Source organism: Saccopteryx bilineata, chromosome 2 (assembly GCF_036850765.1).
Source record: "Saccopteryx bilineata isolate mSacBil1 chromosome 2, mSacBil1_pri_phased_curated, whole genome shotgun sequence".
NCBI classification, from domain to species: Eukaryota; Metazoa; Chordata; class Mammalia; order Chiroptera; family Emballonuridae; genus Saccopteryx; species Saccopteryx bilineata.
In genome coordinates this window covers 13,288,943-13,342,164 of record NC_089491.1, presented here as the reverse complement: position 1 = coordinate 13,342,164, position 53,222 = coordinate 13,288,943, and the positions used below count along the sequence as shown (strand labels likewise).

General features: G+C 52.1%; 1 protein-coding gene across 2 annotated transcripts; it reads left to right on the top strand.

Annotated features, from left to right (window-relative positions):
- Positions 1–9,898: 9,898 nt before the first annotated feature.
- On the top strand, positions 9,899–32,591 carry PTGS1 (prostaglandin-endoperoxide synthase 1). 2 transcript variants are annotated; one of them, XM_066256300.1, is made up of 11 exons: positions 9,899–10,040; positions 10,132–10,221; positions 20,129–20,245; positions 20,647–20,787; positions 20,976–21,119; positions 21,499–21,680; positions 21,795–21,878; positions 23,581–23,827; positions 26,199–26,485; positions 29,767–29,914; positions 31,441–32,591. In XM_066256300.1, exons 1-11 carry the CDS (start codon positions 10,034–10,036, stop codon positions 31,794–31,796), a joined length of 1,803 nt encoding a protein of 600 aa, XP_066112397.1. In that variant the 5' UTR covers positions 9,899–10,033; the 3' UTR covers positions 31,797–32,591. The 2 variants fall into 2 exon arrangements, with proteins under 2 accessions (XP_066112397.1, XP_066112398.1); XM_066256301.1 differs by having other exon boundaries at positions 9,988–10,040; positions 20,158–20,245.
- Positions 32,592–53,222: the final 20,631 nt, after the last annotated feature.

The window sequence follows — 53,222 nt, the reverse complement described above, 5'->3', positions numbered from 1 at the left end:
GTTGGGTTGAGTGGGGTGGAGTTTGATTTAATTGAGTTAGGTTGGATTTGGGTGGGTTGAGTGGAAATAAGTTGAGCTGGGTTGGCTTGACTTGAATTAAGGAGAACTGAAGTGGGTCGAGTTGGGTTGAATTAGGTTGGGTTGGTCTGTATAAGAAAGTTGAAAAGATTCCAAGTAGACAGGAGTGAGGAGGAGTCCCGACCCAGCATAATTTAAGTCAGGGGTCCCCAAACTACGGCCCGCGGGCCACATGCAGCCCCTTGAGGCCATTTATCCGGCCCCCACCGCACTTCCGAAAGGGGCACCTCTTTCATTGGTGGTCAGTGAGAGGAGCTCATTGACCATCTCATTAGCCAAAAGCAGGCCCATAGTTCCCATTGAAATACTGGTCAGTTTGTTGATTTAAATTTACTTATTCTTTATTTTACATATTGTATTTGTTCCCATTTTGTTTTTTTACTTTAAAATAAGATCTATGCAGTGTGCATAGGGATTTGTTCATAGTTTTTTTTATAGTCCGGCCCTCCAACGGTCTGAGGGACAGTGAACTGGCCCCCTGTATAAAAAGTTTGGGGACCCCTGATTTAAGTTATGCTGCCAGGGAGAAAAGGTGAAGTGAGAGTCCAATAGGGAGAGAGCGGGGGAGACATAAGCAAGGTTGGCACTCCGGCAGAGCTGTGAGTGCGAGCGTGACGGTCTAGCTCAGTGTTTCTCCGCCTCTTTGCCCCTCCACACTTCCACTGGTGTGGAAGCTCGCTATTGCTGTGACTTGCATCTGTGCATGGGAAGAAGGAATATCAGAGTTCTATGACGTGTGTGCGCGCTCATGCGTGAGTGTGTTCGCAGCTCTCCTTCCTTCCCTACCCTTTGTTTCTGTTCCTCTGAGGTTCACCCCTCGTCTGAGAGCAGAAGTCTCTGGTGTCCCGTCTGGAGGGTGGCCAAGGTGCCATCTCATGCCTCTTTGTAGAATGGGTGAAGTGGAATCGAAAGGAATTACAGAGTTGGGAGGTCGCTTCCGTGTGCTGGGGACTAGGTGTCTCAAGGAGCCATCCAGCTCGCATCCTGAAGGTGGCTTGGGGAGGGGTCCAGGTTGGGGGGCTCTAGGGTGCCCACGGAAACAGCGTTCCTCTTCTCGGAGAGTGGGAGGCTGTGGGCAGACAGCTGAGCGGTCCTCACTCACCACCCAGTTCTTTCTTGTGGTCCTGTGGTCCTATGGTCCTGGCCACACGGCTGGGCCTCCTCCTTCCACAAGCCACCACACACACACACATGCACGTGCAAGTGCACACACAGACACACACACACAGAGACACACAGACACACGCCACAGCGCTGAGCAGCCCCATGAGCGCCCTGGGTTGCACGGAGGGGAGACTGGACAGCCCCTCCCTATCCCGCACTCTGAGCGGCCGGGACGCCTGCAGCTCCTTCACTCGCTTGTCCATTCCTGGCTTCTGACTGTATCTGTAGGGGATGCAGAAGGCAGAGAAGCCAGAGTCCGGAGCTCTGGAGCTGCAGCTGAGCAAGCGGAGAACCTCAACTGAGTGACCTCACCGCTTGAGTGAGTTCAAGTGTAAAGTGTGCAGAATGCTCTCTTACAGGCTAACAGGGACAGTCAAGTGAGATGACAAATCAAATATGAAAGTCTTTGTAACAGAAAACTGATTGCATGTGTGTATACCCAGGCCATTCATTCATTGGCTCATATATTTAACAAACACCGTACAATGCTCTTGAAACATCAGGCAATGTCCTAAACGTTTGAGAAGAATTAACTTATCTAATCCTCATAACACTCCCACAAAGGTGTTACTAATACTGTCCCCATTTTACAGACAAGGAAACTGAGGCATAGAAGGGTTAAGCAGTTTGTTGAATACCATATTGTTAGTAAGTGGTAGGGCTGGTGTTCGTACCCAGACTTGTTTGACATCAGTGCCTTTTTTTCCCTTCCTTCCTTTCTTCCTTTTATTCATTGGTCAAATATTTAAATATTTCAGTGGCCCTGGGTCCACTAAAAGGAACCAGACTTGGGCAGTGTGCTAGTGTGGTTCCTATCCAGAAGCAGAGGTTGTCTCCTGTAGGGGGTGGGGTTTGGAAACACATGGGTAATTTTTGGCTGTTGACCTGACCGCATTTACTGGTAGCCAGCTAAACTTCCTGCCTTGCATGGGGCAGTCCTACACAAAATGTCAATAGTGCCCCATTGAGAAATCAGTCAAGAAAACAGCAGAGGCAATGGAATCATTCCAGACCTGGACTGAGTCCCAACCCTGCCATTCTGAGACAGCGTGACTTGGACGAGCTGCTTTGCCTCTCTGAGTCTCAGCTTCCATCTCTGAAAAACCCAGTAGGAGAGATGGTGTCTGCGAAGTGCCCAGCAGTATCTGGCATGCTTTGGTTGTTCAACAAACGTAAGCATCTTTTTCTGTTCAAGGAAATACCAGGAGTTCAGAGGAGAAGCAGCTTGGAGTCCAGCACTCCTTCCAAACCCTCTCCCCCTCTTAGGGAGGCTCTGGTGCCTGCTCAGCTCCGCATAGGCAGGAGTGCTCCCACTCACGTAGTCTTCCTCTCCATCCAGGCTCACGGCCAAAGGCAAGAGAGCCTCCCTTCCTACCAGCCCAGAGGTTTCAGGCGAGAGCCATGTCACCTTGCTGAGCCTTGGTGACATGTCCGTCCGTCACATGGAGAAATGGTGCACTCATGGACGTCAGGTGTTCCTGGCTGCCGTGCACGACTTCCCTCTCCTCTGGATAATAGCACCCAGTTCTTTGTGGGGGGTACACCCCTCTCCCATTCTCAGTTCACGTGGGCACAGGATCTAGGACTGGCCAGCCAGAGTTGAGACGTTCCATGTTCCTGGCCGCAGCATTGGGTGCAGGGATGGCCCAGGAGCTAAGCCAGAGCCTTCAGAAGTGTCCGGGGAGGAGACATTCTCCTTTCCTTTGGGTTTGGGCCACCAGGGCAGAGTCCTTGGGGAGCATCTGCCTGAGAGGGCAGCCAACAAGAGGAGACAAGAAAAGAGGTGAGAGAGACAGAGAGAGTCAGACAGCCGGATGTAGCCGTACTTATCCTAGATTTTCAGCTTGGGAGCCAACGTTTCCCCTTCTTTCATCAAAATCAGTTGGAATGGGGTGTCTGTCACTTGTAACGGAAATAATCCTGATTGATTCAGGGGCTAAATACATCTACGTCAAAAGATGGCCGTGTGCATCAAAAGAGATAATAATGCAGGTGGAAATGTTTTTGTAGGAAGAAAAGCTCTTGTATACGGCATGGCAGCACTGACTGAGGGCGAGTTATTAATGAGGCGTTAAGGCAGGAACACACATTCCAGGCCGGTGATGAGTCAGCCCGGCTCTATTTGGGAGGCTCAAGAAAGTGGACTTTTAAGGCTCTCGCCCGAGAACCGAAGACATGTTTGGAAGTATGAATTCTCGCCCACTAAACGTTCAGTTCACAGGGTGTAAGTTGTCAAAGGATGGGATGTCCTCGCACTGGGGCACAACTGTTTCTAATGTGACTTGTTCCATGGCTGGTCACCTAACCAGACGCTGCAGGACACGGAGGAAAGAGACCTGGCCTGTCTGGGCAAGTCCCTGCGTTGCTCCGGTCTCTGAGTCCGTCACCGGAGGGGTGGGCCGGGCCTGCCACCCGGAGCCCCTGGCTCTGACCCGCTGCGGCCCTGCAGTGCTCAGACCCTGTCCTGGGATGGAGGAGGTCTGCTCACCACCGGGTCAGCGCCCGCCTGCTCCTGGTTCTCTGGAGAAGCTGTGCATCAGAAACCCCAGCCCGCACCAGAGACTCGAGTCCGGCTCAGTCTCCATTCCCAACTCCCCGTGCTCTGCTGCCTCACCTAGAAGCTCAATTTCCCAAGAGCCTTTGCAGCCAAGGGAGGTCACGTGACTCAGTTCTGGTGAAGGAGATGTCAGTGGGACTCTGCTGGAGTCACCTCTGAGGGGGACGGAGCAGAGATGTGGAGACAGCCTGGGTCCTGATGACATTACAGAGCAGCTGCAGAGGCTGGGCGGCTCTCCTTGGACTTGTCATTGGAGAAGAATCCCCCCCCCACCACCACTCCTTTTCTCTTTTGTTTAAGTTTCTATGTTTGGGACTTTTATTATACGTAGTCAAATACATTTCTGGTACTGTAGGCTACCACTTGCCTGTAACCATTTTCTCTTCAATTTTTTTTTAGGTATCTAGCACAAGTTATTTCCCCCCTATATCTAGGACCACAATGACAGGGTTAGATTAATTATATAATTAGTAATAATAATAACTCCACCAATAACGATCACTTAGTGCGTACCTCCCATGTGCCAGGAATTGAGCTAAGTGATTTTATCCTCACAGTGGTCGAAGGAAATACGTACTATTATTGTTCCGGTTTTCAGACGAGGAGACTGAGGCTCAGAGGCCATCCAGTGAGAATACTGAAGCTGGGCTCCAAATCCAGTTCCGCCTGGCTCTGAAACTTCTGCTCCTTATCTTTAGCACAGCTGATGGAACAGCCTTATTTAAGTAAAGAAACTGAAGTTCAAGATTTCCAGTGACTTGTCCAAGGCCATAGGGCAGGGGTCCCCAAACTTTTTACACAGGGGGCCAGTTCACTGTTCCTCAGACCGTTGGAGGGCCGGACTATAAAAAAAAAAAACTATGAACAAATCCCTATGCACACTGTACATATCTTATTTTAAAGTAAAAAACAAAACGGGAATAAATACAATATTTAAAATAAAGAACAAGTAAATTTAAATCAACAAACTGACCAGTATTTCAATGGGAACTGTGCTCCTCTCACTGACCACCAATGAAAGAGGTGCCCCTTCCGGAAGTGCTGCGAGGGCCGGATAAATGGCCTCAGGGGGCCGCATGTGGCCCGCAGGGCCGTAGTTTGGGGACCCCTGCCATAGGGTGAGTTCAGGGGATCAGCTTACAGAAAGCAGATCACCTGGGTCTCCGTGCCAGGCCTCCGGCTGTGCCATCCTGCTGTTCAGGGAACGAGGAGACTTGAAGGCCAGGCTACAGGCTGGGGCAGTGGGAGCTCCTGAAGGTTCCGAGCCGAGCTGGGAGGAGAACAGCTCTTCTTTCTCCAATGGTGGGGAAGGAGGAGAGGGACGCGGGAATGACAGGTGACAGCCCCAGTAACCTCCAGAGCAACAACTGTCCCTTCACAAGACAACAGCTCTTTCCCAGGCTTCTCTGGTACTTCTGTCACGGGCGACTGAGCCCCCAGATCTGCGGAGCTGATGGCTGATGCGCTGCAGATTACGGGCCCGCTGTCTGCCGTGGGGGCAGGCGGGGGAGGATGCCAATGGCGTGACCATGCGGCCATCCTGTGTTGATCAGATAGCGCCAGCTGCCTAGTGCTGAGGTCTGTAGGACAGGGGACCCTGCGATGGAAACTCCCCAGATGAGCTTGGAGACTCTCCACTCACCAACCTCCTGCTTGTTTATGTGCCTTCTTGGCCAGCCTCCAACAGGATTTGGGTGTCTGTTTTGTACATTCAGGGTTTGGGATCCCAGAGAGCCAGGGATGGAGGTGACAAGGGGTTAAGCTAAGAGATGTTAACATCAAACAGACCAGGGCTCAGATCCCAGCTCTTCTACCTACTAGCCTGTGGCCTTTAGCAAGTCGGCTTTCCTGTTTACAGTAACTGGGACAAGAAGACCCATCTGGTGGAGCTGTTGTGAGTGATGGGGGACGTGATACAGCAAAGCCCTCAGCAGAATGCCTGCCACACAGCCAGTGTTCCAGTGGGTCTGACTCCTTCCTTCCTCCTTGCCGCTCCATCTAGGGAAACCTTTGAGCCCCGGTTCCCTCTTTTGCATAATGGGGATAATGATATCTTCCCCTTGGACCTACTGTGAGGGTTTCAGTGTGAAAGGGCCGTAAAAAGAGTCTGTGACTCTCAGCTCTTCGCTTCTCAGCTGAACTATGTTGCTTACACTGGATCCCACTGCCCATGCCCGGCTGACCACCACCTTTAATGGTGCAGTTCTGTCTCCTTGGGGGCTTAAGTATGTGGTTCCTAGTATTCCAGAACCAAGGGATTAGTTGTGTCATCTTGGGCCAGTCACTTCAGCTCTCTGCCCCTCGGTTTCTTCCTCTGTAAAATGGAGGTAAAAATGCTCTATAGGGCTGTTGAGTAATTACATGTGACATTGTATGTAGGATACATAGCATTCTGCCTGGCACGTGGTAGATACTCGAGAAATACTAGCAATTTCTATTCTTACCACAAATGCCCAACCCTAGCCTGGCACTGAGTAGCTAACAAGAAGGGGGGAAGAGAACTTCGCATGAACCCCCACTCAGGCGGGACACAGCGGGACGGCAGGTAAAGAACTAACACTGAGCTCCTCCTGGAGGCCGGGTGCGCCACAGGGGCCAGCTGGGTTCAGCCTCACAGTGGTTCCTGCAAGAATGGAACAAACTCCAGCTTATAGCTAGGGAAACTGAGGGGACGTTGGCCGCCTGTGGCCGGGGCTGGGGGGCTGGGATCCGAGGAGCTGCTGGGTTGCTTCCAGAGCTCTGCCGCCAGGCTCCAGAGGTGGGGCTGGGTGGGGCCGGGTCCCTGCGTGATTCAGGTAAGAGTCAGCTCCGGATTTCCAAATAGTGGGTGGGACCCAGGAGGGGCAAGACCTCTTCAGAGCCATATTCCAGGCCCTCCCTAGAGTCTCCGGTAGGGTTGCCAGGAGGGCCTGTGATGGAGTGGAGCTGGGGGTGGAGGTTTGCAGAGAGAGAGAAAAACGCACTTCATGTCACCATTGGGGTACAGGGAAGATGGAAGGAGGGGGTTTGCTGGGGGAGGGTCTCAGGGTCTAGGGTAGAACTGTGAGTGTTGGGGGTGCTGGCCAATGGACCCAGGTGGGGAAGTCAGGGAAATGGAGGCAGGGTACTGACACTTCTGGTGGTGGTCACAGCAGACAGATGGGCTGGCAGTCATCTGGATGCGACTGGCCCTGGAGCCTCACTCACTCATAGAAACGGCTATATTTTTTCCTGTATTCAATTACTCATACAGACACCCACCAATATTTCTATTCAGTCAACCAACGCTGGCTGGATGTCTTCTCTATGGGGATATAAGCAGGACCAAGATGCTTGCAGCTTAATGAGAGAAAGAGAGAGAGAGGAACAGTGTAACCCAGTATGCTCCCTGCTGGGACAAGGGACAGCACAGGAGTTTCCTGAGCACGGACAGAGGGGGAGCCGTGTCAGAGGAGGTGTCCCAGGGGATGCTGGCACCAAGTCAAGATCCATCATCCTGAAGATTAGGAACACTCCCCGGATGTCAGAAAGCTATAGGCTTTGGAGCGGAGGGGCAAGGGAAGGTGACCTCGTGTTGTGCCCTTTCCCCGACCTCTGCCCGGATCCAGCTGCAGGCTGGACCTTGCTGCTGAGATAGACCAAACACGGGTCCACATGCGAACCCCACAAACCCCGGTCTTCCCTCCTCCCTGGGTGTTCTTACCAGTTCCAGGCCCCAAACCCAGGTGCCCTCCTCAAGAACCCTCTTTCCTTGAAGCCCCGGGGTCAACCGGTCACCCAATGTAGGTACTACTCTGCCACCATTTTTATTGTCGTCCCCCCCTCGTCTCGGCTCTGTCCTGTCCCCAGAGGGCCGGCTGGCATCCTGCCTGCCATCACTCCCTGGCCTCTGTCATGGCCCCATCTCTAGATTTCCAGCGCTGGTCACAGAGCCTGGCCACAGGGAGGGCTTGGTCACTCCATGCCAAACCTGTTCTCAGAGGCCATCTGATTTGGCCTTTCTATTGTTCAAGTAGGGAACCCGAGGCCCCTGCAGAGGTGCTGACACTTGTCTAGGGTGGGAGAATGGAGACTTGAGTTCAGTTTTCCTGACCCCCCGCCCCCAGGCTCTTTCTCCCAGTGCCGGGCCACACACGTGTGTGTGTGTGTGTGTGTGTGTGTGTGTGTGTGTGTGTGAGAGAGAGAGAGAGAGAGAGAGAGAGAGAGACTCGGGATTAAGGAGTCGGCAGGAAATGTAGACCCAGCACCCAAAGGGAGGGAAGACCTGGGAGCGAAAGATTGGGGCCTCATGGAAGCTCTTCTCTCCTTTCTTCACCACCAGAGTGTCCCCTTTTCCATTCATACTGGGCCCCCGATTCTTCACCCTGACAATCCGTGCCTTATGTCCCCATCCCCTCTCTGGGTCATCGTCAGGGACTCTGGATCTGGGGAAGGAGGGAGGCCGCAGCCTGCCCCAGCAGCCCAGGGCCCCTGATTCTTCACCCTGACAATCCGTGCCCTATGTCCCCATCCCCTCTCTGGGTCATCATCAGGGACTCTGGGTCTGGGGAAGGAGGGAAGGCCGCAGCCTGGGTCATTATCAGGGACTCTGGATCTGGGGAAGGAGGGAAGGCTGCAGCCTGTCCCAGCAGCCCAGGGCCCCCGATTCTTCACCCTGACAATCCGTGCCTGTCCCCATGCCCTCTCTAGGTCATCATCAGGGACTCTGGATCTGGGGAAGAAGGGAAGGCCGCAGCCTGTCCCAGCAGCCCAGAGCCCTCCGCCTGCCCCACTCCCTCCCTGGGCTGCCCTGGCTTGCTCTGACCCCCCAGGGCAGCCGGCTCTGGTCCCAGTGGAGCATGGGAACAGCTTGGGTGGGGTTGGAAGCAGGGCTTTGCAGCAGGTCTTGCTTCTCCACCTGGTATGGTTCCCACACCCTGGGCTGCCTGGGGGCAGGCACAGGACCTCTGAACACCCCTGCCAGGCCTTCCTCACTGCGGCCGTGCTGGGGAAACCCAGGGAGAAAACCTGACCGGGAGACTCTGAGTGACCTAGGACGGTCCCTTCCCCGGGCTTGAGCAGTTTCCCCAGCTCTAAAATAGAGGAGCTGGATGCTGGGATTCTGTAGAGTCGGCAGGGAGGTGTGAGACCTGTGAGGGCATCGACCCCGGCCAGCCCTAGATTCCGAGTCAGAGCTTTGGAAAACAGGCCTGAAAACAGCACCTGCTCTGTGCTTGGCTCTGTGTCGGGGCACTGTCTCGTCGACTCTTCGTGTGTGTGTGTGCGTGTGTGTGTGTGACAGAGACAGAGAGAAACAGAGAGAGGGGCAGACAGACAAGAAGGGAGAGAGATAAGAAGCATCAATTCTTTGTTGCGGCACCTTGGTTATTCACTGACTGCTTTCTCATATGTGCCTTGATCAAGGGGCTACGGCAGACCGAGTAACCCCTTGCTCAAGCCAGTGACCTTGGGCTTAAGCTGGTGAGCTTTGCTCAAACCAGATGAGCCCATGTTCAAGCCAGAGACCTCGGGGTTTCGAACCTGGGTCCTCCACGTCCCATTCTTACGCTCTATCCACTGCGCCACCGCCTGGTCAGGTGTCTCATCGATTCTTACAACAGCCCTCGGGAGTGGTTCTTATTGTCTCCACTTTATAGAGGAGAATGCTGAGGACCAGAGAGAGGGCAACACAGCCAGGAAGCCAGAGAGTCCAGAGCCGGACTTCTGGCGGCACAGGTGCAGGCAGAGAGGGACCTGTGGCTTCAGAGGGCAGAGCCCAGCGTCCCGGGAAAGTTGGTCTTCCTTGCTGGGTTGGTCTGCGGTCAGTGGGCTTGCACCCAGGAACTCTGTAAGGCTGGGCTGGACTGCTGCTTTTCCAGCGCCTTTTCTCTTCTGGGCAGCACTGTGTGTGGTTCAGACCAGCAGCTTCTAGCCTCAGATACTCAGTTCTGCCCAAACCCCCCGAGTAACCTCCACTTTGCACATCATCGCTGGGCCTCTGTTTCCTGTGTACCAAGTGGACACAGTTCTGGCACCACAGGGCGAAAACACGCCTTAGTGGTAATCATCGACTAGTTAATAAAATGTCTTGGCCGGGCCCTGGAGTAGAGGAAGTAAGTGGGTGGCGGCCGAGGTGACAGCTGGCTGGAGAGGTGGAGCCAGGGCCTGGGTGGGGAGGGGGCGGGCCAGGCTGGCTGGAGCTCCCGCGCAGTCCGAGCCGCAGGCAGGGTTCCGGGACAGTGTGGATCGCGCACCGGTCAGCCGCCCCGCTGCACCATGAGCCGTGAGTCCCGCCCCGGTGCCCCGGAGTCCTCTTTGCCTCCTGCTGGAGCCTCGAGTGACAGGCTCAGCCCTTCATCTCTCTCCCCCTGCAGGGCGGAGACTTTCGCTCCGGTTCCCGCTGCTCCTGCTGCTGCTGTTGACGCCCCCGGTCCTGCCCGCCGCCCCCCGGGAGCCTGCACCTGGTAGGCAGCCCTCTCCCTGCTCCGCGGGGGACCCAGTCCTGCTCCCCTGGAATGGCCCCTCTTCCTCTTCTCCCTTCCCGCCGGCCCAGCTTCCCCTTTCTGCTCCGGTGCTGTGGGGGGTGGGAGAAGGGGCTTAGTCTGTTGCTGGGATGGGGGCTCTCTGAGGACCCAGGGGAATGTGGCCGGGGCTGGAAGACAGCAGGGTTCTTTTGAAGGGAAAGGGCAGACTGGAATCTCATGCTAGTTTTGGGAGAAGGGGCAGCCGCTCTCCAGACCTCTCACCTGTTCTGGGCCCCGCTCCCCAACAAGGCCGCTGTTTCCTGTGGGGCCTCTTTTGGAGGAAGCAGCGGTAATTGGGTAACTGCGAGAGGAAAGGAGGATGGCCAGTTCCCTTTCTCCAGCCTCTGACTTTCGGGGGAACCAGCGGGATTTCTGGCCCTGGGTGAAGAAGTTCTCCCCTGGTGAGGACCCAGGCACACTACCCATTCTGGGAAGACGGAGTTAGAAACACTTTTACAGAGCCGATTTCTTCCCTGGAGATTTAAATCCTCTCCCGCGAGGTCTCCACTGGGCAGATGCGAAACTGAGGCTCAGACAGGTGCCGTAAGTAACTCCCTGAGCTCACATAGAACCCGGTGAGTTCGGGGTTTGAACTTGGGTCAGTCTGACTCTAGGCGCTTTACAAGGTCTTTCCACAGCACCCCCCCCCCCAGCATCCTCAACCAAACCAGTGGACCCTGGTTTCATCAATGCAAAGATGGTGGGGAAAGTCAGATCCTATACAATTCCAACACTCGTGGCCACCATCACGCGTGTACGAAGTTCCAGGGGAAGGAATTCAGCTCCTCCCTCAGCCAACCTTCCTTGCCCAGCTTACTGCTCCTGTGCATGCGTGTGCACATGGGTGCACGCACTTGTGTGTATGCGTACGTGTGTTTGTGTATACACATATGCAAGGCCTGACGTAGTTTCCTCCACCCCCTTGCTGGGAGATCTGTCCCTCTCTGCGTCTCCACTTCCCATCTGTAAAATGGGGGCAGAGAGGATGGGAGTGGGAAGTGGGGTGTGAGGTCTGAGCTTCCTGCCGCGATGCTCCAGGGCCTTGGCACTCAGAGGAGAGAGGAGAGCTCTGTGGACTGTGAATCAGACCAGGTTTCCCGGAGGAGAGGGTTTGGTGGGTAGCATTTGGGGGAAGACAAGGAAAGGATGGAGGGGGCTCCAGGCAAGAGTTTGAGTATGAGCAAAGGAAGGCCTTTTGTGTGGAAAGAAGAGAAGGAAAATGCGTGTGGCCAGCTCTTTACAGTTTATAAAGCCCGGCTGTAGGTGCTCACGTTATAATATAGCCCTGGAAGATGGGATAGCGCAGTTCTACAGAAGGGCTCTGAGGTGGTAACGCAGGAGTTCGAGGCCAGGTCCATCTACCTGTCTCACAGATATTCTGGAAAAGACCACAAGGAGGATCAGAGGGAGCAGACATAGCCTTTATTACGACATGCAGGGAGGCCTGATGGTGGCCGGTGGGGCTGTGGGTCCGCAACCAGCCAGCCACGGGTGGTCTGGCTTATAAAGCAGTTAGACAACAGCAGTGCAAAGCCAAGGGCAGGACGGGCACGTGCTGGGAGTCCAGGAATGGAAGCCTTCTTCAAGCTTTATTAGTTGCTTGGCAGAACATGATGCACATTCAAGAGCTGATGGCCCTGTGCCCTGGGCCATCTGCCAGGAGGTATGGAAGGGCCATGTCCAGCATTAACCCTACCTTTTACCCTGATACTGCTCTTCTACTTCATTATCTCTGTGAAATTCTTCTGATGCGAAGCCTGTGTGGGCTGAGCAGTGATACTCTGTATTCAACAGACAGTATAAGTTACAAGAAAAGACAGATACCTATAACACTTAATAGCATGTACTCTAAGCTTGTGGTAGTCACCCCATGGGGTGGGTTACATTATCAGCCCCATTAGTTCTTTGAATGCAATGAGGGGCCGGGACACAGCACTCAACATGTATGGTGGCCAGCCAGATTAGTCGAGTTCAAACCGTGTGGCTAAGAGGCTTTCGAGGCCATGCTCGAGTCTGGTTTGCTACCCAGGACGATGTGGGCACCTGTTCTCTGGTGGTGTGTAAAGTAGGGTCAGTGTGCTGCCACCTCTGCAGCTAGGTCCATTCTGTGTGATCAGCCGGATGGATTTGCCTGGGTAAGCTGCCCTCCCCGGGGGTGTGAAATTCTGAGCACAGTTAACCTGTACTGTAACTCTGAACATTCAACTAAGTGTCCTGCCTAATGCAGAAAGGGTTACTCACACTTAACCTAGGGGTGATAAGACAGGGGAGACAAGGGGGCTAACAAAGGCAGATCCCTACCGTTCGGTAAGATGCAGGTAGTTGTAGCATCCTGCATCAGAACGGACCTACTCTGAGGGGCGTCCTGGTTTGCTACACCCCATCCCCATCTGTGCCCTCCCTTACCCGTAGAAGATAGGTGTACAGGTGGGGTCCTAATCTGCCAGACTCAGGCGATGTGTGTCCCTTTGGAAATGGTCTCGCTACTAGGATTTTGGCAGCGGACTCACGTTGGCCAAGTACCTGAGACTGCCTATTGCAAGAACAGGTCCTGGGCCAGACCCTCCCCCCCGCCAAGGGGCAAGGATGGAGCACCATGTGGGGCTAATTAGTAGCCTCTAATCTTAAGTCGGAGCTGACCTCCCTGGGGTGTATCCTGAGGGGCTGGCGGGAGCACGTTCTGTGGGCCTTGCCCAGGCTGCAGGTCTGCTGTGGACTGCAGCTACCTGCGCACGGTGCTGACCAGGGCTGGCTCCCCAATGCCACTGGGGTGGCTTGTCCACCTCACGGCCACTCGTTTAAGACCCTGAAGCAATTCGCCAAGCATGTTATCCGTCCTTGATATGAGTCGGCGTCGTCGGTCTATAGATCCTATTTCGGCCGTCTGTTACATCATTCTATGAGTCCGGCTTCAGCAGGGTCCAGATGGAATCGTGGACCCGTGTGCCGGTTCTCTGCCAAGTTCTGGATCAGGTGTGCTGGTTACTGTCAACTACTTCAGGGGGACCGTACGAGGCACAGAGCTGTCGTAGCCCCAAATTGTCTCTCTCTAATTGTCCTTCTCACTTAGTATGCCTGCGGAAGTGCCATTGTCATTGCATCAATGCAGGTGAGCACATACCTGGGTCCCTCACTGCCAGCCAAGGGTCCGATATAGTCTGCCTGACAGTGGGTCAAGGGTGTCTCCCATTGTCAGATCTTCCTGCCCTCCTGTGGGAAGGGGCGGGGGTATCTTTTAGTTCAATCTCGGCACAGCTGCCATGGGTCTATGATGTCTTTTACCTGAGAGGCAGGCCCCAGGCCTTCTCCGTCACCCATATGGTGTCCTGACCAGCATGACGTAACTTCCGGTGCAACCAGCCTATAGTCTCGACTGCTGGGTCATCTTCTAACCACTGCTAAGGTGTCAGCCTCATCACTGCTGGGGCTGTTCAGAGGCTGGTGTCCCCTGACATGGAACACCGTGACAGTCTTGCTAAAAATCAACCCACAAGTCTTGGCCCCCAAAGGGATTTCTCATGTATGGTCCAATTGGCTTGCTCCCACCTGGAGAGCCACAAAGTCAGTCCCCTACACACTGCTCAAGGGCCTGGGTTCCCGGGTTATGACAATCTGTACTGCCCACAACTCAGCCCATTGACTGCTTTGCCCTGCCGATACCATCCTCTATCTAATGTTCTCAGTGTGGGCTGGTTGGCGACTGCACGCCATCCAGGTGGTACTCCCTGGCAAGATCTGTCAGTGTACCAAGCCTCCTCTGGGATGGGGGGCTTTCTCCTGGACCAGGGGGGCTTCACAGCCTCAGACTCGGTCTTTGTCCATTATATATCTTGGTAAGTCACTGGGCCCAGCACTGCTTGCAACTCCTGCTCAGGGGCCTGTTGCTGGCTCACTCCATCGCTGCAGGTACACACTCTATTTAGTCAAGGGAGCCATCTGTCTTAAGCCCCAACCACAGCCCTCAGGTGTTACGTGAACATCTAGTTCACCTGGCTGGCCATGGTCTACTGTCCCCAAGTCCTGGACAGTAGCTCTGGCCTGCTTAGCCGCCTGAAAACCTGCCTCACGATGCTTCATCTAATCCCAGGTGACCTCCTTCTGCAACAGGGCACACAAGGTTGCACTCGTTGTGCTAAATGGGGGGTAAAGACCCTCTAGTAACCTGAAAGTCCAAGGAATTCCTGCAACCGTTTCGGCTGCTGCGGCCAGGGGAACGCTTGGATCTTTTCTACCCGTCTCGCAGCTATTCCGAAAATAAAAACGCTAGGAGGCCCAGAGGGAGCAGACATAGCCTTTATCACTGACACACAGGGAGGCCTGATGGTGGTCAGCCGGCTGTGGGTCCGCCCCTGGCCACGGGTGGTCAGGCTTGTAAAGCAGTTAGACAGCAGCGGCACAAAGCCAAGGGCAGGTAGCGCACGTGCTGGGAGTCCAGGAATGGAAGCCTTCTTCAAGGTCTGTTTGTTCCTTGGCAGAACATGATGCACATCAAAGAGTAGATGGCCCCGGGCCCTGGGCCGTCTGCCAGGAGGTGTGAAGGGCCATGTCCAGCATTAACCATACAGAGGCCCTGAGGGCTGAGCCCTTGTCTGAGACCCCAGTGACAGAGCCCGGGGCCAGCATGCTGCCCCAGTGACCAGTCTTGTCAGCTCCTGGATCAGCCCAGCACTTCCTCTGGGGCCCCCTTCAGCCCTCTCCTGGATCTCCGGGGTAACCAGGGTTGGCCTGTCTGCCTTCCTGTTGCTGCCCATCAAGGCCCAGTGAGCCATCTATGCCATTTTATATTTTGCCTTTTTCACTTATTTTTGTGCATTATATGTTTAAACCGATTTTTGTTGTTGTTGTTGTTCCACCAAAGTTGCTGAAGGTTTGCTTTCTGCTGGTCTTTGGCCGGAGCCTTAGCCATGGCACTGGGAGGAGCACACAGTCTGATGAGGGAGATAGAAACGCCAGCCGAGGGGACCAGGGCCACAACTATGGGGCTCAGGGGAGGGAGCAGATAGCTGTCAAGTGTGGGGACTAGAGCGAGGCTTCTTGGTGACCCGAACCCTGAGGTGTTGAGTGGGTGGAAATACCGGGAAAGTCTGTGAGGGTCTTTCCGGCAGCCATGCGGGAGCTGACGTCGACGGGTCGGAACCGTGGAATGCAGACAGTAGCATGGCTGGCTGCGCGGGGCCTTGGCGTGCTGGGCCTTGGGCCTGAGGGTGACCGGGGCTGGGTCTGGATGGATGACTTGGAGGTGAGGCTGGAGATGGGAAACCATCAAGGGGGCTGCTGCAAGGGTCAAGGAGAGAATGGGTGACAAGTTGAGTGCAGGGGGGCAGAAGGTTTGGGTGGTCCTTCCAAGTCTGTGAATGAATTGAGGCCCTAGGTGCCTGGGCATCTGGCGTGGGAAGCCGAAGCCTGTGTTTGCCTCCAGGAGGGTAGCGAAGGCCAGTCCCCCATGAGATAAGGGCTGCAGACACACCTGGGGCAGGTGTCGGGACAATGTTGCTTCTGCCTCTCGTGAGTGGCAGGTAGAGTCTGGCTCGGAGGGCAAGGCTGTGCTGACAGAGCCTTCATGCTTGAGTTCGTCTCCTCCAGCTCCTGGGCTTGGCTTAGGGATAGGGCATGACCTCGATGCCAGGCGGAGGGCCCAGAGGTCCGCTAACCCTAGCATATGGGGTGGGAACCCAGCCCATGCCAAGGCCTCCCTGCTCCTCGCCGCCGGCTGCCTCCTATCGGCAGCACCAGCTGGGTCTGTGGCCGGGATGCGGCTTCCTCTCCAGCTGCGCTCCTCCAGCTGTGGGCCCTGCTGTCGCGGCCTGTTTGGTAGTTTCTGGCCTCTGGCCGCCAACCTGGCTGTGTGGAGGAGCGGGGGCCCAGGTCTGGCTAGCAGGTCCTTTTATTATCTGTGGCCGCCTAACCCCTCGAGTTTCTCTAAACATTATTCTTAGGGGATTTCATTCCAGCCTCCTGCTGCCTGGCACCTCTGCATCCTGCAGGACTCGGTGTCCCCCCGCTGTGTCCAGAGCCCTGACCCCTGGGCTGGGGGACATTTCCTTGCCTGAATCTTCAGAAGGTTCTGGAGCCAGGCTCTCCTGCACAGTTCTGGCCTGTGGGAGTGTGTGGTGTGTGGGCCTGATGACCAAGACCCCACTGGGGGTGCTGTGAAGACCGAGTGAGGGCAGGTTGTCAGGTTGTCTGCTGATGGGACAGGGAATCACATCAATGTAAACAATGGGCAGCGATACTGTCTCTACCCAGATGAAAGAGGAAGGGGGCAGGGGCAGGGGCGGGTAGGGAGGTCTTCTCAGAGCTGGTCTGCTCCCTCCCTTCCTGGGCACACTGATCAACGAGGTCCAGAGGATGGAGGGGGCTTGCCCAAGGACACAGAGCCTGCAAAGCCCAGCTAGTCCCTGGAGCACCTTTCCCAGCACCTACTTGGTGCTTGGCCCAGTGCTGGCTGTGGGAACTCAAGACTCACTGGACGCGGTGCCTGCATCTCTCCAGTTCTCTTTCTTGATGGTTTGTTATACAAAGGGTCCTCCACTGGGCCCAGAACTGGACTGGCATGAAAGCATGCAGGATTTAAGTTAGACTGAAGGAAGGGCTTCCTTAGCTCTGGTTGTCACAGGGGATAGGGATCCCTCAGGGGTTCTGGTTTCATTCATTTAGAATTTTCAGGTCCCTCTCAAAGGAAGGGTGACAAGCTTACCTCCCCCGGGATCATTCCCAGCCGAGGGATCAAAGTGACTTTCCCTCCCCATCCCTTTTGCAAATCCAGGCCAGGAGACCTCTAGGAGGACAAAGGGAGAGAAGAGGAAGGGGTTGGAGTCTGGGCTCTGACTGAAGCAGCAGGCTTGGGCGAGCTCCTGCCTCCTGAGCCTCACATTCCTCATCTGTGACACAGGGGGGTCTCACCGACCCCTCCTAGGGAGGGCTGAGCAGATACACCTGAGTCCTGGATATGCAAAGCTGTTAGAGGCCAGCTGCAGCCCTGGCTTCCCCCGCTGACCGGGACAGGATAGCCATGGTCAAGCTCACCCCTGGGAGAGGGGCTCCCAGTTTCCTCTCTGCCCACCCTCACACCCTTGAGCCCCAAAGGCAGCTGTTGTCCTAGCTGGGGAGAACTTTTCCTACCCTGGGGCGCCTGGTGTTTATGGAAAGATTGGGAGGAGGAGGAGGCAGAGAAAGTTGGACAGCCAGCCTGGGGGGCGGGGCCTTGGTTCAGCACCGGTTTCTGGAGGGAGAGGCATTGACTTCTGCTCCTGCTGGGGCAGCACGTCAGCGCTTCGCAGGAAGTTGGCGAGTTAGATCCTGAGCCAGCAGCTCGGGGCTGGGAAGGGGAGAGGTCTCTTTGCCAAGCTTCAGGTGGCCTGTTTTCCAACTTCGTTTTATTAATTCCACAAATATTCGTTTAGCTATGCTGGGCATACAGTGGTTGGCAAACTCATCAGTCAGCAGAGCCAAAGATCAATGGTACGACGACTGAAATTTCTTTTGAGAGCCAAATTTTTTAAACTTGAACTATATAGGTAGGCATATTGTTATTAACTTAATTAGGGTGGAGTACCCTTTGTGGAAGAGCCACACTCAAGGGGCCAAAGAGCCACACGTGGCTCGCGAGCCGCAGTTTGCCGACCAGGGAACGGCCACCACAACTGATCCCCTGGTGGCTGGCTCTCTCCAGCACCCGGGGTGACCGTGGGCTGTGTGCCTGGAGGAGGAAGTCGGGGAAAGTGTGGCCACTGCTCTTGGGCGCTTATGGTGGAGTAGAGCAGGTTGGGTTGGAACATGGAGCCGGAGTGAGGGGCAGTGGGGGTTCAGTGTGGATATTCAGGGGAGGTGACCGTTGGAGGCGAGGTATGGGCTCACTCAGGAGGGTCAGGCGGACTGGAAGGGGATGTGTTAGGGAGGAGCAGCAGTCTGGGGGGAAGAAGGAGAAGAGCTTCTGACTTTGGGACTAAGGGACAAGGCTGCCACAGAATGAGCTGGAAGGACCTCTTAGGACTCTCCCACCCCACCCTGTGGGAGGGAGGGGGGAACTGGCCCCCTGGGTGGTGGGAGGGGCTTGTGTGTCAGGGTTGGGAGCTGGACGGTGGGGCTGCAGGGCAGTGATTAGGCAGGTGGACAGTGTCCTGAGCAGGAGGGATCAGGGAGGAGAGTTCCACGTCCCTGAGCCTCCTTGGCATTTCCAGGCCCGTGGCTGTGGGACAGGGAGGCTGAGTCCCGCCAGGCCCCTGCCCTGGGTCCTGCCTGCTGGTCTGCCTGTGTGAGCCTGATAAGGCCCTTTGTCCAGCCTTCTTTCCTTTCCATTGCCCCACCCCCTTCCTACTCCCCAGCGGGGGTCACAAAGATGCCATTGTGGGGGTGTGGGGAGTCACCAGGGTTTAAGCAAAATTATTTGCATGATTCTTACGATTTGCTTCGTGTGTGTGTGTGTGTGTGTGTGTGTGTGTGTGTGTGTGTGTGTGTTGGGCGGGAGTTGGTGGTGGTGCTAAGGGCCCTCTCCGAGCTGAGGGCCAGGAGGACCCTGCCGCCTGGGCTTCAGGCTGTGAAGTGTGGAGGGGCCAGGCCTTGCCCAGGGTCATGCCCTCTGATTGCAGCACCCCGAGAGGACTGCCAAGGCTTCTCCCGCCTCTCGCTTTCCTTTTGGCCCCCTATAATGAGTTGCACAAAGAATAAAAGTTCCTGTAACATTGGCTCTGGGCAGAGGAGAACCTGGCGTTTTTTGTGGGGGGTGGCCAGGGAAGGAGCCATGTGTCCTGGCTTGGTAGGAGTGCCCTGCTTTATTCTGTGTCCTTGGCCCAAGCTCTACCTCTCCTTGAGCCTCAGTTTCCCTTGCTGAGTAGTTGATGAGCACGGAGTGAGCTCTAAGGAGTCTCTGACTTTGCTCTTGAAGAATGGCTGACACAGTGAAGGTTTGAACAAGGGGGTTGTGGTTGGCGAGACCGGGGTTAGACATAAGGAGGGACTTCCTGATGGAGGTTTCTCCAGGAGGCAGGGTGTTGATGCCAGAATTCTACTCCTCGGTGGATTTTTCCAGTCACCTGTCTCCTGTTCCCTGACCTACCTCAAGATCCTAGAGCCCGGACTCCCCTTCCCTCTCCACTCCCCTCCAAGTGGGTCAAAGCTGGGCCTGTCAGGAACGAGGGGAACTGAGACACTGGGACACCCCTCAAATCCATCCTCTGTCTGCACGGTCCTGGGAAGCTCTTTTCCTTGATTGCTGAGTCTGTGAGGTGGGCTGGGGGGAAGGGACTTGCTGGGTGATCTGCCTGGGTTTTCCCTTATCTGGCCTCAGTTTCCCCATCTGCAAGTAGATGTTATATTCCCTGCTCTTCCTTCCCTTCTGCAAAAGTAGAGAGCTGGTGGGTGATCTCATCTTTCTAGGGTCCAGGTGCCCAGAGGTTGGGGGCTGGTCTGAGAGAACCCCTCATCCTTGTCCCTGTCCTGAATGTCTCAAACCCGGCCCTTGGCACTGGGCTCTGACTCTGGCAGGAAGTGAACGCTCTAGAAGCCTGTGGCTGCAAGGTCTTATCAGCTATTTCCTAGCCTAGGATGCTATAGCCTGGGGCCTGGACTCCTCCCTGAAACTCCCCCCCCTCCCCCCCTCCCCGTGGCAGCCGAGGAGGAGGGGGGACTTCCCCTGGGGAACATGATGTGGACCACACTGAAGATGCAGAGCAGGGCCTAGAAGCAGCAAGGCCAGGGGCTTTTTGCTCATAGCTGTGGTGACAGAGTGGGCCCTTGGGGGAACAGAGAGGTCTGGTGAGTTAGGACAGAGCTGCCGCTGAGTCCACATCTCTGGCCCAAACGAAAGGTCCCCCTAGGGTGGTCTCTGATCTCTGTTTCTCATCCACAGTCAACCCCTGTTGTTACTATCCATGCCAGAACCAAGGCATCTGTGTCCACTTTGGCCTTGACCGCTACCAGTGTGACTGCACCCGCACAGGCTATTCCGGCCCCAACTGCACCATCCGTAAGCTGAACCTCCGCCCTCACTCCTTCTTCATGGGCCCCTCCCCTGGGCTCCTCCTCTGAGTCTCCCCCCCCACCCCCACCCCCATCTGCATCTCTGGCATGGGCACTCTTGCCTGGCTTTGATCTCCCGCCCTCAGCCCTCGCTCCCTGGTTCTGGGCTCTGTGTTGAGTCTTCACAGTCCAGCCCCAGCCTCACTCCCCGGCCCTGTCTCCTGTCCTCACATCTGGTTCTGGCTCTGCTGTGTACCATCACTCCCAGGAATCCATTCCGTCCTTTCCCCACCCCAGCTGTCCTACCCCATTCCCTCCTGGCCCTTGCTCCCAGTTCCCATCTGCCACCCTGGCTACTTCTGGTCCTGTCAGGAGGGCCCAACTGGGTGACTTCCACTGTCCCCGCAGCTGAGCTGTGGACCTGGCTCCGGAATTCACTGCGGCCCAGCCCCTCTTTTGTCCACTTCCTGCTGACCCACGGGCGCTGGTTCTGGGAGTTTGTCAATGCCTCCTTCATCCGGGACATACTCATGCGCACGGTTCTCACAGGTGGGTGGGGGTCAAAGCCCCCTTAATCTGAGGGAGCAAGAAATCCTGCCAGTTTTTGGAATTCTTGGCATCTGATGAAGGCAGTGGGTGGGAGACTTTATGATGCCAGATAAAACAAGTCCAATTCCAGAGAAGGGGGGTGGCTGGGGTGGGAGCTCCCTCGTCACCGTTATCTTTGCTTTTTGTAGTGCGTTCCAACCTCATCCCCAGCCCCCCTACCTACAACGTAGCACACGACTACATCAGCTGGGAGTCCTTCTCCAACATGAGCTATTACACTCGTGTTCTGCCCTCCGTGCCCCGGGACTGCCCCACACCCATGGGGACCAAAGGTAATGGAGGTGGGATGAGGGGGCTGGGGAATCACAGAAGATGCTCAGTTCTCCTCTTTGGGAAAAATCAGGCAGAAAAGCAACTGTTGACCCATTTCACAGATAGGCAGACTGAGTCAAGACATACGACATACTCAGAGCCAGGGACAAAGACAGAGCTGGAGGATGAGGACAGGGAAGGGTGGTGCAGGGTCTCTCGCCTGAGGTCCCCTGGAAAGTCAGTGGTAGAGTCAGACTAGGGTTTCCGTGTTTCCGGGGAGCCTCTTTGCCTGAACCTGTCTACTGGATTGGTGGGGTCCTGCTGGGATGGGAGCGGGGACCAGTTTGGCCTGGTGAGCCCTGAGGCCCCATTCTTGCTCTTTCCTGCCTCCCCGACCAGGGAAGAAGAAGCTGCCGGATGCCCAGCTCCTGAGCAACAGCTTACTGCTCAGGAGGAAGTTCATTCCTGACCCCCAAGGCACCAACCTCATGTTTGCCTTCTTTGCACAACACTTCACCCACCAGTTCTTCAAAACTTCTGGCAAGATGGGTCCTGGCTTCACCAAGGCCTTGGGCCATGGGGTGAGTTTGTCGGAGGGGCTCAGGGCTTCTCTGGACCTAACTTGGCACATGCAGGTTGTCGCCAGTGGGGCAGGACCTCCTGATGATCTGAGTGGACCCCCTCTCTGTCCTCAGGTTGACGTTGGCCACATTTATGGAGACAATCTGGATCGGCAGTATCAGCTGCGGCTCTTTAAGGACGGGAAACTCAAGTACCAGGTAGCGATGGATGTGGGGAAGGGGCTTGGGAAAGGGGCTTCCACCAAGGTCTCCCCCCGCGGAGGCTGTTGGGGACCCTCGCGGTGTCCTGACAGGGCTGGCCACAGGAGGTAGAGGCGTGTGAGAGGAGGAAAGACATCAACCCTGGGAGAAGCCAGGCCAGGGATGCAGCCAAGGAACAGAAGCGGCCTCTCACATCCTCCTGGGAGGGAGATTTTGGGGCTTGAAAGGAGATGGGCATTTCCAGTTTGCCTTTGTTCATTTAATTTTCCCACCATATTGATTGGGCACTACAATGTGCCTGGCACAAGTTTGGAGCAGTGAGCATGATAATAATGGGCCCCGCCCTAAAGGGACTCACAGCCAATCAGGAGCCACAGACATAAATACTAGGACGCCAATTCCGTGAAGACATTTTGTCTGAATTAGCACTGTCCCATGGAAACACGGTGTGATCTACAGACGTAATTAAAACTCTTCTAGAGGCCACATTAAAAGGGGTAAAAAGAAACGTGAAGTTGATTTTAACCCCATATATACCCAGAATATTATCATTTCAGTGCGTAATCAACACCAAAATTATTGACAAAAAATCTCACACTCTTTTTTTGTAATGCTAAATCTTTGAAATCTGATCTATGTTATATACTTACAACACCCCACAACTTGGCCAAATTGGGGATATCTGATCTGCATTTAGATTTCACGAAATTTACAGTTGAAAAAGTAGATTTACACACCCCAGTTGTTTCTAAGTGCACTTAACGATTTTCCAATAGCTGAAGTATCAGCTTCAAAATTTAAATCTAAATTAAGTCAAATAAAAAATTCAGTTCTTCATCCACACCAGCTGCATGTCTACTGCTCCGCAGCCACACACGGAGTGGCTGCCGCGCTGAACCGTGAAAATCTCAACAAACGGAAACCAGAATAAACAGTTCACGGCTGACTCTTCAGGGCTAAGCACAGTACTTGGTCCTCAGTGTTCATTTGTTGAACGAGTGAAGACACGGCCATGTACTCGATTACAGTGTGGTAACTGCCACCAGAGAGAAGCCACGAGAGTGTTCCTGGGATGGGGATGTCTCCCCCAGGAATGACAAGCAGACCAAGAGTTACATGAGGTTGGAGGAGTCAGGGAGCGTGAGAAGGGGAAGGGGCTCTCAGGTTAGCAGGTGCCGCCAAGGCCGGGAAGGGGGGGTGTGTGCAGCCTGAATGGCTGGGGGAGGGGAGTGAAATCAGGAAGGTGCTCCGGGATACTTAGATGTCCAGGCTTGTGGGTGGGCGCCGTGTTAAGTATATCTGGTTTTTGCCAATAGCAGAGAGAGGAGTTGGAAGGGGTTTAAGCCAGGGTGTGTTACAAAATGTGGGTTGTTTTTTTTTTTTTTTAAAAAAGGGGTTGCTCTGACTGCAGAGCCAGGATGGACTGCCCGGGGGTGGGAGGAAGTGTAGGGAGCCACGTGGGAGAGGAGTCGGGGTGGAAGAGGAGGGTGGGTTGGAAGCCGACAGGGGCAGTGGGGACAGGGAGAAAGGGACCCATTTGAAGAGATTTAGGAGGCAGAATCAGCAAGTCTTGGTTAGGGAGGACAGGCAGGTGCCCTGTGTGGCACGGGCCGCTGTAAGCGGGGTGGGAGGGTGTCAGCTGTGGTAGGTGCAGGCGCCCCGCCCCATCCCCAGGTTGCCAGGTGGCCCCATCCTGCAGATGCTGGACGGAGAGATGTACCCACCGTCGGTGGAAGAGGTGCCCGTGCTGATGCTCTACCCGAAGGGCATTCCGCTCAAGAACCAGATGGCCGTGGGCCAGGAGGTGTTCGGACTGCTCCCCGGGCTCATGCTCTATGCCACGCTCTGGCTGCGCGAACACAACCGCGTGTGTGACCTGCTGAAGGCCGAGCACCCCACCTGGGGAGACGAGCAGCTCTTCCAGACGGCCCGCCTCATCCTTATTGGTGAGGACTCCCAACCGCCCAGTCCTGGAAGGCCATGCACCCCGTCTTGAGAAGCAGGGGGTGGAGGGCTTGGGACAGAGAGCCAGGATTAGAATCCTTGCTCTTCTGCTTACTAGCTCTTACTAGCTTACTACCCGGAGCAGGCCCTTCCCCCTAATTTGAGCCTCAGTTTCCAAATTTGGACACTGGCGATAATGATGGTTGTAGGGACTTGTAGAGATGATGACTGGGTACATAGTAGGCCTTCAGAAAATAGGTGGCTGGGTGACTTGCAGCCAATCTCATTAGTCATCCCAAGCCTCAGTTTCCCCATTGTGCTGCATCCAGACGCACACACTGACATCCCCAGCATGTGCAGGTCAAGCCCCAGCTGCCCCGGCCTTCAGAAATCCTCATGTTTCCTGTGCTGTGTGTATCTGTCTCCCTGGAATTTGGTAGCTCCTAGGTGACTCAGGGACAGGATATTTTTGTGTCCCCTATGGGGGCGAGCCTGCAGCTTAAAACGTCAGATGGTTTCCTGCCTGGGACCTTGGCCTCTAACACCCCGTCCAGACCCTGTTCACTCTGAGTCACCGTAACCCCCCCCCCCACCTCTGGGCGTCCCTTGGCATGGCTGGTTCCAATTATAGTGCCTGATTTCCTGGGGCCTGGAAGAGCCGGGCACTGGGAATAGGTACAGCCTAAGGAAGCAGAAGGGGCTGGTTCTGAGCCCCAGCATGGCAGAAAACTTGACCAGAAAGGGCAAGGCCGTGGCTGGAGGCTGCCCAGCATGTTGACTGGTAATAAGGCTGGGACCAAAACTGTGACGAAAGGTGATGAAGCTGTCTACCCAGTGCTGCATTTACCCCTCCCCAGCAGCCCTGTGAGCCGGTCATGACTGCTCTTATTGTGAGCATTAGGATTCAGAGTGGCTGAGGGAATTCTTCAAGGCCACTCAGCAGCAGAAGATTTGAACCGGGTCTAGCTGCCACCAAAGTTTATGGTATTTCCACCACATGACGAGGGGAGCTATTCCCGAGTAGGGAAGGGTTGCAAGCCTGAGTCTGATCTTCCCTGAATGTGCGAGGGTGGGGTGGGGGGTGGGGGGTGGGGGATGGGGGATGGGGGTGGGGGCCCTCCCTCCCCCCCTTAGTGCCCCTGCTTCTCACCTATGGGTGTGGATGCTCCCTATTAGCCAGGCCCTGTGCCAAGCTGTTTAGATGCTTTTATTCTCCATGGCTCCCAACAACCTTTTGAATATGTTATAATATGCATTTCTCAGGTAGGGAAGGTGAAGTTCAGAAAGGTGAACTTTGGGGCCCAAGCTCAGGTGGCTTGAAATGGTAAGGCCAGGATGGGGGCCCAGGCCTGCCAACTGCAAATCCGGCGGGTCCACATCAATTTGCTAAAAGCCAATTTCTCTAAGGGCTGATTGGCCAAAATATTCATTTCTTTTAATATCTCGGTGACCAGTTTTCATTTTGTTCCGGAGTGTTCAGTTTGTTTTGTCCCTGGCCCTTTGCTTTGTAGATGGTTCCTGAGGGAGCAGAGGAAAATCTATGCATCAGAATTCTATATGTAAGAAATATACTTGGGGCTAGATTCACCTGCTGTCTTCAATGTCCCTCTCTTGCTGCTGCAGATACTTTCAGAGGGGTCTCTTCCACCTCCCCCCACTTCCCCTCACAAGCACTCTGAGACCCTCACTGCCTTAACCTCTAGTGTCCCATCTTTTGTGGCCCCTCCAACATTTTTTTTTATGTGAGAGGAGGGGAGATAGAGAGATAGATTCCCACAGGCACCCCTGACCAGGATCTATCCGGCAACCCTCTTCTGGGGCCGATGCTCAAGTCGACCAAGCTACCCTCAGATCCCGGGGCTGATGCATGAACCGACTGAGCCATTGGCTGCGAGAGAGGGAGAGAGAGGGAGAAGGGGGAGAGGGAGGGAAAGAGAAGCATATGGTCACTTCTCACGTGTGCCATGACTGGGCATTGAACCCAGGACATTTGCACGTTCGGCCAATGCTCTATCCACTGAGTCAACAGGCCAGGGCATCCCTCCAACTTCTTTTAATGGGCTGTGGGAGGGCAGTCACCCAGGTCACAAAGCCAGTTCTCAGACACTTCCTTCACCTGTCCTGGTTAGCTGGGCCCTCAAGCTCCCTTTGGAACGCGGGACCAGATGGCTGTTCTTATCTTGGGACATCGGTCCAACCTGAGATAGAAAGTTCCATATCACATCCCGTACCCCACAGACAAGCGAATGTAGCCAAATAAAATGAAACAACAATAACGACAATAAAGACGCCAAGAGCAAGTCCTTTCCACCAACTGGCCTGCTTCTCAAGCTGGGTGGCTGAGTCGCCGTGTCCCCGCTGACCCTTTCCCAGGGGAGACCATCAAGATCGTGATCGAGGAGTACGTGCAGCAGCTGAGTGGCTACTTCCTGCAGCTCAAGTTCGACCCGGAGCTGCTGTTCGGCGTCCAGTTCCAGTACCGCAACCGCATCGCCATGGAGTTCAACCATCTCTACCACTGGCACCCGCTCATGCCCGACGCCTTCCAGGTGGGCTCCCAGGAGTACAGCTACGAGCAGTTTCTGTTCAACACCTCCATGCTGGTGGACTACGGGGTCGAGGCCCTGGTGGACGCCTTCTCTCGCCAGAGTGCTGGCCGGGTAAGCCTCGGAGGAGCTCTGGTGGGGGCCGGTGGGCTCTGGGATCCGACAGGCCTGGATCCAAGTCCCAGTTTCTTTTCTGACACATGGGGACAGCGTCACTCCTGCGGGGCAGCTGTGAGCATTCCTTCGCCCGTTCTTCTGTCCTTTTGTTCGTTCAGGAATACCAGGCGTCAAGCTGCTGGGGATGGAGTGGTGACCAAGGTCGGGGTGGCTCTTGGGTTCTCATTCTTTTGGTGCTTACATCTTAGAAAGGAACAAGGTCATGTGATGCTGACATCATCTGAGCGCTTACTACGTGCTAGGCCCCGTGCCAAGTGCTTCTCTAACGTGAATTATATATATATATAAAGAGTATGTTAGAAACCACAGTCCACAAAATCCACAAAGCCCACAGTGCTCTGGGAATTCGGGAGAGGCGCTTCTGAGCCAGGGCTTGGGATTGCGGGTAAGAAAGGGATGTTTGAGCAGAGATGAGAAGGATGGGTAGAGCTCTCCTAGAGGAAGAGGCAGTGTAATGACAGGCAGGGATGATTGCATTCCAGACGGAGGGGACAGCATGGCAATGGCCCAGAGGTCAGAGGGCATGGTGGGGAGGACATTCAGGGTATGGTTACCTATACGAAGGTGCCTGCACATACTAGGTCTTGATTAAATCAGAAGCCTCTCTTATGGGCTTCAGCCACCAATTCATGCGTTAAAAGTGCTAACCCCCAGTACCTCCGAATGTAACTGCATTTGGAGACAGGGTCTTTAAAGAGGAGGTAATTAAGGTTACGTGGGGGTCACTGGGTGGACCCTGGTCTGATTGGTGTCCTTATAATAAGAGGAGATTAGGACGTAGACAGGCAAAGACAGAAGACACAAGGAGAAGAGGGCCATCTATGAGCCTCAGGCACCTTGACCTTGGACTACTAGCCTCCAGAATTGTGGGAAAATAAGTGTCTGTTGTTTAAGCCACCCAGTTGGTGGCACTTTGTAATGGTAGCCCTAGCAAACTAATATAGCTTTTTCTCCTGGAATTCCTAACCAACTCCCACCTAAATCTCTTTGGCCCCCTGTCTGGAAGCTCCCCTGTCCTTGACCTCAGCTCCCCTCCTCCCATTTCTAATCCTCCTCCCGAAGCCCTATCATGCGCTTGTGGCACTGTATGGATTTAGGTTTCTTCCTGGTAATTTGACTGAAATGAGCATAGGTCGCCACCAGTGAGCAGCTGCTGGCTGCTTTATGGCCTCTCTTCTCTGTGGGGTCGCAGACATGAACAGAGACAATAGCCGTTGTGTAAGGCTGCATGGTTTCCAAAGAATTCTTAAGGAATGACCGGGATGCCGCCTGTGAATAGCCCTGTTGTTTCCTGGCACCAGGCGGAAGGGTCACGGAAGTGTGCTGACTGCAGGGATATTAAAGAGAGTGTGACAAGCGATAAAACGGCTTCCCCTGATAACCACCACACGCGGCTATCACCCTGGGGTTACCATGTGGCCGGCCCTGTGACAACTGCTTTGCATACTTTATCTCACTTATTTCACAACCATATCAGGCGGATGCTCTTACTGTCCCCATTTTTGCATAGGAGGAAACAATGACTTAACTTCAATCATTTCACTAAGGTGTCTGTATCAGTTTAACAGGGCTGCAAGAGGACCTCAAACCAGGTGGCATTAAACAACAGGCACTATTCTTTCATAGGTCTGGAAGCTAGAAGTCCCAAACCAAGGTGTCGGTAGAGCCATGCTCTCTCTGAAGGCTCCAGGGCAGACCCTGTCCCATGCCTTTTTCCCAGCCACCGGCTGTTGCGGGCAATCCTGGTGCCCCTTGGTTTGCGGAAGCATCACTCCAACATGGCCTTCTCCCTCTGTCTCTGGTTTTTCCTTTATCAGGACGTCAGACACTGGGTTAGGGTCCATCCTATTAGAGTATGACCTCTTAATTACATCTATTTTCCAAATAAGGTCACAGTCATAGGTTCTGGGGGTTAGGACTCCCACATATCTTTTTGGGGCACACAAGTCAACTGCAACAGCCCCCACAGCTTGTAAATGGGGGAGTGGAGATTGGCACCAGCCTCTGCTCGCTTTGCTCCAGGTGTATGATTGCACTTAAATACACCTTTTCTCTTTCCCATCCAGTTACACTTGTTCTACCCAAACTCTTTCTTAAGCATTAACATTATCCATTCATCTTCAACAATAGAGCTTTCTTTAGACTAATGCTCCTTAATAGTTTTGAATCAGAATTTTCTGCCCCTCCTGGAGCCTTCTGTATCTTACCAGGCTACCTGGGCTTTGAACCCTGTCGACCCTCCCCTCAAAGGATCCCCCCATAATACACTCTGGTCTTGAAGTGAAACTCCAAGTTTAGTTAAGCTAAATTTGTTTAGATATCATAGGTTTCATGGCAAAGTTTATCCCCGTCCTTGCTAGCGATGACCACTGCCTTCCCAGGAGGCTTAGCGGAAGGCAGAAGAAATAGCCGAAGTCGCCTGCGTTCCTGTGAGTGGCTTTATCTGGTCTGAATGGAGTGACCTGCTACTGTCTTCCTACCTTCTAGCTCTGAGTCCTAGTGGTGGTTGGTTACTAGGGGTCATTTTTAATACTAGATGCTCAGTACATTCTGCATCTCATTACTGTGATACAGGGAATGGAAAGCACTAGACATAGGTTCTCTGGCAGAATTCATTAAAGGATTAAACATCTCTGTTCTATGATAAAAACTGATCTGGAGAGTGACAGACACGTCAGTTCTGTAATGTATAATTTTAAACGTATTTTAGGAAAGCCCTACTGTTTTGGCCTCTCAAGCTAACATTCAGCCATCCTTCTGTTTTTAAGCCCTGCCAGCTCAGAGAGCCTTCTATCCCGCCAAACTTCATTTCCAGAGCAGGAATGCCTGTCCCCTCTGCTTGAGCTCTTGGCTGGGGCCAAACTGGCCATCTCCTCTGCAAAGTCCTCATTTCTGACCCTAATAGTTATTGAACCTTCCACAATCGGATGTTGGGTATTCCCATCTAAAGTCAAGGGTTGGGGGAATGGTGTGGCTGGTGAGTCACTACAGCGGTCCTCCTGGCCCACTCCACATTTTAAAGACAAGGAAGCTGGAACTCACAGGGGGCCCCTGAGAACGCATGGCAGTGGCAGACCTAGCAGCAGGTCCCCAGCACGGTGAGGGCTAGCTGGAGCCATACTCTCCGTCCTAGCTCAGGCAGGACGCCTGACCCCCAGTGCTTCTCCAGGAGCACGTGGCCAGGCTCTCAGACCACAGCTGTGATTATCTCTCGGCAGATTGGTGGGGGGCGGAACATAGACCACCATGTCCTGCACGTGGCCGTGGAAGTCATCAAGGAGGGCCGAGAGCTGCGGCTGCAGCCCTTCAACGAGTACCGCAAGAGGTTTGGCCTGAAGCCCTACACCTCCTTCCAGGAGTTCACAGGTGAGCAGCTATTTCCTGGACACGGTCCCTGCCCTCACCGGATTGGCACTAACATGAGGGCGACATCGAGGAAACAGAATGGGCTGACACATGTGGCCAGCACTGTGCCTAGGATGACAAATAACCCTACCTGGGGAGACAAGGTGGCTTTTGAGCTGGGCTGGAAGGATACATAGGGGTTTCTGGGTAACGAATATAGAGAAGAACATTCTAGGTAAAGGAACAGAGAGTACAGAAGCACAGAGGTCATAAAGAATAATTCTAGCATGACCAGGCGGTGGCACAGTGGAGAGAGCGTTGGACTGGGACGCGGAGGACCCAGGTTCAAAACCCCAAGGTCACTGGCCTGAGTGCGAGCTCATCTGGTTTGAGCAAGGCTCATCAGCTTGAGCCAAGGTCACTGGCCTGAGCAAGGGGTCACTCAGTCTGCTGTAGCCCCTCCAGTCAAGGCACATATGAGAAATCAATCAATGAACAACTGAGGTGCCACAACGAAGAATTGATGCTTCTTATCTCTCTCCCTTCCTGTCTGTCTGTCCCTATCTGTCCCTCTCTCTGTGTCACACACAAAAATGAGTCTACTAGGGAGAACAGTCATAGATATGGCTGGGGAAAGGAGCTTATGTGGGCATGGGGCAGGGGTAGTGATGGGAGGTTGGGCCAAATTGTATAGAATCTTGGATTCTCTGCTAAAGATTTTGGGTTTTATTCTGTCAGGTGGATCCTAAATACCCATTAATGGACCAGCTACCTGAGAATTACTTAGGAAACTGATTAAAAATACCAAACCCTTGATGTTTCTCCCAGAGATTCTAATTCAGCAGGCCTGGGTGGTGCCCAAGACTCCGTGTGTGTGCATGGGTGTGTGTGGGTGTGTGTGTGAGTGTATTATTGTTGTTGCTGATCCCCAGCTGTGGGCAGCCACGTTTGGGAACCCTTGTCACAGACAATGGGGAGCCATGGAAGGGTTTTGCCGAGGGTTTGGCAGGACCCATGACTGTGTACTAGTGCCCTGTGGAGGGTGGACTTGAGGAAGCAGGTAGGGAAGTTCAGTATCTGTCTCCTGAGACGGTCCGGAGAGGCAGAAATGACTCTGTCACTCCATCTCTGTGTGAGCTGGGACGAGTGACATCTCTGAGCTCCAACAGAAAGCAGGATCTTAGACCAGGCCCCGGCCTTAAAATCTGCCTGTGAGGGAAACCAGCTGGGTTCCTTCTCTCTGCTGCACTGATCAGGTAATCAGGGCCCAGAGAAGGGGCATGAGTTGCTGAAAGTCATGTTATTTGTTATTTGGTGGTAGATCCAAGCCCTAGAGTCCTTCTCCAGTGGCCAGTGTCTTCCCCGGATGCAGCCCTGGAGAAGGGTCAGTCAGCCAGGCCAGATTTTAGGGCATGCGCGCCATTGCTCAAACTGTTTTTCTGAGTCCCTTATTTCCCCCAGAAGAAGGTGGACCTGGAAGGTTCCCATTCCCAGAATGACCTTGGTGGGTGGCATCGTGATTCTGACTCTCGCTTCTCCCATTGTAGGAGAGACGGAGATGGCAGACGAGTTGGAGGAGTTGTATGGAGACATCGATGCCTTGGAGTTCTACCCGGGACTGCTCCTTGAGAAGTGTCTTCCAAACTCCATCTTTGGGGAGAGTATGATAGAAATTGGGGCTCCCTTCTCCCTCAAGGGCCTCTTAGGGAATCCCATCTGTTCTCCGGAGTACTGGAAGTCGAGCACCTTCGGTGGGGAGATGGGCTTCAACATTGTCAAGACGGCCACGCTGAGGAAGCTGGTGTGCCTCAACACCAAGACGTGTCCCTATGTTGCCTTCCGAGTCCCCAAGCCCCACCAGGGTGATGGGCCCGGAGTGGAGCGGCCGTCCGCAGAGCTCTGAGGAGGCGGGGCAGCAGCACTGTGGAGGGTGGGGCCTTGTGCTTGTCTTTCCAGAAGGCTGAGACCAGGGTTGATAGTCTTAGAGGTCGGGTTTCTAGTTTGACATCCAGAGTATCAGGGTTGACATCTAAGACTTTGTGTCTTTCCCAGGTTATCTGGACTGTTGTGGTCTTGTGTGTCATTCTAGAACACTGGATTCCTGGTTAGCCATCCGGAATGTTAGAAGTGGTTCTCACTGGTGTACCATAAAACTGGGTTCCTGATTGACATCTTAGAATGTCAGATTTCTGGTTGATTTGGAATATAGGATTCTAGAATGTGGAGCTCCTGATGCAATCATATAAAAAAGTTAGAGGGTTCTTATTTTGCATTCTAGAATCCTAGGGGCATCTCCGAGAATGCTGACTTCTGGATTGGTGATTCAGAATGTCGTGATCCTGGCTGCTGATCCAAAATAGTGGCTGGTAGGCCAGGTCAGTCCCGGCCTCTATGTCGGGATGTTGATTTGATTCATTGTCCTGTTCAGGGAGATTTCCGCATAGCAGGAGAATCTAATGTCTAACAAGAATGCATTGCCCGAATCCGTGCTGCTCTGAGGACGTGGGTGTTCTCTTTTGGACCCCAACTTAGACCCTGGTCCGAGGATATAGAGAGAACAGGTAGGCTCCTTCCAGGCCATGAATTGGAAGCCTCCAGAGCCCTGTCTCCAAGTCTTGACTTACGGCAGCTGTTTCTCATGAAGTAAATAAAATTCTTTTTCCCCCTTGCCTGTTATGCATCTCTTTTGATTCCATCCCCTGAAGCAGAGGCAGCACTGAAGTGACCTTTCTCCCAGCCACACGCCAGATGTGCTGGAGGTTGCAACATGGGACTTTCCACTGGGATCCTTGGGGCTCTTGTTGTCTAGATCTTTTACCACCTATGCTTCATTTACCCCAGGGGTCGGGCATTACCTCTTCCTGGCTGCTCTCCTAAAACACACAACTCTCCGGCCCCAGGGGACGCGGCCTTCAGCTCTGCAGTCTGATGAAAGCAGCGTCCTCCCTTACAGAGCCTACAATGCAGATGAAGGGCTTTGGGGGAGGAGAGTTCTTACTGTGTGCCAGTTTTACACATTTGATTCTCACGGAGGTGGTGCTGTAAAAATCCCCATTTCAAAACCGAAGAAACAGGGACTCTGGGCGATCACGGGAGACATCCTCACAGGTGCCAGAGTCAGGTGAGGACTCGGGTCTGGCTGAGCCTAGAGCCGTCTTCTTCTCCCCCTCCCCCTTCCCCCCCCCCATCCAACTTCCTCCTGCTTCCTGGTTTGACTCAGTTCCAGGCTTTATCTCATCTGTCTGGCTCGGGGTTAAAGGCAGAAGGTGGGGTGTAGCTTCCAAATTACTGGCATGCGATTTGTTCAATCACAAATATTTTCATAACTGCTTACTACATGCCGGTTATTGTCACAGGCTGGGGGCTACAAAGATAAGGCTTTTCTCCCGTATGGAGCTCACATTCCAGTGGGGGTGGCAAACAATGAATAAGAAAACAATACGTGTGGTCTCTTTTCTAACTCACTCTGTTCTGCCCTCCACTGCTTGACCCCTGAGCACATAGACCCTGTCCACAGCCACATAGACCCCCATGGCCAGCAGAGAGAGAGGAGAGGTCAGAAGGGTAAGGTACGAGGTTGAGAAAGGTCCTTCATGCTCTGCGCTTTGGGCTTCAGAGATCCTGGGGAGAACAATGGCCCAGAAACAACGGGGGACACTGGGGTCCCAGAGGAGCATCCCTGGGGCTGGGCCTCCTGTCTTGTGGCCCAGAAAGCCCTTGCTTTTCTTTCATTTGCTGGAGCTTCCGCCATTCCCTCCTGGCTTTGCTGAATGCAAAGAATGCAGCCTTTCCCTGTTTCCCCAGCTGTCCTGATCTGGAAGGACCCTTTGGGTTCTGGAAAGTGGGCACGAAGGGCTTGTGTTTTGTCGAGCTTGCCCATGTCTGTTCTCCCTCTTCTGCTAACACCCCTGCTTGGCCTGAGAGTCCAGCCTTCCTGTTAATTTCAGGTCTTGGTGGTGGACCTGTGAATCAGTGCAGGCCACTCAAACAGCCTCTCCTGAAGAAGTGGCCCTGAGTGGAGCTGCATGGGGCTGGAATGATGGGCTCTGACACATCCTCACAGCGGGGCTCCGAAAAGCCTGCCCACGAGTTCCTGCCTCCAAGATCATCAGGGAAGCGTGACTGCTGACTTCAAGACTTGAGCTTTTCCTCCCATCCTCGGGCTGCTCCTTGACTGCTTCTTTCACTGACATCAGTCAAAGCTGGGGTCTGCGGCTTCCAACCAAACCTCAGTGGCCACTGGCCTGAGGTGGCAGCGCACTACCATGGCTCTGGAAGGAATTTTGATCAGCGGAGATGCAATCAGACTAGGGTTTTAGAAAGCTGGACGACAGAGCCGAGCAGGAAGAAGCAGAGGCCATGGTCTAGCCTGGAGACGATGGCAGCGGGGGCCAGGTGAAGGGATGCAGGATGGCAGGACCGGATGGGTTTCCACGACAGTCTTTCCTTGAATGCAGCTGCTTAGATTGGATGGGCTTTGTTTTGTATGGACAACTGTGTATGGAATTTTTGCAAATGGAAACTCAGGTCAAATGCACCAGGAAGGCATCTTCCAAGTGAAGGATCTTAATGCTTGTAATATGAATGCCCATTTCTGGAATTTCCACTTGGCGGGCGTGCTGGTTTCGTTGCTTCATCTTGGCTGGGCTATAGTTACTTAATCAGAACCTAATCTAGATGTGGCTGTGAACATGTTTTGCAGACATGGTTTGACATCTCTCCTCAGTTGACTTAGGTAAAGGAGATTACCGTTTATAACACGGGGCGGACTTACCTAATCAGTTGAAAACACCTTAAGAACAAAACTGATGGCTTCCGAGAGAAGAAATGCGGCTTGAAGACCACAGCATGGACTCCGACCTGTGTTTTCAGCCCATCGGCTTGCCCAATGAATTTCGACCCAGCCAACCCTAACAATCACGTGAGCTGATCCTAAAAATAAAGCGTGTATATGTATGCACACATGCACAAGTACACATGCGCGCGCACACACGTACATATACATATCCTATTGGTTGTTTCTGTGGAGAAGGCAGGCTGATACAGCAGGTGAGTGGCTCAGGGCCCTCAGCCCAAACCATGGAACACTCCCTAGCTCATTTGGGCGGGAAGGAATTCATTATAGCAGTGGCCCCCAACCCCGGGGCTGCGGACCGGTACCGGTCCACAGAGAAAGAATAAATAACTTACATTATTTCCGTTTTATTTATATTTAAGTCTGAACGATGTTTTATTTTTAAAAAATGACCAGATTCCCTCTGTTACATCCGTCTAAGACTCACTCTTGACGCTTGTCTCGGTCACATGATACATTTATCTGTCCCACCCTAAAGGCCGGTCTGTAGAAATATTTTCTGACATTAAACTGGTCTGTGGCCCAAAAAAGGTTGGGGACCACTGCATTAAAGGACGTGTATAGCTCGTGGGAACATGGCAGGACCAGAGGGTTAGGCTCGGAGGCTTTGGGCCCGGGCCCAGGCCCAGCAGCTCCTGCTGCAGTACAGATGCCTCTGCTGCTGCCCCGCACCCCACTGCCGCCCCCTGCACCCAGGATCTCAGCCCGCACTCAGGATTGCAGCCCACACCCAGCTGCCACCCCCCGCACCCAGGATCTCAGCCCGCACCCAGCTGCCGCCCCCGGTACCCAGGATCTCAGCCCACACCCAGCTGCCGCCCCCGGTACCCAGGATCTCAGCCCACACCCAGCTGCCACCCCCCGCACCCAGGATATCAGCCCGCACCCAGCTGCCGCCCCCTGCACCCAGGATCTCAGCCCGCACCCCACTGCCGCTCCCCGCACCCAGGATATCAGCCCGCACCCCACTGCCGCCCCCAGGATATCAGCCCGCACCCCGCTGCCGCCCCCCGCACCAAGGATCTCAGCCCGCACCCAGCTGCCGCCCCCCGCACCCAGGATCTCAGCCCGCACCCAGCTGCCGCCCCCCGCACCCAGGATCTCAGCCCGCACCCAGCTGCCGCCCCCCGCACCCAGGATCTCAGCCCGCACCCAGCTGCCGCCCCCCGCACCCAGGATCTCAGCCCGCACCCAGCTGCCGCCCCCCGCACCCAGGATCTCAGCCCGCACCCCGCTGCCGCCCCCCGCACCCAGGATCTCAGCCCGCACCCAGCTGCCGCCCCCTGAACCCAGGATCTCAGCCCGCACCCAGCTGCCGCCCCCTGTACCCAGGATCTCAGCCCGCACCCAGCTGCCGCCCCCTGCACCCAGGATTACAGCCCGCACCCAGCTGCCGCCCCGTGCACCCAGGATCTCAGCCCGCACCCCACTGCCGCCCCCCGCACCCAGGATATCAGCCCGCACCCCACTGCCGCCCCCCGCACCCAGGATATCAGCCCGCACCCCGCTGCCGCCCCCCCGTACCCAGGATCTCAGCCCGCACCCAGCTGCCGCCCCCCGCACCCAGGATCTCAGCCCGCACCCAGCTGCCGCCCCCGGTACCCAGGATCTCAGCCCACACCCAGCTGCCGCCCCCGGTACCCAGGATCTCAGCCCACACCCAGCTGCCGCCCCCCGCACCCAGGATATCAGCCCGCACCCAGCTGCCGCCCCCCGCACCCAGGATCTCAGCCCGCACCCCACTGCCGCTCCCCGCACCCAGGATATCAGCCCGCACCCCACTGCCGCCCCCCGCACCCAGGATATCAGCCCGCACCCCGCTGCCGCCCCCCGCACCCAGGATCTCAGCCCGCACCCAGCTGCCGCCCCCCGTACCCAGGATCTCAGCCCGCACCCCGCTGCCGCCCCCCGCACCCAGGATATCAGCCCGCACCCCGCTGCCGCCCCCCGCACCCAGGATATCAGCCCGCACCCCGCTGCCGCCCCCCCGCACCCAGGATCTCAGCCCGCACCCAGCTGCCGCCCCCTGTACCCAGGATCTCAGCCCGCACTCAGGATTGCAGCCTGCACCCAGCTGCCACCCCCAGCACCCAGGATATCAGCCCGCACCCAGCTGCCACCCCCCGCACCCAGGATCTCAGCCCGCACCCAGCTGCCGCCCCCCGCACCCAGGATCTCAGCCCGCACCCAGCTGCCGCCCCCCGCACCCAGGATCTCAGCCCGCACCCAGCTGCCGCCCCCCGCACCCAGGATCTCAGCCCGCACCCAGCTGCCGCCCCCCGCACCCAGGATCTCAGCCCGCACCCAGCTGCCGCCCCCCGCACCTAGGATCTCAGCCCGCACCCAGCTGCTGCCCCCTGCACCCAGGATCTCAGCCCGCACCCAGCTGCCGCTCCCCCCCACCCAGGATCTCAGCCCGCACCCAGCTGCTGCCCCCCCGCACCCAGGATTTCAGCCCACACCCAGCTGCTGCCCCCCGCACCCAGTATCTCAGCCCGCACCCAGCTGCAGCCCCCCCCACCCAGGATCTCAGCCCGCACCCAGCTGCAGCCCCCCCCACCCAGGATCTCAGCCCGCACCCAGCTGCCGCCCCCTGTACCCAGGATCTCAGCCCGCACTCAGGATTGCAGCCTGCACCCAGCTGCCACCCCAGCACCCAGGATATCAGCCCGCACCTAGCTGCCACCCCCCGCACCCAGGATCTCAGCCCGTACCCAGCTGCCGCCCCCTGTACCCAGGATCTCAGCCCGCACTCAGGATTGCAGCCTGCACCCAGCTGCCACCCCCCGCACCCAGGATCTCAGCCCGCACCTAGCTGCCACCCCCCGCACCCAGGATCTCAGCCCGTACCCAGCTGCTGCCCCAGCACCCAGCTGCCGCCCCCTGCACCCAGGATCTCAGCCCGCACCCAGCTGCTGCCCTTGCACCCAGGATCTCAGTCCACACCCAGCTGCTGCCCCCTGCACCCAGCTGCCGCCCCCACACTCTGGATCTCAGCCCGCACCCAGCTGCCGCCCCAGCACCCAGGATCTCAGCCTGCGCCTCTGCGGCCGGGATCCCGCTGCTGCCGCCCCTGCAAGCCAGCTACTTCTAGAGCCTCCCTGGCCAGAAAGTGGTTCTGTGTGGCGCCTGCTTCCCCACCTTTCTCCATTTGGATGGGAAGTTATTTTTATTTTGCATATGATTGTCAGAGTCTCACTCATATGCCTGCATTCCAGCTCCAGGAGAGGGTGGAGAGTGAGTTTTCTGTCTCGCACGTGGGGAAAATCTCTGTCCGCCGGAAGGGTGTTCACAGGGGCTGGGATACACGGACCATCATACATGATACATATCTCAGAGGGTCTGCGTTCTTAGTTCTGTTTTGCCGTGAGGCCGGGCCCTAGAACCACAGGAACAGCACAGTGGCACCACGGTTGACCTGGCAACAGCGCAAAATAATTGCAAGCAGAGAACTTGAGAAGTCACATTATGGAAGAACAGAAAATAGCAATGAGGCCAAGACTGCAGTCCACTCTGCTAATGATATTTGAGTAAAGAAGTGTCAACATGGGAGGCGTGCCTACAAGTCACTCTTCTACTTACTCATGCTTTCCTAGAATAATGGACTTTAAACTAAGATCGCTTCCTGTGAGTGACAGTAAGGAATATTAACACTGCGAAGATGCCTTTTTCGGGCACTGTTAAGGGAGTTACAGTGAAGCACTTTCACTATCTCACCGGTCAGTTTTGTTTGACTTCCTCTGCGGCTAGGTCTAAAGACTTTTTTTTTCTTTCTTTCTATCTTTACACTTTTGGTCACAATGACATTTGAACTATTTGCACAACTGCAAGTGTGGTATTTTGGGTTTCAGGACATGGCAGGACATCATTGCAGACATACCTGGCGGGTTCCCCCTCCCACCCCCCTCTGACCCCCTCCCCTTGGAGTATAATATACAACAAAGGGCATGTATTTTTGCATAAGTATAACCTCAAGTTACCACCAAAGAAATCAAGACACTGAGCATTTCCGGCACTCTGGAAGGCTTTTATCTGTGTCCCTTCCCTGTCAAAACCCTTCAAAATAAGACCACTATTCTGACTCTTGACACCATTTATTAGTGCCCTCTGCTTTTGAATTTCATTTGAATAGAGCTGTTTGGTGTTGACTTCCTTAGGTCAACAGGTCTGTTGGCGTCCACGTTGCTGTGTGGACCAGTGGTTTATCTTCATTGTTGTGTAAATATTTAATGTGAACCACAACCGATGTAACTAGTCAACTGTTGATGGACATTTGCGTTGTTGCCATTGTTTAACTATTATGAAGAAAGCTACCTCTCTGGCAGGCAGATTTTAACCCTTATAACAAGGGCTCTGTTTAGGATGTCATCTTCTATGCACATTTATTACGGGAAACGGTTCCTGTTCTTCATTCAGAACCCCCTGCTGTGGCTTCTCTTGCTTTCTAGCCTGATGGAAAGAGAAGGTGGGTTCACCAGTGTGACCTGCACCGGGAGATAAAGGAAAGGGAATGTGTATTTATTAAGAGCCTTCTCTGTGGCATGTACTTTACCTGCCTGTTTCATGGAGTCTTAGGAACAGCCCTCTGAGTAGGTTTTCCATTTCACAAAGGAGGGAGTGGAGGTGCTGAAATACTAGGTGACTTGTGCAGAGTCACACAGCTTCACGAAGTGCTGGAGACAGCAGTGAGATTCTAGCGTGTGGCCAATTTCCACCATGTGCCGGACTCGAGACCCCCCCAGAACCCAAATCACAGTCGGGATGGGGAACGGAGGGTGGATGGTGCGTGATGGGGTGGGCCTACGTCATGTTGATACACGTCCCGAGGGTTCTGTTAACAAGCCGTGGACGGAGACCTCTGCCCTGTGTCAGGCTGTCTCTTGGTTATCCTTCTCTTTAGATGAGCGATGTTTTCCTTCCTCCCCTGTGACTCACTTTTTCCAGGCCTGTTATCGTCTCTCTGATCTATGACTTGCACTCTGCAGACCACAGTGATGTTGGCTGATAACTGGTTCCCCAAAGTCGGAAAAGCTGTTCCCATGGAGCCCCCCATCTACTTCTGTGGCTCCCCTCCAGCCGCACTCCACGGATGGAGCTGCAGCCCCAAGGTCCCCCATCGCCACCACAGGGACGCTCAAGGGCCTGTTTTTGTCTTGGTTCTCAGTTCTTGCCTCCGAGAGAGAGAGAGAGAGAGAGAGAGAGAGAGAGAGAGAGAGAGAGAGATTGAGACAGACTCAGGACAGCGCCTAGTTTCCACCTCCTCCCCACTTATGCTCTGGGGTAGAGTTGGGGCCTCTGGCTTTTTTTTTTTTAATGTTTAATTGTGATAAAATGCACATAAATTGGAATTCTTCCTTGCATGTCGCAGATGAGATGACGAGAGCTCAGGAGGAAGAGATTTCTGTGAGGTTATAAAATGTGTGAGTGGCAGGACCCACAGCCAGGTGCTGTGTCCATGCCGTGAGAGGCGGCCTTGTGCATGACGAACACGGCTTAGGTCACGGTAACGCCTGTGCTCGTGATCATCCCGCTCTGAAGGTCAGCAGTCACAAAAGATGCAGCTGGCACATGTTCAGATGACTTGTGCTCTAGGAATTTTCCAGGATCTTGGATGCTGGGTTGAGGGAAGTAGCCTGATGGCAAAATCCCAGCTAATGTGACCCAAGACCCCGGCAGTCGCCTCCATGAGTCTCGCGATGACACGCTGGGCAGCAGCAGCACAGGGAGAAATGCAGTGACTCCAAATGTGTCCCGGGCTCAGGGGGTCACGCAGGTAAAGGCTCTCACAAGCCAGACGCCCTGGTTCTTGTCCATTGGTCACTGAAGGGTCTCTCTTCAAAGAGCTCGGACTCCTGGTTCCCAAGGCCATGTGGACGGACTTTCCTTGTGGTTGTGGAAGGAAAGGAGCAATCATGGTCTCCTTGCCCACAAACAAGAAAGCGGGGTTGATTGGCCTTCCCAGAAAAGCTACAACGTGGCACGTGATCAAGGCAATCATTTTCTGGCCCTCATGCTGTTGAGGCAAATCTTTTTTGGATAGCTCATCCTAGATCAAACTGCACGTATTAAAAATGCACCCATATGCCCCATTTAATATGACTTACATATATGTTAAAGTGGGGTTTTGTTGACTAGTTAACCTATTGCGTTTCGCAGTTAATCACACATTTATAATTTCAATTTTAACACTTATTTTAGCGTTTTGGATAATGCATTATTTCTCCCAAGTCTCAAATTACTCCATAGGCTCTTGAAGAGCCCAGTGGCCATCCAGTGATGTGCCCGTGGGTTTATTGAATAACCGGGCTTTGTGGCCGCTCTGGGGGACCCTGCTTTGTCATTGTGCAGGACCCTTTGTCTCCTTGGTCTAAATCTGACCATTCTTCTCATGCAGCCAGGCAGGAGACCAGAAGGGGTTCTCTGCTGGTTTGGAAAAATATAAACATCAGTTCCCCAACTACATGCCTCCAATGAAATATTTTCACATCTCCTGCTTTATAAATGTAGCTGGACTGGTGGATGCTCGTCAGGATGTCAGCTGTTATTTTATGCATTAGCTCGTCTGGATACTTCTAATGCTGGCAAACCCGAGAGAAAGTAGGGACTCTCATCACTGAGTTGGCTTTAAGCAGTGTGAACATTTCCAAAGTATAGGAGTCTCTGTGGACATAATTGTGCTAGTGGAAGAACAGGGATACATAATTATATAATGTTGATTCATTTCTTTAATACAATTTTAAAGGATACTATTCTTCCTTCTAGCGCCAAAGACTAGCTTGTTCTTCTTTTTAAAAGTTTATTTATTTCTACTTAAAAAATTGATATATAATTGACATACGACATTATATTAGTTTCAGGTATACAACATAATGATTCAATATTTGTATGTATTGTGAAAATCTTTCTTTCTTTCCTTTTTTTTTTTTTTTTTGTATATTTCTGAAGTGAGAAGCAGGGAAGCTGAGAGACAGACTCCTGCATACGCCCAACCAGGATCAACTGGCAAGCCCACCAGGGGGGATGCTCTGCCTATCTGGGGCATCACTCCATTGCAACTGGAGCCATTCTAGCGCCTGAGGCAGAGGCCATGGAGCCATCCTCAGCACTTAGGCCAACTTTGCTCCAATGGAGCCTTGGCTGCAGGAGGGAAGAGAGAGAGAGAGAGAGAGAAAGGAGAGGGGAAAGAATAGAGAAGCAGATGGGCACTTCTCCTGTGTGCCCTGGCTGGGAATCGAACCTGGGACTTCCACACACTGGGCTCACACTCTACCATTGAGCCAACTGGCCAGTGCATGAAAATCTTGTTCTTGAACTTCATACAAATGGTTTCATGTATGTACTTTTTGTTTCTGGCTTCCTCTGCTCAGTGTTTTGTAAGATTATCCACATTCTCGTGTTTATCAATAGTTTGTTCTTTTTAAATCAGGGTAGCTTCTGATTGTGTAAATATACAGAAATTTGTTTATCCCTTTACTGGCTCATGGACATTTGGATTATTTTTAGTTAAGCTATTATGAATGCAACTATTATGACCATTTGATACAAGTCATTTCTAAATATATGCCTTCATTTCTCTTAGATAAATATTTGAAGTAGAATTTCTGGATCAGATGTTAAGTGTATACTTAACTTTGTAAGAGCCTGCCAAATCGTTCTCCAAAGTGGCTGTACCATGTTGCACTCCCACCAGCAAGGTATGAGAGCTTTCATTGTCCTTTATCGTTGGCAACATTTGATTATTACAAGTCTTCTTTCATTTTAGCCATTCTCCTGGTGGGCAGTAGGTGGTATCACACTGCCATTCCACTTTCATTTTCCTCAAGACGACTGATATTGAGGATTGGTGATCATTTGCATATCTTCTTCTATGATGAGTCCAAATTTTTTGCTCCCTTTTAAAAATTACGTTGTTTGTTTTGGTATTACCATTATAGGTTATAGATATTGCAAATAGTTTCTTCTTGTCTATAGCTTGCCCTTTCATTTCTTTAATACAATTTTAAAGAACATAATTTAAAACATCTTGATAAAGTCCATCTGACCATTCCCCCTCTTACAGTCAGTGTTTAGTTTAGTTTTGTTTTTCTTACCCAGGAGATTTTGCATACTGCAAAGCTCAAAAAGATATTCTCCCATATCTTTCTGGACTTTATTTTCTGAAAGAGTTTATGTAAGGTTGGTATTATATCATCTTTAAATGTTTGATAGAATTTACCAGTGAAGCCACTTAGGCTTGGAGGTGTTGCTTTGGGAAGTTTTAAAATTAGTTTTGTTTTCTTTTTTGTATTTTTCTGAAGTTGGAAACGGGGAGGCAGTCAGACAGACTCCCACATGCGCCTGACCGGGATACACCAGGCATGCCCACCAGGGGGCGATGCTCTGCCCATCTGGGGCGTCGCTCTGCTGCAACCAGAGCCATTCTAGTGCCTGAGGCAGAGGCCACAGAGCCATCCTCAGCGCCCCGGGAAACTTTGCTCCAATGGAGTTTCGGCTGCGGGAGGGGAAGAGAGAGACAGAGAAGAAGGAGAGGGGGAGGGGTGGAGAAGCAGATGGGCGCTTCTCCTGTGTGCCCTGGCCAGGAATCGAACCTGGGACTCCTGTATACCAGGCCGACGCTCTACCACTGAGCCAACCAGCCAGGGCCTAAAATTAATTTTTAAAAAAGATATATAATTAATTCAGACTTTCCATCTTGAATTTGTGTTTGTAATGTGTGACTTTGAAGGCATTTGTTCATAGTTGTTGAGTTTATCAGCATGAAGTTGTTCATACTGCTCCTTTATTATACTCTTAATGTCAGGAGGATGCATAGCGGTGGCCCTCTCCATCACCCTCAGTATGGACAGGCTGGCTTTTTGCTTGAGTGTTAGCTGCTCTGCTTTCTATAACCTGGACAGAGCTCAGGAGAAAAGCTAATTAAATGGGAATTTCACCCTGTATGGTCCCTGCTTGTAAGGTTATTTTATCTCCCTTTTTTCTACCTGCTTTTGCTTACCCTTCTAAGGCTTCAAACAAATATTTTTCCCCAAAGCTTCCTTCCCAATATTTTACAATTATTAATGTAGGAGGGTCAGTCTGAGACAAGCTGCTTTGCTGTTACTGGGATCAGAATTCTACCATCTGGCTATATGTTTTTTATTTGTCCTGCTGTTTTCCTCTCTGTCCTTGTCTTCTTTTGTATTATTTACTTTTCAGTATTAAATTTTTACCTTTTTTGTAGTTTGTTAGTTATAGATTTTAAACTATTCTCTTAGTGCTTACCTTAAACATTTCACATATATCCTTTACTTATTAACATCCTATATACTAGGATTTTTAAAACCATATCCTAGTAAAGGCAAGAGCCCTAGGACACTTGAATTCTATTTCTTTCCCTCTTGACTTCTGAGTTATAGTTTTAATGTACTTTAAACAGAAGCAGAGATAGACAGGGACAGACAGGAACAGAGAGATGAGAAGCATCAATCATTAGTTTCTCGTTGCGCGTTGCGACTTCTTAGTTGTTCATTGATTGCTCTCCCACATGTGCCCTGACCGTGGGCCTTCAGCAGACAGAGCAACCCCCTGCTGGAGCCAGTGACCTTGGGTCCAAGCCGGTGAGCTCTTTGCTCAAGCCAGATGAGCCCGCGCTCAAGCTGGCGACCTCGGGGTCTCGAACCTGGGTCCCTCCACATCCCAGTCCAACGCTCTATCCACTGCGCCACCACTTGGTCAGGCAGTTTTAATGTACTTTAATTCAACATGTATTTTAAATCTCACAAGACATCCTTACTATTAATTTAAATGAGCAATATTTATTAGAATTTACCCATAACTACATACCATTTCTTCTGCATTTTATACTGCCATCTGGGACAACTTTCCTCTCCCTTTAGTGCTTCTTGTGAGTGCAGAACTTCTAGGTGACTGTGCTCTTTACTGACATTCACTTGCTCTCAACATCTTGGGCCATTATGGAGCTGAGCCCTCATTGATATCAGAAGAAAGAGGGTTTCTTAATTTTTTTGTTTTGCCCTTTTTATTTTTTTGGCAGAGACAGAGTCAGAGAGAGGGGCAGATAGAGACAGACCGACAGGAAGGGAGAGAGATGAGAAACATCAGTTCTTCCCTGTGGTTCCTTAGTTATTCATTGATTGCTTTCTCATACGTGCCTTGACCGGGGGGGCTACAGCAGACTGAGTGACCCCTTGCTCAAGCCAGCGACCTTGGGCTCAAGCTGGTGAGCCTTGCTCAAACCAGATGAGCCTGGTTTAAATCTGGCAACCTCAGGGTCTCAAACCTGGGTCCTCCACGTCCCAGTCTGACGCTCTATCCATTGCGCCACCGCCTGGTCAGGCTGTTTTGCCTATTCTCATAGGTTTTATTTTATTTTTTTGTCTCCTCATCCCTCCTGACAATCTCTCTATTCTCTTTGCTTTCCTTTTCCCATAGAGCATCACTACTGGTCTCCTGTGGTCTGTCTTCCCAGCCTACCCACCAAGAACTTCCCTCTAGAAGTTATTCTTGCATAGTACCCCGACTTCCCAGATTATTCAATACCTGCAGCGACAAGCTGATGTCAAAAGCACAGTGGAAAGGGTTATTAATCCAATTTGGACAGAAGGTGAGGAACAATGCTAAGAAAAATCTCTGGAGGAGAAGTCAGGCCTTGAAGGATGATGACTAGGCATTCATTAAGTGGAGAAGAGAGGCAAAGATTACAACCACATATGAAAACATGGAGGTGTGAGGAAGCGCAGAGTGTTTAGGGAGCACAGCATGGCTGGGGGTTTGGTAGAGAGCGTGGACATGTAGCTGGCAGGCTGCCCTCTCCCCATTCCATATCCAGGGTGGATATTGCTAAATTGCCACGGAGCATTATTCCTCACTGGGATTGAACTTTGACTCATTCTCAGATTACCACTCCAGACACTTAATTAAACAGTGGTGGGATAAGAGATGAAAACTATTTGTTGTTCTGGGAATGGGAGAATGATGTCATGAAGAGAAACGAGGCCGGGGACTTGGGCAGGACCCAGACGGGGAAGGTGCTTTGGGTAATGGCCTTGGGTGACGATGACCCCCTCGAGGAAGCCCGGGGGCTTTGGATGTGAAGTATCAGAAAAGTTTCGGTGCTCTTGCAGCGCCCTCTGTGGGGCCTGCTCTGTTCTATGGTCTGTTAATGAGGCCCCAGGGGGACACTGTTTGGGAATCTCTTGCTACAATGCCTCAGCACTAATTAGCCGCTCCAGGAAGAGCTTTGTTGTTTAATTAAGTGACACTTTTAATTAAAAAGTTTGACTCCTTCTTAAGCATGGTCTCTCTTGTGGATCAGTCTCTCCATTGGAACCATAGCCGTTGGCATTCACAAACCCGTGTGCCATGGGAACAGAGACCCGTTCTCGGGCTCATCCAACCCCACTTCCCAGCTGACAGGCAGGGCCCCCGTGGGTCTAGTCTGAAATTACACCTAGAGTTGACACACCTCATTGGAAGGCGGGTCTTGAATACTAATCACCTCTAGTAGTTTCCTTTGTGTTGAAGCAAGTGCGTGAGCCTGAGATGGGACTGGTGAAACCTCTGAGTGGCAGTGGCCCTGGGGAGTCTGAGGAATACTAACGGGCTAGTGGACAAAACCGAATGAGCCAGGAGAGGCAGGAAACGAGGCCAGAAGGGTCAGAGGGTCGTTCATGCGGAACCCTGGAGACCATTGCAAAGATTTTTGGCTTTTATGCTGAGCCAGCTTTATCAATATTTTCTTGTCAATAATTTAAGCTTATTAAAAAACCAAACAAAAAACATTTCCCTAGCCCAAATCAATTGACTGGGTATGTGTAGGTCTATTTCTGAACTATTCAGTTTCATTGATCTATAAAATTAGTAGCAAACTGTCTTATTAGATCTTAGTAAGTCTGGAAATTGGGTCATCTAAGTCCTCTTTTTTAAAAAATTTATTTTGGTTCTTCTAAATTCTTTGGCATTTCGATATAAATTTTAGAGTAAGTTTTTCAATTTTGGCAAAAAGTCCTGGTAGAATTTAAAAATATTTTTGGCTTTTGATATTTTATTTATTTATTTGATATTTTAATTAGGTCATTATATATATATATATATATTTATTTTTATTTTTTTTAAATTTATTTTTATTTTGTTTTTAAAATTTATTCATTTTAGAGAGGAGAGAGAGAGGAAGAGAGAGAGAGAGAGAGAGAGAGAGGAGAGAGAGAGAGAGGAGAGAGAGACGGGGGGGGGGGGGAGGAGCTGGAAGCATCACCTCCCATATGTGCCTTGAACAAGCAAGCTCAGGGTTTTGAACCCGTGACCTCAGCATTTCCAGGTCGACGCTTTATCTACTGCGCCACCACAGGTCAGGCTATTTATTTATTTTTGATCAATAAAAACGACATACATTTATGATGTGATAGCATTCCAATTGAAATCACATGGAACCGGTAGGTCAGGGGTTGGCAAATGATGACCCATGGCCTAATTCACTCCCAACCCTATTTTTTTACAGTCTGCAAACTGAGAATGTTTTTTACATTTTTAAAAGGTTGAAAAAAAATCAAAAGAAGAATATTTTGTAACCCATAAAAGTTATGTGAAATTCACATTTTAGTGTCCCTAAAGTTTTATTGGGACACAGTCATGGTCACTTGTTTCTGTATTATTATGGCTGCTTTTGTTCTCCAGGGGCAGAACTGACTTGTTGTGACAGAAACCACATGACCTATTTATATAGGTCTAAACTATTTATATAGAGCTAGTTACAGGAAAAAATATTGTTGACCCCTGCAATGGATCAACTAATGGGTCATTGAAATCTCAACAATATTGAGTCTTCTGATCCATGGATATGGTCTATCTCTTATGAGAGCTCTCCAGAGACAGAACCAACAAGATACATACAGATCTTTTAATAGAGATTTTTTATTTTTATTTTTTAAATTTTAAGGAATTGACTCACATGATTATAGAGGCTTGGTAAGTCCAAAATCTGCCAGGTGGGCAGGCAGGCAGGCAGTCTGGAAACTGAAGAAAGAAAAGGTTTTCAGATTTAGACCAAAGGCAGTCTGCTGACACAATTCTTTCTTGCATGGAAGAGGTCAGTTTTTGTTCTGTTAAGATCTTCAGCTTATTGGATGGGGCCACTCCCTCCATGGACAGAGGCGGATTTAACAGTGGGCACGCCGGGCACATGTCCTGGGCCCCGACTTCTGAAGGGCCCCACAAAACCCCAACTTTACACTTTTTTCTAATGACACCAAGTTTGGTTTTATATGTGCAATTTTAACATTAATAGTACATAATATTTTTTATTTATTTAAAAATATGGTTAACATGTATTTTCTCTCTCTCTCTCTCTCTCTTTTAAGGGGCCCTATATCTTTTTCTGCACACAGGACCTCAACTGACTTTAATCTGGTTCTGGCCATGGATAATAGATAATCTAGGTTATTCAAAGTTCACTGACTTAAATGTTAATCTCATCCAGAAAATACCTTCCCAGACACACCCAGAGCAATGTTTGACCAAGTATCTGAGCTTTTGGCCCAGCCAAGGTAACACATAAAATTAACTATGGTGGTAACTGTCGCCACCCTGCTCCTTGCAAGTGTCACTTTCAACTTCCACCAATGGGTTACACTTTTACCAATATTTCAAATAAATAACATTGAATAAAATTTTACAGTTTGTAATTAAAAAAATTTTTTTTTGTTTTTATAAAAGAGACAATGTTTATGGTCAGAGATCTGGGTCCCTTTATGAAGAAGCAACATTTTAAAATCTATACTTCCACTACACAGGCAAAACCATTATTTCTAAATATTGGTGAATTTCCTTCTCTGGTTTAAAAGTATTTATATTTATAGTAATTCTTATTTCTGGACAGTGTAAGGAAGCTTGAAATAACATACAAAATACAAGATTAAAATAACTGAAAAATCATGTTAGACAAGAACAAAAAAGAGTGAATAAACAAGGGTGGGGACATAAAATTGAGCCAGAAACGACTCTGAAAATGCAGATTATAAAGGCCCTTGTTGTGGGATTTGGCTCCGAGTTTTCTGGTCAGTCACCAAGTTCACAATGAACAAAGATAAAAATAAATGATTACTGAGGTGAAATATTAACATCTGTGTTCTAGGAGCAGACACATTACCAGGATTTCTTTTAATCAGACTTAATAAGGTTTTTGGCAACTTTTGGTGCATAAAAATTGCATAAGCAATAGTTGGTAAGCAAAAATAATTCTATGTTGGTGCTCAGGTCACCAATGATCCGGGTTGATAGCTATGGGATTTTATTTGTATTTATTTATTTATTTATTTATTTTTGTTTTATATTTTTCTGAAGTTGGAAACAGGGAGGCAGTCAGACTCCCACATGTGCCCGACCAGGATCCACCCGGCACGCCCACCAGAGGGCGATGCTCTGCCCATCTGGGGCGTCACTCTAGTGCCTGAGGCAGAGGCCACAGAGCCATCCTCAGTGCCTGGGCCAACTTTGCTCCAATGGAGCCTTGGCTGCAGGAGGGGAAGAGAGAGACAGAGAGGAAGGAGAGGGGAGGGGTGGAGAAGCAGATGGGCACTTCTCCTGTGTGCCCTGGCCGGGAATTGAACCCGGGACTCCTGCACGCCAGATCGACGCTCTACCACTGAGCCAACCGGCAGGGCGGGATTTTAGATGTTAAGGAAAGTATATATGAACTGGCTGCATGTCCTTTGGGCAATTTTCCGTGAATAATTTTTTCCCCCTATAGTTAAATTTGATAAACACTAAGTATCAATATTATTCTCTGGTTGGTGCTTCTACCATGGCTGGTGTTTATTGTTAATCATGTATAGATGAGTCCTATTTTGAGTTGACAATCATGACCATACTGAGGGCAAGGTTTTGGGTCAGACAGATGTTTCAAATCCTATCTGCATAATTGCACTTGAACTGTGTGTTCATAAGCCAGTTATAGAATTCAGTCATGTCTTTGAGTCCTCATGGGAAATGGGAATAATGTTAGTATCAATCTGGCAGGGTCCTTGTGGAAATTAAATGAAAAAAAAAAACACCCCTCAACAAAGTATTTAACACAATAACTAGTATCTAATAAGTGCTCAATAAATGATAGTTATTATTATGGTCCATTTATAAGGCTGATGGACTTGACAAGGAAGGGCTTGCGCTTAGAAAAGATGCCATCAGACCTCTACTTCCAGGTGAGCTGAGGCAGCCCCCTCCCCATACGCTCCAGGACCAAAATAAACTCTTCACCTTAGACTGCGTAGCTTGTGAACTACCTGCCCCCCAGGTCCCAGTGTATCCCATACCCGGGTTTCTCAGATGCCAGCCTGTGAACCAGCACTGCTCATGATGATGTTCCCAGAAAGGAAAAAAGAACCATGCATTTGCATTGGTCACATTCCTTTTGCCTTTTTCTATCTTTATGTTTAAAGCATTTTTCTTATTTTTCAAAATATGCCTTTAGTTCTTTTTTGAAACCTGTCCGACGATCTCTTTTAAATCTCTGGTGAGGAAATAGTTAGAATAATTCCACTTAATGTAATTATTGATCGTTTTGGGGTTTAAACCTACCTTTGCATTTTGGTGTTTGTTTTCTATTCGTCCCATATGGGTGGATCATCTATTTTGGGTGGATTGATTGTTTTTTGGTATTCTATTTTATTTATTCTAGTGACTGATCAGTTATGTCTCTGTGTTTACGGTTGCTCTAGGGATTACAACATGCACTTTCACACACAGACTCACACATGTAATTTCAGAGACATTGAAACTGCTGCAAAATGAATACCTTGATTGCAGCTGTTTCTTAAAATATGTAAGAATACTGGAAACTCAGAATCATTGAACATGGAGAGATTTGGTCAAGAAAAATTAATGAAAAATATTAGGTGTTTATTTTTGGCAAGTCATAATCTGAGTCCTAGAATAAACCCATAGAGTCTGCAGCAAAGAGTGCAGAAGAGAACTAGCCTACATTCAAACACAGCTCTGACTGTCTGCAGCAAGAAGCTGTAAACTGTATGGGGTTAGCAGGAGCACATTGTGTAAGGTCAGTGATAATGGGGAAAGGTCAGACCCGGGAACTTTGGCTAGGACCGCCCACAACCAAGCACGCCAAAAGAAACTTCGCAGGAGCCCTTTGGAAAAAAGCGACCGTCTGCCAGCCAGTGAGATTTCACCACAGTCATATTAGCTCAACCACCCTAGGGACCCTTTAAATATCTCCCCATATGGGTCACCACTTCTGACTTCCCTGGCCTCCATCTTTCCTCAGGGCCAGGGTACCTTGCCGGGTGGGATGCACGCTCTGTACTCAATAAAGCCTTTTGTTATTCCATACTTCCTTCTCTTTTTTTTTTCTTTTTTCCTTCATTTTTCTGAAGCTGGAAACAGGGAGAGACAGTCAGACAGACTCCCGCATGCGCCCGACCGGGACCCACCCGGCATGCCCACCAGGGGCGACGCTCCGCCCACCAGGGGGCGACGCTCTGCCCATCCTGGGCGTCGCCATGCCGCGACCAGAGCCACTCTAGCGCCTGGGGCAGAGGCCACAGAGCCATTCCCAGCGCCTGGGCCATCCCCGCTCCAATGGAGCCCTGGCTGCGGGAGGGGAAGAGAGAGACAGAGAGGAAAGCGCGGCGGAGGGGTGGAGAAGCAAATGGGCGCTTCTCCTGTGTGCCCTGGCCGGGAATCGAACCCGGGTCCTCCGCACGCTTGGCCGTCGCTCTACCGCTGAGCCAACCGGCCAGGGCCCTTCCTTCCTTCTCGGTGGGGAAAAATACCTTACATTTTGGTGCTGAAAACCCGAGAGGAGTTTGAAGTCCGCAAGGACCGCTCCTCTTCCCTTCCCCTTCGAGAAAGAACCAGGATCTCCCACCTTCCACCCACTTTGGCACACGGTGCGGTAAGTCCCCTGCCTCCCGCCTTCCCCTCAGTTCTTTCGCCGAGTCTCCCTGTCCGAAACCATAGCTACGTCAGGGAAGTCTTTCCTTTACGAGTGCGTGTGCTTGTGGAGATGTCCCAAGCATATCCACTTTACCTTTTCTGTCCATGGCCAGACCTTGAGTTTTAGGACGCTAACACTCAAATCTGACCACTCCAAGGACTGAGGGCGGCTGTGGAGGCACAGGAATCTCTCTCCCTAAAGAAGAAGAAATTGTTCTTCTTCTCCACTGTGGCCAGGCCACAGAATCCACTGAATTAGCCTCCTGAAGGGACTTTCGGTGTTAACACCCTCACCAATTTAACTATTGCCAAAAAAGCTGGGAACTGATTGGAGATCTCTTATATAGACAGCTTCTAATTATTCGCGCACCTGTCCTTAATCTCTGTGCTGCCTGTTCCACCACTCAGGTCTTTTTCTGGCCAGAGAAACCTCACCTAAAACCTCTGATCCTCATCTTTCCTTCTCTGCGGACTCCCAACTCTCTCTCCCTCCTGTCTGACCCCCAGGGGCGCCCCTGTCGGGACTTTTCTCTGGTCCCTCTGTGGACCTCTTTTGTGCTTGGGTCTCTTCCCTCTGAAAGCCCCCTCCCCTCCCTTTGCAAAATCCTGTTTCTTTCTTTTTTTATTATTTTTATTTATTTATTTTTATTTTTGTATTTTTCTGAAGCTGGAAACAGGGAGAGATAGTCAGACAGACTCCCACATGCGCCCGACTGGGATCCACCCAGCATGCCCACCAGGGGCGATGCTCTGCCCACCAGGGGGCGATGCTCTGCCCCTCTGGGGCATTGCTCTGTTGCGACCAGAGCCACTCTAGCACCTGAGGCAGAGGCCAAGGAGCCATCCCCAGCACCCGGGCCATCTTTGCTCCAATGGAGCCTCGGCTGTGGGAGGGGAAGAGAGAGACAAGAGAGGAAGGAGAGGGGGAGGGGTGGAGAAGCAAATGGGCGCTTCTTCTGTGTACCCTGGCTGGGAATCGAACCCAGGACTTCTGCACGCCAGGCTGACGCTCTACCACTGAGCCAACTGGCCAGGGCCAAAAATCCTGTTTCTTATTCACCACTACCATCTCTCTTTCTCCTCCCCTGCTGGCCAGGGGCCCTTCCCTTCTCCACTGTGTTTTTAAACTCCTCCTCCATCAGGCCATTCTCAGCCTGGCATTGGCTCTTACACCGGTTTTCAGGATGTCCAACCCCAGTTTTCTTGTAGGAAGTTCTGGCCCTGTCCTGCCTTTCGCTCCAGCGTTTCCTGTGGGATCTGGGTGCTGGGCTCCGCACGAGTCCCCCTCCTCTTATTCTCAACCCCCCAAACCTCTTTCTGGGACCTGTGAACATGGCATTTAAAGTTTTTAACGGTCCCAATTAGTAGAAACAGGCCAAGGCTGTTCGCCAGGCCTGCATGCAGCAGAAGGCAATGCTCCAAACCTGGCTCTTGTGGCAACCCTGAGGCCAGTAGAACAACAGAGGCAAGGCACAGAAAGTGCCCGACCCAAATCCAAGCCACAGAAAGAAACCCCACCAGCAGCTTGCT

Excerpts from the sequence above, each read along its gene's own strand:
- PTGS1 (XM_066256300.1), top strand. Across the intron at positions 20,788-20,975 it reads CATGCGCACGGTTCTCACAG|TGCGTTCCAACCTCATCCCC; the intron begins GTGGGTGGGGGT and ends TGCTTTTTGTAG. Across the intron at positions 29,915-31,440 it reads CTCCTTCCAGGAGTTCACAG|GAGAGACGGAGATGGCAGAC; the intron begins GTGAGCAGCTAT and ends CTCCCATTGTAG.